Raw genomic sequence first — 72,089 nt, forward strand, 5'->3', positions numbered from 1 at the left:
AGATGATGCGTACGCACTACCGTGGTCAGCATTCAAGCACTTGATGAACGAGAAGTACCGTCCCAGAACCGAGGTCAATAAGCTCAAGACATAACTTAGAGGGTTACGAACCCAAGGATTTGATATTACCACGTACGAAAGGCGATTCACAGAATTATGCCTATTGTGTCCGGGAGCGTTCGAAGATGAGGAAGAGAAGATCGATGCGTTTGTGAAAGGATTACCAGAAAGAATCCAAGAAGATATAAGTTCACACGAGCCCGCCTCCATACAACAGGCATGTAGAATGGCTCACAAACTAGTGAACCAGATTGAGGAAAGAATTAAAGAACAGACGGCTGAAGAAGCCAATGTGAAGCAAGTCAAAAGAAAGTGGGAGGAAAACGGTTATAAGAATCACCAATCCAACAACAACAGTAATTACAACAATAATCGCAACAACTATCCCAACAATCGCAACATCAATCGCAACAACAACAAATGGCCCAACAACAACAACAACAACAACAACAACAACAACAGCAACTACAACAATCATCCCAACAATAATAATAACCGCAACAACAACAACAATCAGAAGCAGCTATGCCAAAGGTGTGAAAAGTATCACTCGAGGTTCTGCACCAAATTTTGCAGCAAGTGTAAAACAAATTGTCATAGCGCGGCGAAGTGTGAGGTCTATGGACCAGGGGTTAACAGAACGAAAGGAGCAAATGGTGTCGGAACAAGTAATGGCGGAGCAAGTAGTGTCGGAGCAAGTTATGCAAATGTAGTTTGTTATAAATGTGGAAAACCGGGCCACATTATTAGAAATTGCCCGAACCAGGAGAACACGAATGGACAAGGCCGCGGAAGAGTTTTCAATATTAATGCGGCAGAGGCACAGGAAAACCCGGAGCTTGCTACGGGTACGTTTCTTATTGACAATAAATCTGCTTACGTTTTATTTGATTCGGGTGCGGATAGAAGCTATATGAGTAGAGATTTTTGTGCTAAATTAAGTTGTCCATTGACGCCTTTGGATAGTAAATTTTTACTCGAATTAGCAAATGGTAAATTAATTTCAGCAGATAATATATGTCGGAATCGAGAAATTAAACTGGTTAGCGAAACATTTAAGATTGACTTGATACCAGTAGAGTTAGGGAGTTTTGATGTGATAATCGGTATGGACTGGTTGAAAGAAGTGAAAGCAGAGATCGTTTGTTACAAAAATGCAATTCGCATTATACGAGAAAAAGGAAAACCCTTAATGGTGTACGGAGAAAAGGGAAACACTGAGCTACATATTATTAGTAATTTGAAGGCACAAAAACTAATAAGAAAAGGTTACTATGCTATTCTAGCACACGTCGAGAATGTACAAACTGAAGAAAAGAGCATCAATGATGTTCCCGTCGCAAAAGAATTTCCCGATGTATTTCCGAAAGAATTATCGGGATTACCCCCACATCGATCCGTTGAATTTCAAATAGATCTTGTACCAGGAACTGCACCAATAGCTCGTGCTCCTTACAGACTCGCACCCAGCGAGATGAAAGAACTGCAAAGCCAATTACAAGAACTTTTAGAGTGTGGTTTCATTCGACCAAGCACATCACTGTGGGGAGCTCCTGTTTTGTTTGTCAAGAAGAAAGATGGTACATTCAGGTTGTGTATCGACTACCGAGAGTTGAACAAACTTACCATTAAGAACCGCTACCCACTACCGAGAATCGACGACTTATTTGATCAACTACAAGGCTCGTCTGTTTATTCAAAGATTGACTTACGTTCCGGGTATCATCAAATGCGGGTGAAAGAAGATGATATTCCAAAGACTGCTTTCAGAACATGTTACGGTCATTACGAGTTTATGGTCATGCCGTTTGGTTTAACTAATGCACCAGCTGTGTTCATGGACCTTATGAACCGAGTGTGTGGACCATACCTTGAAAAGTTTATCATTGTTTTCATTGATGACATACTTATTTACTCAAAGAATGACCAAGAACACGGTGAACATTTGAGAAAGGTATTAGAAGTATTGAGGAAGGAAGAATTGTACGCTAAGTTTTCAAAGTGTGCATTTTTGTTGGAAGAAGTTCAATTCCTCGGTCACATAGTGAACAAAGAAGGTATTAAGGTGGATCCGGCAAAGATAGAAACTGTTGAAAAGTGGGAAACCCTGAAAACTCCGAAACACATACGCCAGTTTTTAGGACTAGCTGGTTACTACAGAAGGTTCATCCAAGACTTTTCTAGAATAGCAAAACCCTTGACTGCATTAACGCATAAAGGGAATAAATTTGAATGGAAGGATGAACAAGAGAAAGCGTTTCAGTTATTAAAGAAAAAGCTAACTACGGCACCTATATTGTCATTGCCTGAAGGGAATGATGATTTTGTGATATATTGTGACGCCTCAAAGCAAGGTCTCGGTTGTGTATTAATGCAACGAACAAAGGTAATTGCTTATGCGTCTAGACAATTGAAGATTCACGAGCAAAATTATACGACGCATGATTTGGAATTAGGCACGGTTGTTTTTGCATTAAAGACTTGGAGGCACTACTTATATGGGGTCAAAAGTATTATATATACCGACCATAAAAGTCTTCAACACATATTTAATCAAAAACAACTGAATATGAGGCAGCGTAGGTGGATTGAATTGTTGAATGATTACGACTTTGAAATTCGTTACCACCCGGGGAAGGCAAATGTGGTAGTCGACGCCTTGAGCAGGAAGGACAGAGAACCCATTCGAGTAAAATCTATGAATATAATGATTCACAATAACCTTACTACTCAAATAAAGGAGGCGCAACAAGGAGTTTTAAAAGAGAGAAATAAAGGATGAAATACCCAAAGGATCGGAGAAGCATCTTAATATTCGGGAAGACGGAACCCGGTATAGGGCTGAAAGAATTTAGGTACCAAAATTTGGAGATATGAGAGAAATGGTACTTAGAGAAGCTCATAAAACCAGATACTCAATACATCCTGGATCGGGGAAGATGTACAAGGATCTTAAGAAACATTTTTGGTGGCCAGGTATGAAAGCCGATATTGCTAAATATGTAGGAGAATGTTTGACGTGTTCTAAGGTCAAAGCTGAACATCAGAAACCATCAGGTCTACTACAACAACCTGAAATCCCGGAATGGAAATGGGAAAATATTACCATGGATTTCATTACTAAATTGCCAAGGACTGCAAGTGGTTATGATACTATTTTGGTAATAGTTGATCGTCTCACCAAGTCAGCACACTTCCTGCCAATAAGAGAAGATGACAAGATGGAGAAGTTAGCACGACTGTATTTGAAGGAAGTCGTCTCCAGACATGGAATACCAATCTCTATTATCTCTGATAGGGATGGCAGATTTATTTCAAGATTCTGGCAGACATTACAGCAAGCATTGGGAACTCGTCTAGACATGAGTACTGCCTATCATCCACAAACTGATGGGCAGAGCGAAAGGACGATACAAACACTTGAAGACATGCTACGAGCTTGTGTTATTGATTTCGAAAACAGTTGGGATCGACATCTACCGTTAGCAGAATTTTCCTACAACAACAGCTACCATTCAAGCATTGAGATGGCGCCGTTTGAAGCACTTTATGGTAGAAAGTGCAGGTCTCCGATTTGTTGGAGTGAAGTGGGGGATAGACAGATTACGGGTCCGGAGATAATACAAGAAACTACCGAGAAAATCATCCAAATTCAACAAAGATTAAAAACCGCCCAGAGTCGACAAAAGAGCTACGCGGACAGTAAAAGAAAAGATATAGAGTTTGAAATTAGAGAAATGGTCATGCTTAAGGTTTCACCTTGGAAAGGCGTTGTTCGATTTGGTAAACGGGGGAAACTAAATCCAAGGTACATTGGACCATTCAAGATTATAGATCGTGTCGGACCAGTAGCTTACCAACTGGAGCTACCTCAACAACTCGCGGCTGTACATAACACTTTCCACGTCTCAAATTTGAAGAAATGTTTTGCTAAAGAAGATCTCACTATTCTGTTGGACGAAATCCAAATCAATGAAAAACTTCAATTCATTGAAGAACCCGTCGAAATAATGGATCGTGAGGTTAACAAGATACCGATTGTTAAGGTTCGATGGAATGCTCGTAGAGGACCTGAATTCACCTAGGAGCGTGAAGATCAGATGAAGAAGAAATACCCGCATTTATTTCCAGAAGATACGTCAACATCTCCAACTGCTTAAAATTTCGGGACGAAATTTATTTAACGGGTAGGTACTATAGTGACCCGAACTTTTCCATGTTTATATATATCTTAAATGAAATTGTTATTTACCTGATTAAGTGTTTCCAATATGTTAAGCAATCAAACTTGTTAAGATTTGATTAATTGAAATAGGTTTCATATAGACAATTGACCACCCAAGTTGACCGGTGATTCACGAACGTTAAAACTTGTAAAAACTATACGATGACATATATATGGTTATATATAGTTAACATGATTTTATTATAAGTATGTATCTCATTAGGTATTTTAACAACGAGTTATATACATAAAAATGAGACTATTAAATTAAGAAACTCGAAAACGATATATATAACGATTATCGTTATAACAACGTCTTACTAGGTACATATGAATCATATTAAGATATTGATACACTTGGTTAATTATGTTAAATGATAATTAAATATATTATTAATTGTATTAACAATGAAATACATATGTAAAAATAAGACTACTAACTTAATGATTTCCAAATGAGACATATATGTAACGATTATCGTTGTAACGACATTTAACTGTATATATATCATACTAAGATATATTATATATCATAATATCATGATAATATAACAATTTAACATCTCATTTGTTATAATAAACAATGGGTTAACAACATTTAACAAGATCGTTAACCTAAAGGTTTCAAAACAACATTTACATGTAACGACTAACGATGACTTAACGACTCAGTTAAAATGTATATACATGTAGTGTTTTAATATGTATTCATACACTTTTGAAAGACTTCAAGACACTTATCAAAATACTTCTACTTAACAAAAATGCTTACAATTACATCCTCGTTCAGTTTCATCATCAATTCTACTCGTATGCGCCTGTATTCGTACTCGTACAATACATAGCTTTTAGATGTATGTACTATTGGTATATACACTCCAATGATCAGCTCTTAGCAGCCCATGTGAATCACCTAACACATGTGGGAACCATCATTTGGCAACTAGCATGAAATATCTCATAAAATTACAAAAATATGAGTAATCATTCATGACTTATTTACATGAAAACAAAATTACATATCCTTTATATCTAATCCATACACCAACGACCAAAAACACCTACAAACACTTTCATTCTTCAATTTTCTTCATCTAATTGATCTCTCTCAAGTTCTATCTTCAAGTTCTAAGTGTTCTTCATAAATTCCAAAATTTCTAGTTTCATAAAATCAAGAATACTTCCAAGATTGCAAGTTTACTTCCAAGTTTTCTAAATTCATTCCAAGTAATCATCTAAGATCAAGAAACCTTTGTTACTTACAGTAGGTTATCTTTCTAATACAAGGTAATAATCATATTCAAACTTTAATTCAATTTCTATAACTATAACAATCTTATTTCGAGTGGAAATCTTACTTGAAATTGTTTTCGTGTCATGATTCTGCTTCAAGAACTTTCAAGCCATCCAAGGATCCTTTGAAGCTAGATCCATTTTTCTCATTTCTAGTAGGTTTATCCAAGGAACTTGAGGTAGTAATGATGTTCATAACTGAAATGTCCCGTTCTTATTGATTAAAAACGTTCCATATTAATTGATTTCGTTGCGAGGTTTTGACCTCTATATGAGACGTTTTTCAAAGGCTGCATTCATTTTTAAAACAAACCATAACCTTCATTTCATAAAATAAAGGTTTAAAAAGCTTTACGTAGATTATCAAATAATGATAATCTAAAATATCCTGTTTACACACGACCATTTCATAATGGTTTACAATACAAATATGTTACATCGAAATCAGTTTCTTGAATGCAGTTTTTACATAATATCATACAAACATGGACTCCAAATCTTGTCCTTATTTTACTATGCAACAGCGGAAGCTCTTAGTATTCACCTGAGAATAAACATGCTTTAAACGTCAACAAAAATGTTGGTGAGTTATAGGTTTAACCTATATATATCAAATCGTAACAATATACCACAAGATTTCATATTTCAATACACATCCCATACATAGAGATAAAAATCATTCATATGGTGAACACCTGGTAACCGACATTAACAAGATGCATATATAAGAATATCCCCATCATTCCGGGACACCCTTCGGATATGATATAAATTTCGAAGTACTAAAGCATCTGGTACTTTGGATGGGGTTTGTTAGGCCCAATAGATCTATCTTTAGGATTCGCGTCAATTAGGGTGTCTGTTCCCTAATTCTTAGATTACCAGACTTAATAAAAAGGGGCATATTCGATTTCGATAATTCAACCATAGAATGTAGTTTCACGTACTTGTGTCTATTTTGTAAATCATTTATAAAACCTGCATGTATTCTCATCCCAAAAAATATTAGATTTTAAAAGTGGGGCTATAACTCACTTTCACAGATTTTTACTTCGTCGGGAAGTAAGACTTGGCCACTGGTTGATTCACGAACCTATAACAATATATACATATATATCAAAGTATGTTCAAAATATATTTACAACACTTTTAATATATTTTGATGTTTTAAGTTTATTAAGTCAGCTGTCCTCGTTAGTAACCTACAACTAGTTGTCCACAGTTAGATGTACAGAAATAAATCGATAAATATTATCTTGAATCAATCCACGACCCAGTGTATACGTATCTCAGTATTGATCACAACTCAAACTATATATATTTTGGAATCAACCTCAACCCTGTATAGCTAACTCCAACATTCACATATAGAGTGTCTATGGTTGTTCCGAAATATATATAGATGTGTCGACATGATAGGTCGAAACATTGTATACGTGTCTATGGTATCTCAAGATTATATAATATACAATACAAGTTGATTAAGTTATGGTTGGAATAGATTTGTTACCAATTTTCACGTAGCTAAAGTGAGAAAAATTATCCAATCTTGTTTTACCCATAACTTCTTCATTGTAAATCCGTTTTGAGTGAATCAAATTGCTATGGTTTCATATTGAACTCTATTTTATGAATCTAAACAGAAAAAGTATAGGTTTATTGTCGGAAAAATAAGTTACAAGTCGTTTTTGTAAAGGTAGTCATTTCAGTCGAAAGAACGACGTCTAGATGACCATTTTAGAAAACACACTTCCACTTTGAGTTTAACCATAATTTTTGGATATAGTTTCATGTTCATAATAAAAATCATTTTCCCAGAATAACAACTTTTAAATCAAAGTTTATCATAGTTTTAAATTAACTAACCCAAAACAGCCCGCGGTGTTACTACGACGGCGTAAATCCGGTTTTATGGTGTTTTTCGTGTTTCCAGGTTTTAAATCATTAAGTTAGAATATCATATAGATATAGATCATGTGTTTAGTTGATTTTAAAAGTCAAGTTAGAAGGATTAACTTTTATTTGCGAACAAGTTTAGAATGAACTAAACTATGTTCTAGTGATTACAAGTTTAAACCTTCGAATAAGATAGCTTTATATGTATGAATCGAATGATGTTATGAACATCATTACTACCTTAAGTTCCTTGGATAAACCTACTGGAAAAGAGAAAAATGGATCTAGCTTCAACGGATCATTGGATGGCTCGAAGTTCTTGAAGCAGAATCATGACACGAAAACAAGTTCAAGTAAGATCATCACTTGAAATAAGATTGTTATAGTTATAGAAATTGAACCAAAGTTTGAATATGATTATTACCTTGTATTAGAATGATAACCTACTGTAAGAAACAAAGATTTCTTGAGGTTGGATGATCACCTTACAAGATTGGAAGTGAGGTAGCAAACTTGAAAGTATTCTTGATTTTATGTAACTAGAACTTGTAGAATTTATGAAGAACACTTAGAACTTTAAGATAGAACTTGAAAGAGATCAATTAAATGAATAAAATTGAAGAATGAAAGTGTTTGTAGGTATTTTTGGTCGTTGGTGTATGGATTAGATATAAAGGATATGTAATTTTGTTTTCATGTAAATAAGTCATGAATGATTACTCATATTTTTGTAATTTTATGAGATATTTCATGCTAGTTGCCAAATGATGGTTCCCACATGTGTTAGGTGACTCACATGGGCTGCTAAGAGCTAATCATTGGAGTGTATATACCAATAGTACATACATCTAAAAGCTGTGTATTGTACGAGTACGAATACGGGTACATACGAGTAGAATTGTTGATGAAACTGAACGAGGATGTAATTGTAAGCATTTTTGTTAAGTAGAAGTATTTTGATAAGTGTCTTGAAGTCTTTAAAAAGTGTATGAATACATATTAAAACACTACATGTATATACATTTTAACTGAGTCGTTAAGTCATCGTTAGTCGTTACATGTAAATGTTGTTTTGAAACCTTTAGGTTAACGATCTTGTTGAATGTTGTTAACCCATTATTTATTATAACAAATGAGATGTTAAATTTGTTATATTATCATGATATTATGATATATAATATATCTTAGTATGATATATATACAGTTAAATGTCGTTACAACGATAATCGTTACATATATGTCTCGTTTCGAAATCATTAAGTTAGTAGTCTTATTTTTACATATGTATTTCATGGTTAATACACTTAATAATATATTTACTTATCATTTAACATAATTAACCAAGTGTATCAATATCTTAATATGATTTATATGTACCTAGTAAGACGTTGTTATAACGATAATCGTTATATATATCGTTTTTGAGTTTCTTAAATTAATAGTCTCATTTTTATGTATATAACTCATTGTTAACTATATATATAACCATATATATGTCATCGTATAGTTTTTACAAGTTTTAACGTTCGTGAATCACCGGTCAACTTGGGTGGTCAATTGTCTATATGAAACCTATTTCAATTAATCAAGTCTTAACAAGTTTGATTGCTTAACATGTTGGAAACACTTAATCATGTACATAACAATTTCATTTAATATATATATAAACATGGAAAAGTTTGGGTCACTACATTACCTACCCGTTAAATAAATTTTGTCCCGAAATTTTAAGCAGTTGGAGGTGTTGACGTATCTTCTGGAAATAAGTGTGGGTATTTCTTCTTCATCTGGTCTTCTCGTTCCCAGGTGAACTCGGGTGCTCTACGAGCATTCCATCGAACCTTAACAATCGGTATCTTGTTTTGTTTAAGTCTCTTAACCTCACGATCCATTATTTCGACGGGTTCTTCAATGAATTGAAGTTTTTCATTGATTTGGATTTCGTCCAACGGAATAGTGAGATCTTCTTTAGCAAAACATTTCTTCAAATTTGAGACGTGGAAAATGTTATGTACAGCCGCGAGTTATTGAGGTAGCTCCAGTTGGTAAGCTACTGGTCCGACACGATCTATAATCTTGAATGGTCCAATGTACCTTGGATTTAGTTTCCCCCGTTTACCAAATCGAACAACGCCTTTCCAAGGTGAAACCTTAAGCATGACCATTTCTCCAATTTCCAACTCTATATCTTTTCTTTTACTGTCCGCGTAGCTCTTTTGTCGACTCTGAGCGGTTTTTAATCTTTGTTGAATTTGGATGATTTTCTCGGTAGTTTCTTGTATTATCTCCGGACCCGTAATCTGTCTATCCCCCACTTCACTCCAACAAATCGGAGACCTGCACTTTCTACCATAAAGTGCTTCAAACGGCGCCATCTCAATGCTTGAATGGTAGCTGTTGTTGTAGGAAAATTCTGCTAACGGTAGATGTTGATCCCAACTGTTTCCGAAATCAATAACACAAGCTCGTAGCATGTCTTCAAGCGTTTGTATCGTCCTTTCGCTCTGCCCATCAGTTTGTGGATGATAGGCAGTACTCATGTCTAGACGAGTTCCCAATGCTTGATATAATGTCTGCCAGAATCTTGAAATAAATCTGCCATCCCTATCAGAGATAATAGAGATTGGTATTCCATGTCTGGAGACGACTTCCTTAAAATACAGTCGTGCTAACTTCTCCATCTTGTCATCTTCTCTTATTGGCAGGAAGTGTGCTGATTTGGTGAGACGATCAACTATTACCCAAATAGTATCAAAACCACTTGCAGTCCTTGGCAATTTAGTGATGAAATCCATGGTAATGTTTTCCCATTTCCATTCTGGGATTTCGGGTTGTTGAAGTAGACCTGATGGTTTCTGATGCTCAGCTTTGACCTTAGAACAAGTCAAACATTCTCCTACGTATTTAGCAACATCGGCTTTCATACCCGGCCACCAAAAATGTTTCTTGAGATCCTTGTACATCTTCCCCGTTCCAGGATGTATTGAGTATCTGATTTTATGAGCTTCTCTAAGTACCATTTCTCTCATATCTCCAAATTTTGGTACTCAAATCCTTTCAGCCCTATACCGGGTTTCGTCTTCTCGAATATTAAGATGCTTCTCCGATCCTTTGGGTATTTCATCCTTTAAATTTCCCTCTTTTAAAACTCCTTGTTGCGCCTCCTTTATTTGAGTAGTAAGGTTAGTGTGAATCATTATATTCATAGATTTTACTCGAATGGGTTCTCTGTCCTTTCTGCTCAAGGCGTCGGCTACCATATTTGCCTTCCCCGGGTGGTAACGAATCTCAAAGTCGTAATCATTCAACAATTCAATCCGCCTACGCTGCCTCATATTCAGTTGTTTCTGATTAAATATGTGTTGAAGACTTTTATGGTCGGTATATATAATACTTTTGACCCCATATAAGTAGTGCCTCCAAGTCTTTAATGCAAAAACAACCGAGCCTAATTCCAAATTATGCGTCGTATAATTTTGTTCGCGAATCTTCAATTGTCTAGACGCATAAGCAATCACCTTCGTTCGTTGCATTAATACACAACCGAGACCTTGCTTTGATGCGTCACAATAAATCACAAAATCATCATTCCCTTCAGGCAATGACAATATAGGTGCCGTAGTTAGCTTTTTCTTCAATAATTGGAACGCTTTCTCTTGTTCATCCTTCCATTGAAATTTCTTCCCTTTATGCGTTAATGCAGTCAAGGGTTTTGCTATTCTGGAAAAGTCTTGGATGAACCTTCTGTAGTAACCAGCTAGTCCTAAAAACTGGCGTATGTGTTTCGCAGTTTTCGGGGTTGCCCACTTTTCAACAGTTTCTATCTTTGCCGGATCCACCTTAATACCTTCTTTGTTCACTATGTGACCGAGGAATTGAACTTCTTCCAACCAAAATGCACACTTTGAAAACTTAGCGTACAATTCTGTCTTCCTCAATACTTCTAACACCTTTCTCAAATGTTCACCGTGTTCTTGGTCATTCTTTGAGTAAATAAGTATGTCATCAATGAAAACAATGACAAACTTGTCAAGGTATGGTCCACACACTCGGTTCATAAGGTCCATGAACACAGCTGGTGCATTAGTTAAACCAAACGGAATGACCATAAACTCGTAATGACAGTAACGTGTTCTGAAAGCAGTCTTTGGAATATCATCTTCTTTCACCCGCATTTGATGATACTCGGAACGTAAGTCAATCTTTGAATAAACGGACGAGCCTTGTAGTTGATCAAATAAGTCGTCGATTCTCGGTAGTGGGTAGCGGTTCTTGATGGTAAGTTTGTTCAACTCTCGGTAGTCGATACACAACCTGAATGTACCATCTTTCTTCTTGACAAACAAAGCAGGAGCTCCCCACGGTGATGTGCTTGGTCGAATGATACCACGCTCTAAAAGTTCTTGTAATTAGCTTTGCTGTTCTTTCATCTCGCTGGGTGCGAGTCTATAAGGAGCACGAGCTATTGGTGCAGCTCCTGGTACAAGATCTATTTGAAATTCAACAGGTCAATGTGGAGGTAGTCCCGGTAATTCTTTCGGAAGTACATCGGGAAATTCTTTTGCGACGGGAACATCATTGATGCTCTTTTCTTCAGTTTGTACTTTCACGACGTGTGCTAGAACAGCATAGCAACCTTTTCTTATTAGTTTTTGTGCCTTCAAATTACTAATAAGATGTAGCTTCATGTTGCCCTTTTCTCCGTACACCATTAAGGGTTTTCCTTTTTCTCGTATAATGCGAATTGCATTTTTGTAACAAACGATCTCTGCTTTCACTTCTTTCAACCAGTCCATACCGATTATCACATCAAAACTCCCTAACTCTACTGGTATCAAGTCAATCTCAAATGTTTCACTAACCAGATTAATTTCTCGATTCCGACATATATTATCTGCTGAAATTAATTTACCGTTTGCTAATTCGAGTAAAAATTTACTATCCAACGGTATCAATGGAAAACTTAATTTAGCACAAAAATCTCTACTCATATAGCTTCTATCCGCACCCGAATCAAATAAAACGTAAGTAGATTTATTGTCAATAAGAAACGTACCCGTAACAAGCTCCGGGTCTTCCTGTGCCTCTGCCGCATTAATATTGAAAACTCTTCCGCGGCCTTGTCCATTCGTGTTCTCCTGGTTCGGGAAATTTCTAATAATGTGGCCCGATTTTCCACATTTATAACAAACTACATTGGCATAACTTGCTCCGACACTATTTGCTCCGCCATTACTCGTTCCGACACCATTTGTTCCTTTTATTCTATTAACCCCTGGTCCGTAGACCTCACACTTTGCCGAGCTATGACCATTTCTTTTACACTTGTTGCAAAATTTGGTGCAGAACCCCGAGTGACACTTTTCACACCTTTGGCATAGCTGCTTCTGATTGTTGTTGTTGTTGCGGTTATTATTGTTGTTGGGATGATTGTTATAGTTGTTGTTGTTGTTTTTGTTGTTGTTGTTATTGTTGGGCCGTTTGTTGTAGTTGCGATTGATGTTGCGATTGTTGGGATAATTGTTGCGATTATTGTTGTAATTGCTGTTGTTGTTGTATTGGTGATTCTTATCACCGTTTTCCTCCCATTTTCTTTTGACTTGCTTCACATTGGCCTCTTCAGCAGTCTGTTCTTTAATTCTTTCTTCAATCTGGTTCACTAGTTTGTGAGCCATTCTACATGCCTGTTGTATGGAGGCGGGCTCGTGTGAACTTATATCTTCTTGGATTCTTTCCGGTAATCCTTTCACAAACGCGTCGATCTTCTCTTCCTCATCTTCGAACGCTCCCGGACACAATAGGCAAAATTCTGTGAATCGTCTTTCGTACGTGGTAATATCAAATCCTTGGGTTCGTAACCCTCTAAGTTCTGTCTTGAGCTTATTGACCTCGGTTCTGGGACGGTACTTTTCGTTCATCAAGTGCTTGAATGCTGACCACGGTAGTGCGTACGCATCATCTTGTCCCACTTGCTCTAGATAGGTATTCCACTATGTTAACGCAGAACCTGTGAAGGTATGCGTAGTGTACTTCACTTTGTCCTCTTCAGTACACTTACTTATGGCAAACACCGATTCGACCTTCTCGGTCCACCGTTTCAATCCGATCGGTCCTTCGGTTCCATCAAATTCCAAAGGTTTGCAGGCAGTGAATTCTTTGTAGGTGCATCCTACACGATTTTCCTGTACTGCTAGATCCAAGGTTATTATTGGTATGTAGCGCAGCCTGTACTGCGGCTATGTTTGAAGCTAGAAAAGTACGGAATTCCTCTTCATTCATATTCACGGTGTGTCGAGTAGTCGGTGCCATTTCCTTCATATTAGCGTTTTATAAGTTTAAATTCGGGTAGTACCTACCCGTTAAGTTCATACTTAGTAGCTAATATACAATTCAACTACTACAATTCTATATGAAAAACTGATTATAATAATATTTCGCGTTCAAACTTTTATACAATATTTTACAAACTTACAATACCGCTTATTTTACATATAGCATGAAATATAGCACACAATAACTTTGATACAAGATAGTTGTGAAGATAATTCTAGCTAGTACACAAGTCGTTCAGTAAAGGCAATAAAGACACGTAATTCATACGTCCAGAAACAAGTCATGCATTCTGGTTTTACTAGGACTACTTCCCATCCTTGGTCTTGTGGAACATAACCGTTATGGCTGTTGATAAGACAGAGTGTTGTAATGTTGTCAAAGGGACGAGGGTTACGTAATGACCAACAGTCTCGTAATAACCTAAAAACCTCATTTCTTACCCCAATTACCGACTCCGTCACTTGTGGGAACGTTTTGTTTAATAGTTGTAGCCCGATGTTCTTTTTCTCACTTTGGTGAGAAGCAAACATTACTAACCCGTAAGCATAGCATGCTTCTTTATGTTGCATGTTAGCCGCTTTTTCTAAATCATGAAGTTCTATATTCGGATACATTGAGTCAAAATAATTTCTTAACCCGTTGCGTAAAATAGCATTTGGGTTCCCCGCAATATATGCGTCAAAGTAAACACATCATAACTTATGGGTTTCCCAATGTGATATCCCCCATCTTTCAAACGAAAGTCTCTTATAAACCAAGACATTCTTGGAACGTTCTTCGAATGTCTTACAAACTGATCTCGCCTTAAATAGTTGTGCCGAGGAATTCTGACCGACTCTAGACAAGATTTCATCAATCATGTCTCTGGGTAGGTCTCTTAAAATATTGGGTTGTCTATCCATTTTGTGTTTTTAAACTGTAAAATAGACAAGAGTTAGATTCATAAAAAAATACTTATTAATATAAGCAATTTTTACATATATCATAAAGCATAAGCACACTATATTACATATATTACACCACACAAATACAACTATCTTATTCTGACTCGCTCGTTTCTTCTTCTTCGGTTTTGATTCGTTTTGCCAAGTTTCTAGGGATATATGATGTTCCACTAATACTAGCTGTCGTTTTCCACAACGGTTTAGAAAAACCTGGTGGTTTAGAGGTTCCCGGGTCATTGTTACAACTTAAGGACTTCGGGGGTTGACGATACATATAAAGTTCATCGGGGTTGGAATTAGATTTCTCTATTTTTATGCCCTTTCCCTTATTATTTTCTTTTGCCTTTATAAATTCAGTTGGGGTAATTTCTATAACATCATCGGAATTCTCGTCAGAATCCGATTTATCGGAGAATTGGTAATCCTCCCAATATTTTGCTTCCTTGGCGGAAACACCATTGACCATAATTAACCTTGGTCGGTTGGTTGAGGATTTTCTTTTACTTAACCGTTTTATTATTTCCCCCACCGGTTCTATTTCCTCCTCCGGTTCCTCCTCTTCCGGTTCTAATTCTTCTTCCGGTTCTGATTCTTCTTCCGGTTCTTCTTCGGGAACTTGTGAATCAGTCCAATATATATTCGACTCTTCATTATTATTAGGTGAGTCAATGGGATTTGTGCTAGAGTTAGACATCTATCACACAATATCAAACATGTTAAGAGATTAATATATCACATAATATATACATGTTAATAATATATAGTTTCCAACAAAAATGTTAAGCAAACATTTTTAAAGAAAACATGGTCGAAGTCCAGACTCACTAATGCATCCTAACAAACTCGATAAGACACACTAATGCAAATTTTCTGGTTCTCTAAGACCAACGCTCGGATACCAACTGAAATGTCCGGTTCTTATTGATTAAAAACGTTCCATATTAATTGATTTCGTTGCGAGGTTTTGACCTCTATATGAGACGTTTTTCAAAGACTGCATTCATTTTTAAAACAAACCATAACCTTTATTTCATAAAATAAAGGTTTAAAAAGCTTTACGTAGATTATCAAATAATGATAATCTAAAATATCCTGTTTACACACGACCATTACATAATGGTTTACAATACAAATATGTTACATCGAAATCAGTTTCTTGAATGCAGTTTTTACACAATATCATACAAACATGGACTCCAAATCTTGTCCTTATTTTAGTATGCAACAGCGGAATCTCTTAGTATTCACCTGAGAATAAACATGCTTTAAACGTCAACAAAAATGTTGTTGACGTTTAAAGCATGTTTATTCTCTGGTGAATACTAAGAGCTTCCGCTGTTGCATACTAAAATGAGGACAAGATTTGGAGTCCATGCTTGTATGATATTGTATAAAAACTGCATTCAAGAAACGTATTTCGATGTAACATATTTGTATTGTAAACCATTATGTAAAGGTCGTGTGTAAACAGGAAATTTTAGATTATCATTATTTGATAATCTACGTAAAGCTTTTTAAACCTTTATTGACGAAATAAAGGTTATGGTTTGTTTTAAAAATGAATGCAGTCTTTGGAAAAACGTCTCATATAGAGGTCAAAACCTCGCAACGAAATCAATTAATATGGAACGTTTTTAATCAATAAGAACAGGACATTTCACTACAGAAGGTTCATCCAAGACTTTTCCAGAATAGCAAAACCCTTGACTGCATTAACGCATAAAGGGAAGAAATTTGAATGGAAGGATGAACAAGAGAAAGCGTTCCAGTTATTGAAGAAAAAGCTAACTACGGCACCTATATTGTCATTGCCTGAAGGGAATGATGATTTTGTGATTTATTGTGACGCATCAAAGCAAGGTCTCGGTTGTGTATTAATGCAACGAACGAAGGTGATTGCTTATGCGTCTAGACAATTGAAGATTCGTGAACAAAATTATACGACGCATGATTTGGAATTAGGCGCGGTTGTTTTTGCATTAAAGACTTGGAGGCATTACTTATATGGGGTGATGTTATGCGAGGTGTATATAAAATAGCTTAAATTTTAGCAGGAAATACTATTAAATACGATACAATTTTACACAAGATATTTATTTATTTATAGAATGGATATACTTAAACCTTGCTACAACACTTATAGGCAGTGTACCTAATCGTACAGTAGTGTAGTTTTTAGTAAGTCCGGTTCGTTCCACAGGGAAAATCTTTTAATCAAAGCTTAACGCTATATTAGTTTAATTTATAAAAATACGACTATATATATAAGTAATATTATTATTTTAAAGGGGGGTTTTTACCGTTTAATGACTGGTTTGTCGATTTTAAAACTTTAGTCGCAGTTAAAACCAAATGTAAAATATTAAATAAATAAAAGACTTAATTTAAAGCGTAAAGTAAATAACGATAATGAAATTGCGATAAATAAAAGTGCGATAAAATAAACTTGCGATAATTAAAAAGTACGATAATTAAAAGTGCAATTAAATACAATAACAATAAATAAAAATGCGATAATTAGAAGTGCAATTAAATATAAAATAAAGGAAATTAAATATGAAATAAAAGAATTATGCTTATTTAAACTTCCGTAATCATGATGTTTGACGGGTTGATTTTAGTTTTATGCACATGGGTTAATTGTCCTTTGTCCTGGATTATTTAATATGTCCGTCTGGTTTTTGTCCATAACAGTCCATCAGTCATAAATATAAAGTGCGAGTGTCCTCGTCAAATTATCCTTATACCCGAAGTCAAATATTCCAACTAATTGGGGACTTAAACTGTAACAAGGTTTTATTACTTTGTTTAATAATTACACCAGGATGTCGACTGAGTGTAACCCAAGGTTTTAATACTTTGTTAACAATTATGCCAAGTGTCCTTGTACATAATTTCACCCCTATTTTAATAATTCTAGTGGCTATTAAACCATTCCCGTGTCCGGTTAAATGAACGATTGTTCGTACATATAAATATCCCGCCCATCGTGTCCGATTGAGTGTATATGGTTATTTATAGGGACGTCTGAAATGTCCCGTTCTTATTGATTAAAAACGTTCCATATTAATTGATTTCGTTGCGAGGTTTTGACCTCTATATGAGACGTTTTTCAAAGACTGCATTCATTTTAAAACAAACCATAACCTTTATTTCATCAATAAAGGTTTAAAAAGCTTTACGTAGATTATCAAATAATGATAATCTATAATATCCTGTTTACACACGACCATTACATAATGGTTTACAATACAAATATGTTACAACGAAAAAAAAAGTTTCTTGAATGCAGTTTTTACACAATATCATACAAGCATGGACTTCAAATCTCGTCCTTATTTAAGTATGCAACAGCGGAAGCTCTTAATAATCACCTGAGAATAAACATGCTTAAAATGTAAACAAAAAATGTTGGTGTGTTATAGGTTTAACCTATATATTATCAAATCATAATAATAGACCACAAGATTTCATATTTCAATACACATCCCATACATAGAGATAAAAATCATTCATATGGTGAACACCTGGTAACCGACATTAACAAGATGCATATTTAAGAATATCCCCATCATTCCGGGACACCCTTCGGATATGATATAAATTTCGAAGTACTAAAGCATCCGGTACTTTGGATGGGGTTTGTTAGGCCCAATAGATCTATCTTTAGGATTCGCGTCAATTAGGGTGTCTGTTCCCTAATTCTTAGATTACCAGACTTAATAAAAAGGGGCATATTCGATTTCGATAATTCAACCATAGAATGTAGTTTCACGTACTTGTGTCTATTTTGTAAATCATTTATAAAACCTGCATGTATTCTCATCCCAAAAATATTAGATTTTAAAAGTGGGACTATAACTCACTTTCACATATTTTTACTTCGTCAGGAAGTAAGACTTGGCCACTGGTTGATTCACGAACCTATAACAATATATACATATATATCAAAGTATGTTCAAAATATATTTACAACACTTTTAATATATTTTGATGTTTTAAGTTTATTAAGTCAGCTGTCCTCGTTAGTAACCTACAACTAGTAGTCCACAGTTAGATGTACAGAAATAAATCGATAAATATTATCTTGAATCAATCCACGACCCAGTGTATACGTATCTTAGTATTGATCACAACTCAAACTATATATATTTTGGAATCAACCTCAACCCTGTATAGCTAACTCCAACATTCACATATAGAGTGTCTATGGTTGTTCCGAAATATATATAGATGTGTCGACATGATAGGTCGAAACATTGTATACGTGTCTATGGTATCTCAAGATTACATAATATACAATACAAGTTGATTAAGTTATGGTTGGAATAGATTTGTTACCAATTTTCACGTAGCTAAAATGAGAAAAATTATCCAATCTTGTTTTACCCATAACTTCTTCATTTTAAATCCGTTTTGAGTGAATCAAATTGCTATGGTTTCATATTGAACTCTATTTTATGAATCTAAACAGAAAAAGTATAGGTTTATAGTCGGAAAAATAAGTTACAAGTCGTTTTTGTAAAGGTAGTCATTTCAGTCGAAAGAACGACGTCTAGATGACCATTTTAGAAAACATACTTCCACTTTGAGTTTAACCATATTTTTTGGATATAGTTTCATGTTCATAATAAAAATCATTTTCTCAGAATAACAACTTTTAAATCAAAGTTTATCATAGTTTTTAATTAACTAACCCAAAACAGCCCGCGGTGTTACTACGACGGCGTAAATCCGGTTTTACGGTGTTTTTCGTGTTTCCAGGTTTTAAATCATTAAGTTAGCATATCATATAGATATAGAACATGTGTTTAGTTGATTTTAAAAGTCAAGTTACAAGGATTAACTTTTGTTTGTGAACAAGTTTAGAATTAACTAAACTATGTTCTAGTGATTACAAGTTTAAACCTTCGAATAAGAGAGCTTTATATGTATCAATCGAATGATGTTATGAACATCATTACTACCTTAAGTTCCTTGGATAAACCTACTGGAAAAGTGAAAAATTGATCTAGCTTTAACGGATCCTTGGATGGCTCGAAGTTCTTGAATCAGAATCATGACACGAAAACAAGTTCAAGTAAGATCATCACTTGAAATAAGATTGTTATAGTTATAGAAATTGAACCAAAGTTTGAATATGATTATTACCTTGTATTAGGATGATAACCTACTTAAGAAACAAAGATTTCTTGAGGTTGGATGATCACCTTACAAGATTGGAAGTGAGCTAGCAAACTTGAAAGTATTCTTGATTTTATGTAACTAGAACTTGTAGAATATATGAAGAACACTTAGAACTTGAAGATAGAACTTGAGAGAGATCAATTAGATGAAGAAAATTGAAGAATGAAAGTGTTTGTAGGTGTTTTTGGTCGTTGGTGTATGGATTAGATATAAAGGATATGTAATTTTGTTTTCATGTAAATAAGTCATGAATGATTACTCATATTTTTGTAATTTTATGAGATATTTCATGCTAGTTGCCAAATGATGGTTCCCACATGTGTTAGGTGACTCACATGGGCTGCTAAGAGCTGATCATTGGAGTGTATATACCAATAGTACATACATCTAAAAGCTGTGTATTGTACGAGTACGAATACGGGTGCATACGAGTAGAATTGTTGATGAAACTGAACGAGGATGTAATTGTAAGCATTTTTGTTAAGTAGAAGTATTTTGATAAGTGTATTGAAGTCTTTCAAAAGTGTATAAATACATATTAAAACACTACATGTATATACATTTTAACTGAGTCGTTAAGTCATCGTTAGTCGTTACATGTAAGTGTTGTTTTGAAACCTTTAGGTTAACGATCTTGTTAAATGTTGTTAACCCAATGTTTATAATATCAAATGAGATTTTAAATTATTATATTATCATGATATTATCATGTATGAATATCTCTTAATATGATATATATACATTAAATGTCTTTACAACGATAATCGTTACATATATGTCTCGTTTAAAAATCATTAAGTTAGTAGTCTTGTTTTTACATATGTAGTTCATTGTTAATATACTTAATGATATGTTTACTTATCATAGTATCATGTTAACTATATATATATCCATATATATGTCATCATATAGTTTTTACAAGTTTTAACGTTCGTGAATCACCGGTCAACTTGGGTGGTCAATTGTCTATATGAAACATATTTCAATTAATCAAGTCTTAACAAGTTTGATTGATTAACATGTTGGAAACATTTAATCATGTAAATATCAATCTCAATTAATATATATAAACATGGAAAAGTTCGGGTCACTACAGTACCTACCCGTTAAATAAATTTCGTCCCGAAATTTTAAGCTGTTGAAGGTGTTGACGAATCTTCTGGAAATAGATGCGGGTATTTCTTCTTCATCTGATCTTCACGCTCCCAGGTGAACTCGGGTCCTCTACGAGCATTCCATCGAACCTTAACAATTGGTATCTTGTTTTGCTTAAGTCTTTTAACCTCACGATCCATTATTTCGACGGGTTCTTCGATGAATTGAAGTTTTTCATTGATTTGGATTTCATCTAACGGAATAGTGAGATCTTCTTTAGCAAAACATTTCTTCAAATTCGAGACGTGGAAAGTGTTATGTACAGCCGCGAGTTGTTGAGGTAACTCAAGTCGGTAAGCTACTGGTCCGACACGATCAATAATCTTGAATGGTCCAATATACCTTGGATTTAATTTCCCTCTTTTACCAAATCGAACAACGCCTTTCCAAGGTGCAACTTAAAGCATGACCATCTCTCCAATTTCAAATTCTATATCTTTTCTTTTAATGTCAGCGTAGCTCTTTTGTCGACTTTGGGCGGTTTTCAACTGATGTCAAAGCTAAGGTATACGAAATAGTTTATATTTTACTAGGAAAAACTATTAAATACGATACAATTTTACACAAGATATTTATTTATTTATAGAATGGATATACTTAAACCTTGCTACAACACTTATAAGCAGTGTACCTAATCGTACAGTAGTGTAGTTTTTAGTAAGTCCGGTTCGTTCCACAGGGAAATCTTTAAACAAAGCTTAACGCTATATTAGTTTACTTTTATAAAAATACAAATATATATATAAGTAATATTATTATTATAAAGGGGGGTTTTTACCGTTTAATGACCGGTTTGTCGATTTTAAGACTTTAGTCGCAGTTAAAACCTAATGTAAAATATAAAATAAATACAAGACTTAAATTAAAGCGTAAAGTAAATAACGATAATGAAATTGCGAATAATAAAAGTGCGATAAAATAAACTTGCGATAATTAAAAAGGACGATAATTAAAAGTGCAATTAAATAACAATAAATAAAATTAAATATGAAATAAAAGAATTATGCTTATTTAAACTTCCGTAATCATGATGGTTGACGTGTTGATTTTAGTTTTATGCCCATGGGTTAATTGTCCTTTGTCCTGGATTATTTAATATGTCCGTCTGGTTTTTGTCCATAACAGTCCATCAGTCATAAATATAAAGTACGAGTGTCCTCATCAAATTATTCTTATACCCGAAGTTAAATATTCCAACTAATTGGGGATTCGAATTGTAACAAGGTTTTAATACTTTGTTTAATGAATACACCAGGTTATCGACTGCGTGTAAACCAAGGTTTTACTACTTTGTTAACAATTACACCAATTACCCTTGAATGTAATTTCACCCCTGTTTTAATTATTCTAGTGGCTATTAATCCATTCCCGTGTCCGGTTAAATGAACGATTATTCGTACATATAAATACCCCGCCCATCGTGTCCGATCGAGTGTATATGGTAATTTATAGGGACGCCCAATTGTAAATCTTTATATTAACATTAACAAACTTTCATTTAGTTAAACAAATATAAAGCCCATTAATAGCCCATAGTCTAATTTCCACAAGTGTCGTTCTTTTGTCCAAACCCCAATTATGGTACAAAGCCCAATTACCCAATTTTAGTAATTAGCCCAACATCATGATTACTTCGGATTAAATAAGCATAATAATAACTTAGCTACGAGACATTAATGTAAAAAGGTTGAACATAACTTACAATGATTAAAAATAGCGTAGCGTTACACGGACAGAATTTCGACTTACACCCTTACAACATTCGCTAACATACCCTTATTATTAGAATTATAATTAAAATTAAAATATAAATTATAAATATATATATATATCGTATGATAAGAAGAAGAAAAAGATTATTATTTTGATCAGAATTCGGTTGGCTTTATAGGCAGTTTTAAATTTTAGGGCTCCGCGACTCGCGGTGAAATCCTCTTCAAACTCCGCGAGTCGCGGAGAATGAATTTACAGCTCAGTCCCTTGGAGTCTTTCTCTGCTGACGGTTTTTATTTATAAATATAATATATATATATATATATAATTAATATAATTAATTATATATTATATTACATTTATATACATAGTTAACTTGTAATTTTTAGTCCGTTGCGTCGAGCGTTAAGAGTTGACTCTGGTCCCGGTTCCGGATTTTCGAACGTCCTTGCTTACAATTTAATATCTTGTACTTTGCGTTTTGAATCTTGTACTCTTGTAATTTCGAGACGTTTCTTATCAATAATTAGAACCACTTTGATTGTCTTTTGTTCTTTTGAGCTTTTTGGTCGTTTGCGTCTTCAATTCGTCGAATCTTTCTTTTGTCTTCACCTTTTATTATTTAAACGAATATCACTTGTAAATAGAACAATTGCAACTAAAAGCTTGTCTTTCTTGAGGAATAATGCTATGAAATATATGTTCGTTTTTAGCATTATCAAATATTCCCACACTTGAGCGTTACTTGTCCTCAAGCAATATCGTCTTGAAATACTAGAATCACTTCTTTATTCTTCACACTTTGTACATCAGTGATTTCTATACGGCGGTATAAACAATGGTAGTAATGATATGGTTTACAGTCCCACATGACTATAAAAATTTAGATCCATTATGGAAATTGGATCTTTATGAAAACATTTGATCTTTTGAAAATTAAATCTAGTTTTTACCCTAGATAAGTTTTCCGGAATAACCCTTTACCGGTGTTGCAAAATATTTTTGTGGGTTTGGTGGGTTTCAGATTTGAAAATTTTAGCTCAAAACTTATGGTTTTGTGTCACCCACTTGCTAACCTTGCATTTGGAAAGCAACACGTCCAGTTTACTTGTCCCGTATATTACCTTTCGGTAAACTACCGTCCGGTTGAAAGGAAAGCGTTGAACAAGCAACTGTTAAGGCAATGTCCCCTGACATGCTTTTAATTATGGTCTATAACGTGTCAGACGCAATTACTATCCTTGGTAGGAGCAATAGTAAAGCTCACCCTTATAATTTTTCGGTATGGCACAAGGTCCTGTCTTTGACCATGCTATGCAACCACCGTTCTTACGGTTGACACCCGATTTAGTTCAGGTGACCTAATGAATTCCAGGTGAATTCCTAGGATTTTACGTTCAATGGTAATGAACGCATTGAAAATAGGGTTTTCAGATGACAAATCGGTTTGTAATTTTGATCAAAATATTTTCTCGTTCAAGCTCGAGTTTAGATATCATTGAATTCCATGAGTTTGTAATTCTCAATCTTTAAGGTCAATCTCTAGGATTGAGTAATATCAGTCTTAAAAGCTGATTTTTAATCTTTAAGGAGATTATCCTTTCTGGGGATCTGATTCATTAGTCTTGTCCAGCTAATTTGCATGGTGCCCCCCCCATTGTACGAGATAAATCCTTTTCATGGTTAGGATAAATCTGACCACTTGGCGACCCTGTTTGATGCTGAGGTCCGTGGATTTCCAGCCAATTTTAGAGATGACTTTTCTAGATTTTTCGTCAACCTACAGCTGGTCTGGACGACAACTTCTTGACCTAAATCAAGAAGCGCGTTTCTTTTTCGGAAGACTTTACTTCCTTTTAATGATGGAATTGATTCATCGTGTAGATCCATCTCTTCTTTTCTTTCATCGGGTAAAACAGTTTAGTTTAGTCCAAAGCAAAAGTATTTTCAGTTATTTGTTACAGATATATGTGACATATGTTTAAGATAACTTGGTAAATTTTCCCACACTTGGCTTTTATTTTCCTTTTTATCGTCCTCTATTCCATTTTAAATGAATTTTAACATTTTGGTTTGTTTCTCAATTTATGTCCTTTTTGAGGTAACAATAATTTCGGTGTTAAAACCTAATTTTATCGTTCATAAATATGTATAAACATGATTTTTAGTTCATTTAATTGAAAATTTTGAAAAATTTTACTAGAATTGGGTAGTCAGTATATAAGACCAGGGCTGTTCTTTATTATCAGAGAGCACTAGATTCTAATACAACTACTACTTTACTAGTATTTTTAATGGTAACCAAGTGTATAAAGTAAAAATTTTTAAAATCCGAAAGAATTTAACCCCTTCCCACACTTAAGATCTTGCAATGCCCTCATTTGCAAGAAATCAGTAACAATTTAAATTATTGAGGGTGATTTGTGTGAAAATGATTAAATTTTACTAAAGTTTCCAAATATATTGGCGTTTGTTTGCTGAATGATAAATGGTGCACATCATTTGTTCATTCCGTCTTGTTGTTATTTCACATATATTTTGCATCTTGTCGTCAAAATTAGTTGCTTTTGCTGAACTTAATGCCAGTCTTTGAAAATGCGTTGTTTTACCCTGTTGTGTACATAAGATAAACTGCAAATATATATACATATTTTTGAAGTTTGGTATATTACCCCACATTCAAAAATTATTAAAATCTAAGAATAAAAGTTAGATAATTATAAAAATGATTACAATATTAACAAAAGTATTAAACGTATCAATAATTACAAATTTCAAAATAAAAAAAAAATAATAAGTAAACTAAGGATGATATTGGTACCAATAGGGGTTCCAGGCATAACCATAGGTGCTATAGAATGCTTCGGCAGGGTCATACGTAGGATATGGTGGCTGCATCTCTATAGACCAAGGAGGGAAGATGGGTTTCGGTGTAGGAATATAGTTTCTACCTATATGTTGGCAATGAGCTATGATTTGGTTCTGATGAACTTGCCAATCTTCAAATGCTCTCTGTCTAGCATTTTCGTATTCCTGAGAAGCTATAAACCTTTGCATTTCTTGCATCTCATTCCCCTCTCCTACATTACCTTGTTGTTGGTTTCTCTCCACCTGTGGATGTCTACCATGGTATCGTACTGCGGCGTTATTTCGCCTCTTCAAAACTTTCGCACCATGGTATACATTTAAACCTATAGTATCGCGGGGTTCCGGTTCTTCTACTAATAATCCCCTCCGACTTATATCCACACCGAGATATTCACCAATCAAAGTAATAAAAATACCACCTCCTATTATGCTATGCGGTCGCATCCCCCGAACCATAGCTGATAAATAATAACCCACACAATATGGTATACTTACAGCGCTTTGTGGGTCTCGAATACACATATGGTAAAACAAATCCTGTTCATTTACTTTTTCCTTGTTCTTACCCCTTTGTGTAATCGAATTAGCTAAAAACCTATGTATCACTCTTAATTCGGCTCTATCTATATCCAAATAAGAGTAATTTCCCCCTTTAAAATGGTGATGGCTTGTCATATGACTCCACACACCGTGTGTATCAAAATTTTCATCTATCTTTCTACCGTTTAGTATCAACCCTCTACAATCAGCGGATGCTAACTCCTCAGGCGTATATATACGTAAAGCCTGAGCCATGTCCAGTAAAGACATGTGGCGCATCGAACCGCCTAACAAAAATCTAATAAAAGAACGATCGGTTAAATTAGCTACCCGATCATTCAACTCTATACTACATAACAATTCTTCACACCATACTTTATATACAGGTCTACGCATGGTGAATAAACGTACCCAGTCATTAAAAGAAGAATTACCATACCTCTGTAAAAGTAATTCCCTAATTGGCCCGGCCAATTCTACAGCTTCTAAGGGTCCCCATTCTATGACCCTCGGTACCTCAACAACCTTAGAATGAAGAGTATGCAAACCCCTTTGATATTTTGGATAATCTATCCAAAGTCTGTCAAATCTCAGGTTCGGGTGCAACTCTTCCAAGTGCATATCGGAAAAGGTCATGACTGGATGAGGTATATCCTGCTTGTAGTAGTTATCCACCTCCTGTTGTTCCAAATTCTCAGCAGGAGCATTGCGGGCTTGGGATGAAGATTCACCCCTTTCATTCTGCAAAACACATCAAACACAATTTTTGTGCATCCAAATATGCATTAGTGTCAGCAAAATCATCAATCAAAATAATTACAATGACATTATCAATTTATATCAAACTTAAGCTCATTTTCACATTTTTATCAAATCTACACTTTTTCAAATAAGCATATATGAAAATGTTCGCCAAGTTCATAAGCATTCAACTTAAATAACATGTCAAAATAATCATTACTAGCAATTAAACAAGTCTCAAATGGCATTATCTTTCAAAAATCAAGTTCATGAATTTTAGACTTGAAAAAGTCCACTTTAATTCTCAAAATCATGTTTAGGCTCAAAGTTTGGATCATTTAACTACCTAGACATGTTACACTACTCAATTTAGCAACAATTCATGACAAAAATCGGCCATAACCTGTTTATATCAAAAAGCCCCAAATTGCTCAAGAACACAAACCCTAGATTACTCAAAATTTGAAGTTTAAGGCTTCTAATCATGTTAAACAGCATCAATCTAGGTTATACAAGCATAATACATAAACAATTTAAGCATAATTACACTAAAAAGCATCAAAATCAAATTGGGGAAAAAATTGCTCAAGAACACCAAATTTCGGATTAAATGGTGTTTCGGTGTAGAAATTTACCGTTTTTCTTGAGTAATTCTTAGATAGCATCCTTCTCAACATGATTTTAGCAAAAGATTTGATGATTAACGGTTAAAAATTGTGATTTTTGGGGTGTTTTTGGGTGGTTTTTCGGAGTATTTCGCAGCTGTGTTTTTGAGTTGTGGAGTTGGGACTGATCTGTTCCAGCTCTTTATTTTTTTTTGTATCCGATATCTCCGCGAGTCGCGGAGATTTAAGCTCCAAACTCCGCGAGTCGCGGAGTTTGGTATTTTTTATTTTTTTTTATAATCATTAACTTATTAAAACAATTAAGTAATTAATTTTAAAATTTTGTTTCCCTTGTTATTTAGGACGAGGTCGTTTTGGATCGATGTCCTAGTCCGTCCCTCGACAAAATTTTAAAATTTGTCTTTTTGTAGCGATTGTTTTAAAAGCTAAGAGTTTTTTGGGGTTTTTTTTTATGTTTTTGGCATACTTTAATTCAATGAGATTAAAAATAATGATAATAAAAGTTCTCGTCCCTCTCTCGGGTAAAGAAATTTCGGTTCAAAGACCTAGTCTTCAACTTACGACGAATTTTAAAAATCATATTCTTAACTTAATGAGATAAAGTAAATTTTTGTTTTTAAATTCACACAACTTAAATATAAAATTCAAAATTATTATTAAAAATTCACACCAAACTTAAAATTTAAAATGCATAAAATTAAAATTTTATATTTTAAAAATTAAAAATTCACACCAAACTTAATTTAAAAATTCATATTATAAATTCATACCAAACTTATATTAATTTTTCAAATATTTACAATTTTAAAAATATTGTTTTTACAAAGTTTACAATATTAATTTAAGATTTAAATATTAATTTTAAAAACATGGTAAAAATAAAATTAAAAATCTTTTTGTCTTTTTATCCCACTTTAATCAATCAAATATTATCAAAAATATGCGCCCCTCTTTTCGGTAAAGTAATTTCGGTTCCAAGACCTAATTTAACTCATGACGAATTTTTGAAATATTTTGGGTTGATTGATTAAAGATATTTATACCTTAAGAATAAACGTTAAATTTCGCAGTGATGTAATAAATTTTTGAATGATATCAATAATTTCGGTCGCCAAACCTAATTTTATTCAATACCAATTTAATACTTTTTAGCGAACAAATTAGCGTTTATTATCAAAAGGTTAAAAATAAAAATAAAAATAAAAACTGTACAGACATACCTGTGAAATAGATTTCTTAGTTATATGATCTATCCCAATAATAAGATAGTCGGTTTAATTGGTTTTCCATGGCTACATAGGCGTATCCTCGCGCATTCAGTGTCTTTTCTTCTAAACATATGAACGGTCCGTCTCTGCATAAAGTAACAAATTTGGTATTTGAATAGGTTTGATTATTTGAACATTTACCTCCATGTGACCATTTTCCGCATTTGTGACATCTTTCTAGGTGTCGTGCTCTTCTTTTCGCTGCGGATTTTGATTTTCCTTTACCAAATTGTAACTTATTATCTTCGCATCTGGATTCTTTTCTAACTCCGTCCATTCTTTCTCTGATTACTGATACTATTTTACTCGGTAGTATGTCATTATTTCTTTTAGTGATCAAAGCGTGTAGCATTAGACCATGGTTTAGTTCACAGGCAGTCTTCATTTTGTAAAAACCTAAAAAAAAATAAAAATTCAGAATGGGGGGAGAAGACTAGTTCTTTAGGGTCTGCTAGGGAAAGACCATTCGGGTTCCATTTTCGAGAACTACACGAAAACAGACAATCTAACTCTAACAGAAATACATATTATCCTTTAAAGACTTGATTCTCCCCACACTTAGTTAGATGTGGTGTCGAAATTGTGATTAACTTCGTTGTCGACTTCCATCGGACCATGTATGTAATGTTTAACTCTGTGACCATTAACTTTAAATTCAATCTCATTTGAATTTATTAATTCTATTGTTCCGTATGGGAAAATTCTTTTGACTATGAATGGTCCAGACCATCTTGATTTCAATTTTCCAGGAAATAGCTTGAATCGTGAATTGAAAAGAAGAACTCTGTCTCCTTCTTTAAATTCTTTTGAACTTCTGATTCTTTTATCATGCCATTTCTTCGTTCTTTCTTTATAGATTAACGAATTTTCGTATGCTTCATGTCTTAATTCTTCTAATTCGTTTAGTTGACTTAATCGTAGACGTCCAGCTTCATGTAAATCAAGATTACATGTTTTCAAAGCCCAAAATGCTTTGTGTTCAATTTCTACTGGAAGATGACATGCTTTTCCATAAACAAGTCTAAAAGGTGTGGTTCCAATTAGAGTTTTGTAGGCTGTTCTAAAAGCCCAGAGTGCATCCTCCAATTTAATGGACCATTTCTTCGGATTTGATCCTACGATTTTCTCTAGAATACGTTTTAAAGCTCGGTTGGTATTTTCAACTTGTCCACTTGTTTGTGGATGATATGCGGTGGAGATTTTATGAGTTACTCCATATCTTTTAAGAACTTTCTCAAGTTGATTATTACAAAAATGAGTACCCCGATCACTTATTAAAGCTTTCGGTGTTCCAAACCTTGCAAAAAGACGTTTTAAAAAGTTGACTACAACTCGTGCATCGTTAGTTGGGAGAGCTTGTGCTTCCGCCCATTTAGATACATAATCAATGGCTACGAGTATATATAGATTATTATGAGATTTTGGAAATGGACCCATAAAGTCAATACCCCAAATGTCAAATACTTCACATACTTGGATGGCATTTTGTGGCATTTCATCACGTTGACTTATTTTTCCGGCCCTTTGACATGCATCACAGGATTTGCAAAGAAGGTGTGCGTCTTTGTAAATTGTAGGCCAATAGAATCCAGCTTCATAAACTTTTCTTGCTGTTAGTTGAGGCCCATAATGCCCTCCTGTTGGTCCTGTGTGACAATGGTTTAAAATTTTACTAGCTTCATCTCCAAATACACATCGGCGTATTATTCCATCGGGACAACTTTTAAACAGGTGTGGATCTTCCCAGAAATAGTGTTTTATATCACTGAAGAATTTCTTTCGTCTTTGGTACGATAATCCTTTTTCAAGGAATCCACAAACTAAGTAGTTTGCATAGTCTGCAAACCATGGGATTTCATTATAATCTATCTTCAATAGATATTCATCAGGAAAGTTGTCTTGTATGGCCGATTCATTTAGAACTTCTAATTCGGGATTTTCAAGACGAGAAAGATGATCAGCGGCGAGATTTTCTGCTCCTCTTTTATCTCGGATTTCAATATCAAACTCTTGTAAGAGTAAGATCCAACGGATTAATCTTGGTTTAGCATCTTGTTTTGAAAATAGGTATCTAAGAGCAGAATGGTCGGTATAGACCACCGTTTTTGCTAGAACGAGATATGATCGAAATTTGTCAAAAGCAAAGACAATAGCAAGGAGTTATTTTTCAGTAGTTGTATAGTTCGTTTGTGCTCCTTGTAATGTCTTACTAGCATAATATATAGGTTGAAATCGTTTTTCAATCCTTTGTCCTAAAACGGCTCCCATTGCAAAATTACTTGCATCGCACATTAGTTCAAATGGTAGATTCTAATTTGGTGTTATCATGATCGGCGCATTAGTGAGTTTTTATTTAAGAATATTAAAAGATTTGATACACTCATCTGAAAAGATGAATGGCGCATCCTTTTCTAGGAGTTTATTCATAGGAGTAGCAATTTTAGAAAAATCTTTTATGAAACGTCGGTAAAAACCGGCATGCCCTAGAAAACTCCTAACTCCTCTAACATTGGTGGGATGTGAAAGTTTAGCAATTACATCTACTTTAGCTCTATCCACTTCAATTCCTTCTTTTGAAATTTTATGTCAAAGAACGATGCCTTCTTTAACCATGAAATGGCATTTCTCCCAATTAAGTACTAGATTTGATTTTTCGCATCTAATTAGCATTCGTTCCAGATTAACTAGACATGATTTAAATGTATCACCGAAGACTGAAAAGTCATCCATGAATACTTCCATGCGTACCCGTAACAAGCTCCGGGTCTTCCTGTGCCTCTGCCGCATTAATATTGAAAACTCTTCCGCGGCCTTGTCCATTCGTGTTCTCCTGGTTCGGGCAATTTCTAATAATGTGGCCTGGTTTTCCACATTTATAAAAAACTACATTGGCATAACTTGCTCCGACACTACTTGCTCCACCATTACTCGTTCCAACACCATTTGTTCCTTTCGTTCTATTAACCCCTGGTCCGTAGACCTCACACTTCGCCGCGCTATGACCATTTCTTTTACACTTGTTGCAAAATTTGGTGCAGAACCCCGAGTGATACTTTTCACACCTTTGGCATAGCTGCTTCTGATTGTTGTTGTTGTTGCGGTTATTATTGTTGTTGGGATGATTGTTGTAGTTGCTGTTGTTGTTGTTGTTGTTGTTGTTGTTGGCCCGTTTGTTGTAGTTGCGATTGATGTTGCGATTGTTGGGATAATTGTTGCGATTATTGTTGTAATTGCTGTTGTTGTTGTATTGGTGATTCTTATCACCGTTTTCCTCCCACTTTCTTTTGACTTGCTTCACATTGGCCTCTTCACCAGTCTGTTCTTTAATTCTTTCTTCAATCTGGTTCACTAGTTTGTGTGCCATTCTACATGCCTGTTGTATGGAGGCGGGCTCGTGTGAACTTATATCTTCTTGGATTCTTTCTGGTAATCCTTTCACAAACACGTCGATCTTCTCTTCCTCATCTTCGAATGCTCCCGGACACAATAGGCACAATTCTGTGAATCGTCTTTCGTACGTGGTAATATCAAATCCTTGGGTTCGTAACCCTCTAAGTTCTGTCTTGAGCTTATTGACCTCGGTTCTGGGACGGTACTTCTCGTTCATCAAGTGTTTGAATGTTGACCACGGTAGTGCGTACGCATCATCTTGTCCCACTTGCTCTAGATAGGTATTTCACCATGTTAACGCAGAACCTGTGAAGGTATGCGTAGCATACTTCACTTTATCTTCTTCAGTACACTTACTTATGGCAAACACCGATTCGACCTTCTCGGTCCACCGTTTCAATCCGATTGGTCCTTCGGTTCCATCAAATTCCAGAGGTTTGCAGACAGTGAATTCTTTGTAGGTGCATCCTACACGATTTTCCTGTACTGCGAGATCCAAGGTTATTGTTGGTATGTAGCGCAGCCTGTACTGCGGCTATGTTTGAATCTAGAAAATTACGGAATTCCTCTTCATTCATATTCACGGTGTGTCGAGTAGTCGGTGCCATTTCCTTCAAAATAGTCAAATCGTAACAAGTTAATCATACAGAATATTAAGAGTAGTTAATAGTATTTCGTAGCATAATATGAACTCATTTATAAAAGCTTTTTTCTTCATATTAGCGTTTTATAAGTTTAAATTCGGGTAGTACCTACCCGTTGAGTTCATACTTAGTAGCTAATATACAATTCAACTACTATAATTCTATATGAAAAACTGATTATAATAATATTTCGCGTTCAAACTTTTACACAATATTTTACAAACTTACAGTACCGCTTATTTTACATATAGCATGAAATATAGCACACAATAAATTTGATACAAGATGGTTGTGAAGATAATTCTAGCTAGTACACAAGTCGTTCATCAAAGGCAATAAAGACACGTAATTCATACGTCCAGAAACAAGTCATGCATTCTGGTTTTACTAGGATTACTTCCCATCCTTGGTCTTGTGGAACATAACCGTTATGGCCATTGATAAGACAGCGTGTTGTAACGTCGTCAAAGGGATGAGGGTTACGTAATGTCCAACAGTCCCGTAACAATCTAAAAACCTCATTTCTTACCCCAATTACCGACTCCGTCACTTGTGGGAACGTTTTCTTTAATAGTTGTAGCCCGATGTTCTTGTTCTCACTTTTGTGAGAAGCGAACATTACTAATCCGTAAGCATAACATGCTTCTTTATGTTGCATGTTAGCCGCTTTTTCTAAATCACGAAGTCCAATATTCGGATACATTGAGTCAAAATAATTTCTTAACCCGTTGCGTAAAATAGCATTTGGGTTCCCCGCAATATATGCGTCAAAGTAAACATATCGTAACTTATGGGTTTCCCAATGTGATATCCTCCATCTTTCAAACGGAAGTCTCTTATAAACCAAGACATTCTTGGAACGTTCTTCGAATGTCTTACAAACTGATCTCGCCTTAAATAGTTGTGCCGAGGAATTCTGACCGACTCTAGACAGGATTTTATCAATCATGTCTCCGGGTAGGTCTCTTAAAATATTGGGTTGTCTATCCATTTTGTGTTTTTAAACTGTAAAATAGATAAGAGTTAGATTCATAAAAAAATACTTATTAATACAAGCAATTTTTACATATATCATAAAGCATAAGCACACTATATTACATATATTACACCACACGAATACAACTATCTTATTCCGACTCACTCGTTTCTTCTTCTTCGGTTTTGGTTCGTTTTTCCAAGTTTCTAGGGATATATGATGTTCCCCTAATACTAGCTGTCATTTTCCACAACGGTTTAGAAAAACCTGGTGGTTTAGAGGTTCCCGGGTCATTGTTACAACTTAAGGACTTCGGGGGGTTGACGATACATATAAAGTTCATCGGGGTTGGAATTAGATTTCTCTATTTTTATGCCCTTTCCCTTATTATTTTATTTCGCCTTTTTAAATTCAGTTGGGGTAATTTCTATAACATCATCGGAATTCTCGTCGGAATCCGATTCATCGGAGAATTGGTAATCCTCCCAATATTTTGCTTCCTTGGCGGAAACACCATTGACCATAATTAACCTTGGTCGGTTGGTTGAGGATTTTCTTTTACTTAATCGTTTTATTATTTCCCCCACCGGTTCTATTTCTTCATCCGGTTCCGATTCTTCTTCCGGTTCCGATTCTTCTTCCGGTTCCGACTCTTCTTCCGATTCCTCTTCGGGAACTTGTGAATCAGTCCACGAATCATTCCAATTTACATTTGACTCTTCATTATTATTAGGTGAGTCAATGAGACTTGTTCTAGAGGTATACATCTATCACATAATATCAAACGCGTTAAGAGATTAATATATCACATAATATTCACATGTTAAAAATATATAGTTTCCAACAAAATTTGTTAAGCAATCATTTTTCAAGTAAACACGGTCTAAGTCCAGACTCACTAATGCATCCTAACAAACTCGATAAGACACACTAATGCAAAATTCTGGTTCTCTAAGACCAACGCTCGGATACCAACTGAAATGTCCCGTTCTTATTGATTAAAAAAGTTCCATATTAATTGATTTCGTTGCGAGGTTTTGACCTCTATATGAGACGTTTTTCAAAGACTGCATTCATTTTAAAACAAACCATAACCTTTATTTCATCAATAAAGGTTTAAAAAGCTTTACGTAGATTATCAAATAATGATAATCTATAATATCCTGCTTACACACGACCATTACATAATGGTTTATAATACAAATATGTTACAACGAAAAAAAAAGTTTCTTGAATGCAGTTTTTACACAATATCATACAAGCATGGACTTCAAATCTCGTCCTTATTTAAGTATGCGACAGCGGAAGCTCTTAATAATCACCTGAGAATAAACATGCTTAAAATGTCAACAAAAAATGTTGGTGAGTTATAGGTTTAACCTATATATTATCAAATCATAATAATAGACCACAAGATTTCATATTTCAATACACATCCCATACATAGAGATAAAAATCATTCATATGGTGAACTCCTGGTAACCGACATTAACAAGATGCATATTTAAGAATATCCCCATCATTCCGGGACACCCTTCGGATATGATATAAATTTCGAAGTACTAAAGCATCCGGTACTTTGGATGGGGTTTGTTAGGCCCAATAGATCTATCTTTAGGATTCGCGTCAATTAGGGTGTCTGTTCCCTAATTCTTAGATTACCAGACTTAATAAAAAGGGGCATATTCGATTTCGATAATTCAACCATAGAATGTAGTTTCACATACTTGTGTCTATTTTGTAAATCATTTATAAAACATGCATGTATTCTCATCCCAAAAATATTAGATTTTAAAAGTGGGACTATAACTCAATTTCACAGATTTTTACTTCGTCGGGAAGTAAGACTTGGCCACTGGTTGATTCACGAACCTATAACAATATATACATATATATCAAAGTATGTTCAAAATATATTTACAACACTTTTAATATATTTTGATGTTTTAAGTTTATTAAGTCAGCTGTCCTCGTTAGTAACCTACAACTAGTTGTCCACAGTTAGATGTACAGAAATAAATCGATAAATATTATCTTGAATCAATCCACGACCCAGTGTATACGTATCTCAGTATTGATCACAACTCAAACTATATATATTTTGGAATCAACCTCAACCCTGTATAGCTAACTCCAACATTCACATATAGAGTGTCTATGGTTGTTCCGAAATATATATAGATGTGTCGACATGATAGGTCGAAACATTGTATACGTGTCTATGGTATCTCAAGATTACATAATATATAATACAAGTTGATTAAGTTATGGTTGGAATAGATTTGTTACCAATTTTCACGTAGCTAAAATGAGAAAAATTATCCAATCTTGTTTTACCCATAACTTCTTCATTTTAAATCCGTTTTGAGTGAATCAAATTGCTATGGTTTCATATTGAACTCTATTTTATGAATCTAAACAGAAAAAGTATAGGTTTATTGTCGGAAAAATAAGTTACAAGTCGTTTTTGTAAAGGTAGTCATTTCAGTCGAAAGAACGACGTCTAGATGACCATTTTAGAAAACATACTTCCACTTTGAGTTTAACCATATTTTTTGGATATAGTTTCATGTTCATAATAAAAATAATTTTCTCAGAATAACAACTTTTAAATCAAAGTTTATCATAGTTTTTAATTAACTAACCCAAAACAGCCCGCGGTGTTACTACGACGGCGTAAATCCGGTTTTACGGTGTTTTTCGTGTTTCCAGGTTTTAAATCATTAAGTTAGCATATCATATAGATATAGAACATGTGTTTAGTTGATTTTAAAAGTCAAGTTAGAAGGATTAACTTTTGTTTGCGAACAAGTTTAGAATTAACTAAACTATGTTCTAGTGATTACAAGTTTAAACCTTCGAATAAGAGAGCTTTATATGTATGAATCGAATGATGTTATGAACATCATTACTACCTTAAGTTCCTTGGATAAACCTACTGGAAAATAGAAAAATTGATCTAGCTTCAACGGATCCTTGGATGGCTCGAAGTTCTTGAAGCAGAATCATGACACGAAAACAAGTTCAAGTAAGATCATCACTTGAAATAAGATTGTTATAGTTATAGAAATTGAACCAAATTTTGAATATGATTATTACCTTGTATTAGGATGATAACCTAATGTAAGAAACAAAGATTTATTGAGGTTGGATGATCACCTTACAAGATTGGAAGTGAGCTAGCAAACTTGAAAGTATTCTTGATTTTATGTAACTAGAACTTGTAGAATATATGAAGAACACTTAGAACTTGAAGATAGAACTTGAGAGAGATCAATTAGATGAAGAAAATTGAAGAATGAAAGTGTTTGTAGGTGTTTTTGGTCGTTGGTGTATGGATTAGATATAAAGGATATGTAATTTTGTTTTCATGTAAATAAGTCATGAATGATTACTCATATTTTTGTAATTTTATGAGATATTTTATGCTAGTTGCCAAATGATGGTTCCCACATGTGTTAGGTGACTCACATGGGCTGCTAAGAGCTGATCATTGGAGTGTATATACCAATAGTACATACATCTAAAAGCTGTGTATTGTACGAGTACGAATACGGGTGCATACGAGTAGAATTGTTGATGAAACTGAACGAGCATGTAATTGTAAGCATTTTTGTTAAGTAGAAGTATTTTGATAAGTGTATTGAAGTCTTTCAAAAGTGTATAAATACATATTAAAACACTACATGTATATACATTTTAACTGAGTCGTTAAGTCATCGTTAGTCGTTACATGTAAGTGTTTTTTTGAAACCTTTAGGTTAACGATCTTGTTAAATGTTGTTAACCCAATGTTTATAATATCAAATGAGATTTTAAATTATTATATTATCATGATATTATCATGTGTGAATATCTCTTAATATGATATATATACATTAAATGTCTTTACAACGATAATCGTTACATATATGTCTCGTTTAAAAATCATTAAGTTAGTAGTCTTATTTTTACATATGTAGTTCATTGTTAATATACTTAATGATATGTTTACTTATCATAGTATCATGTTAACTATATATATATCCATATATATGTCATCATATAGTTTTTACAAGTTTTAACGTTCGTGAATCACCGGTCAACTTGGGTGGTCAATTGTCTATATGAAACATATTTCAATTAATCAAGTCTTAACAAGTTTGATTGATTAACATGTTGGAAACATTTAATCATGTAAATATCAATCTCAATTAATATATATAAACATGGAAAAGTTCGGGTCACTACAACGTCCAATTGTAAATCTTTATATTAACATTAACAAACTATCATTTAGTTAAACAAATATAAAGCCCATTAATAGCCCATAGTCTAATTTCCACAAGTGTCGTTCTTTTGTCCAAACCCCAATTATGGTACAAAGCCCAATTACCCAATTTTAATATTTTTAGCCCAACATCATGATTACTTCGGATTAAATAAGCATAATAATAACTTAGCTACGAGACATTAAATTAAAAAGGTTGAACATAACTTACAATGATTAAAAATAGCGTAGCGTTACACGGACAGAATTTCGACTTACACCCTTACAACATTCGCTAACACACCCTTATTATTAGGATTTAAAATTAAAATTAAAATATAAATTATATATACATATACTACGTTGAGTGAAGAAGAAAAAGATGTGTTTTTGTGGTGCACCAAAGCTCGATTTTTATAGGCATGTGGGCTGGAACTGGGGCTCATGCGATCGCATGGATTTATGCCTTCCAGGCCATACGATCGCATGGCCAGCTGGGGAGGCTCACATTTGGTTGTTTTCTTCTGCCAACGGTTTTATAATATAATATATAATATATATATATATATATATATATATATATATATATATATATATATATATATATATATATATATATATATATATATATATATATATATATATATATATATATATATATATTAATTTTAAGAATTAATTATATATTATATTATATTTATGTGCATAGTTGACTTGTAATTTTTAGTCCGTTGCGTCGAGCGTTGAGAGTTGACTCTGGTCCCGGTTCCGGATTTTCGAACGTCCTTGCGTACAATTTAATATCTTGTACTTTTCGTTTTGAATCTTGTACTCTTGTAATTTTGAGACGTTTCTTATCAATAATTGGAACCTCTTTGATTGTATTTTGTACTTTTGAGCTTTTTGGTCATTTGCGTCTTCAATTCGTCGAATCTGTCTTTTGTCTTCACCTTTTATTATTTAAGCGAATATCACTTGTAAATAGGACAATTGCAAATAAAAGCTTGTCTTTATTGAGGAATAATGCTATGAAATATATGTTCATTTTTAGCATTATCAAATATTCCCACACTTGAGTGTTGCTTGTCCTCAAGCAATATAGTTTTGAAATACTAGAATCACTTCTTTATTCTTCACACTTTGTACATCAGTGATTTCTTTACGGCGGTATAAAAATGGTAGTAACGATGTGGTTTACAGTCCCACATGACTATAAAATTTAGATCCATTAAGGAAATTGGATCTTTATGAAAACATTTGATCTTTTGAAAATTAAATCTAGTTTTTACCCTAGATAAGTTTTCCGGAATAACCCTTCACCGGTATTTGCAAAATACTTTTGTGGGTTTGGTGGGTTTCAGATTTGAAAATTTTAGCTCAAAACTTGTGGTTTTGTGTCACCCACTTGCTAACCTTGTATTAGGAAAGCAACACATCCAGTATACTTGCTCCGTATATTACCTTTCAGTAAACTACCGTCCGGTTATAAAGGAAAGCGTTGAACAAGCAACTGTTAAGGCAATGTCCCCTGACATGCTTTTAATTATGGTCTATAACGTGTCGGACGCAATTACTATCCTTTGTAGGAGCAATAGTAAAGCTCACCCTTATGATTTTTTGGTCTGGCACAAGGTCCTGTCTTCGACCATGCTATGCAACCACCGTTCTTACGGTTGACACCCGATTTGGTTCAGATGACCTAATGAATTCCAGGTGAATTCCTAGGATTTTACGTTCAATGGTAATGAACGCATTGAAAATGGGTTTTGAGAAAACAAATCGGTTTATAATTTGATCAAAATATTTTCTCGTTCAAGCTCGAGTTTAGATATCATTGAATTCCATGAGTTTGTAATTCTCAATCTTTAAGGTCAATCTCTAGGATTGAGTAATATCAGTCTTAAAAGCTGATTTTTAATCTTTAAGGAGATTATCCTTTCTGGGGATCTGATTCATTAGTCTTATCCAGCTAATTTGCACGGTGCCCCCCCATTTTACGAGATAAATCCTTCTCATGGTTAGGATAAATCTGACCACTTGGCCACCCTGTTTAATGCTGAGGTCCGTGGATTTCCTGCTGATTTTACTGATGATTTTTCTAGGTTTTTCGTCAACCTACAGCTGGTCTGGACGACAACTTCATGACCTAAATCAAGAAGCGCGTTTCTTTTTCGGAAGACTTTACTTCCTTTTAACGATGGAATTGATTCATCGTGTAGATCCATCTCTTCTTTTCTTTCATCGGGTAAAACAGTTAATTATCGTCCAAAACAAAAGTATTTTCAATTATTTTTACAAAAATATGTGATATGTATTTTGAATAACTCGGTGAAAATTTCCCACACTTGGCTTTTATTTTCCTTTTTATTGTCCTCTATTCCATTTTAAATGAATTTTAACATTTTAGTTTGTTTCTCAATTTATGTCCTTTCCGAGGTAACAATAATTTCGGTGTTAACACCTAGTTTTATCTTTCATAAATATGTATAAACATGATTTTGAGTTCATTTAATTAAAAATTTTGAAAAATTTTACTAGAATTGGGTAGTCAGTATATAAGACTAGGGCTGTTCTTTATTATCAGAGAGCACTAGATTCTAATACAACTACTACTTTACTAGTATTTCTAATGGTAACCAAGTGTTTAAAGTAAAAAATTTAAAAAAAATCCGAAAGAATTTAACCCCTTCCCACACTTAAGATCTTGCAATGCCCTCATTTGCAAGAAATCAGTAACAATTTAAATTATTGAGGGTGATTAGCGTAGAAATGATTAAATTTTACCAAAGTTTCCAAACATATTGGCATTTATTTGCTGAATGATAAATGGTACATATCATTTGTCCATTCCGTCTGTTGTTACATCACATTTATCTTGTCGTCAAAATTAGTAGCTTTTGCTGGACTTAATGCCAGTCTTTGAAAATGCACTGTTTTACCCTGTTTTGTACAATTTACCATATACATACATACAAATATAAACATGCATGGCAATTTGAAATTGGACTTAATATCTCACTTTCAAATCCTAAATGTGAAATATTAGTACACAATAATAATAAAAATGATAAAGATTACATAAGTATATTCAATAACATAAGTTTAAACATGAATAAGTAAAAAGATAAAAACATAAAAATCATATAAATAACCAAATGGAACTAAATCAGTCTGGATATGGGTTCCAGTTCATCTCGTCAGGTGGGTTCCATTGTTGGTTATAGGTGTTTTGATAGGCTTGGTTATAGTCATACCAGTTAAAGGGTGGTCGGATATCGGGGCTGTGTGGCGGAAAATGAGCAGGTCGAGTAGGTACATAGTTATTTGGTACCTGATATGATAGCTGGCTCATGATTTGGTGCTGATGAACTAACCAGCTATCGTGTTGGCGTTGCCTATAATCCTCGTATACTCGCTCGGAGTTCCACTGCTCATACATACTATGTCTGGTCGCGTTCGTCATTGCTTCCTCATCTATACGAACGTGGACGTCAAGAATAGCATCTCGAAAGACATCCCTAATGTCTTCCGCCTCCTCCATTTCCTCGTCTGAGCCTCTCTCTACCTGAGGATGAGATCCCTCATAGGGTACCTCCTGGTTACGTCTACTTTTCAATACCTTAGCACCCACATAAACTTTCAATCCTAAGGGCTCAACCTGTTCTCTACAAAGCTGTAATGGACCCCCTTGGTTCCTATCAACACCTAAATACTCTCCAATGAGAGTAACAAAAATACCTCCTCCTATTATACTCCCGTCCTGCATTCCCTCTACCATTTTAGATAAATAAAAAGCAACACAGTAAGGGATATTGACAAAGCTTCTAGGATCCCGAATACACTTTAGGTAGAATAAATCATGTAAGGTAATTTTTTCTTTATTATGACCTCTATGTGTAATCGAGTTAGCCAAAAATCTATGAATAATACGAAGCTCGGCTCTGTCAATATGTGTATAGGAGTGTCCTCCTGCTCGTGTAAAAACATCAAAATGTGACATACGCCTCCAAATGGCGTCAGCATCAAAGTTACTATCTACCCTTTCACCATAATGAATCAAATTTGTACAATCAGGTAATAGCAACTCACCAGGAGTATATATCTGTAAGGCCCTGGCCATGTCCAGCATGGACATTCTGTACATCCTACCGCCAAGGATAAACCTAAGAAATCTTCTATCCACTATTCTAACTATATTTGTATCAAGTGATACAGTACTCATCAACTCAACACACCATTCCTTATATACAGGTCTACGAATGGTGAAAAGACGTTCCCAATCTGTAAAAGAAGAACTGCCATACCTTTGAACTAAAAGCTGTCTAACACGGTCAGCTAGATGGACCGTTTCCAAAGGGGCCCAATCGATTACCCTTGGCACCTCTACAAAACACATTGGGAATAATTTGTTCCTTTGAATTTGAATTTGTTCCTTTGATATGTCTCGTAATCTCTCCATCTCCTATCAAATCTCAGATTAGGATGCAGAGTGTGCTCAGGAATCGTTGAGAATTCTACAGGCGGACTCATTGGGAATACTATGAATTCATCAACAAACTGTACCGGATCATAATAAGGTATGTGCTGATCAGGCTGTTGTTGTGGTTCTTGTTGTGGTTCTTGTTCGTGTTGCATTTCTGGTTCTGGTTCTGGTGCTGGTGCTGGTCGTCTAGATGATGATGCTCCTGAACCTCCAGTATCGGCTTTCTGCAAAACACATTAAACACAAAATTTGTGCATCCAAATATGCATTAGTGTTAGCAAAATAACAACTTAAAACAATCACTATAACATGTTAAATCAAAATTAAACTTATACACATTTTCACAATTTTTCACAATTCTACACTTTTCAAATAAGCACATATGAAAATGTATACAAAGTTCATAAGCATTTAACTCAAATAACATGTCAAAATAGTCATTACTAATAATTAAACAAGTCTCAAATGGCAATTACATCAAATTAATCAAGTTCATGAATTTTGGACTTAAAAAGTCCACTTTAATCTCCAAAATCATGTTTAGGATCAATGTTTGGATCATTTAACTATCTAAACATGTTACACTACTCAATTTAGCAATAAATAATGACAAAAATCGGCCATAACCTATTTATATCAAAAAGCCCTAAATTGCTCAAGAACACAAACCCTAGATTTCTAAAAATTTTGAAGTTTTTGGCTTCAAATCATGTTAAATAGCATCAATCTAGGTTATACATGCATAAAATACTAACAATTTAACACTAATTACACTCGAAATTAACATGATTGCATTAGGAAAAAAATTGATAATTATCACAAAAACTAGGAATTTATAGAGTTTAGGGGTGTAATTTTTACCATTTTGCTGAAGAATGAGAATCTAGGCATGATTAGAGAAAGAAAAATGACGAATTACGGTGGATTTTGGTGAATTTTGATGAAGATTTGAGAGTATTTTCGTATGTGTTGTGTGTGTGTTGGTGTGAGGCAGAACAGAACAGGCTGTATGTATCAGGCCTGTTTTCCAGCTCCATGCGATCGCATGGAGTTGGAGTGCAATATCCATGCGATCGCATGGGTATCCGGGAACAGTGTTTTCAGCTTTTTTTTTTTTTTTATAAAACCTTATACTTTATAAAACTTATAATTAATTAAATTTTAAAAATTTGTTTTCCTTTAGGAGCGAGGGTGTTTCGGATCGATGTCCTAGTCCGTCCTTCGACAAAAATTTAAAATTTGTCAAATCAAAGCGCGGTTATAAAAGTAAAGATTTTTGGATTTTTTAATGTTTTTGGCATACTTTAATTTAATAAAAAAAAATAATGATAATAAAAGATCTCGTCCCTCCCTCGGGTAAAGCAATTTCGGTTCAAAGACCTAGTCTTCAACTCACGACGAATTTTAAAAATCATATTTTTTAACTTAGCGAAATAAAGTAAATTTTTATTTTTAAATTCACACAACTTAAATTTAAAATATGCATAAAATTAAAAATTCACATTTTTTTTTAAAAAAAATTAAAAATTCACACCAAACTTATATTATATTTTTCTTTTTATACATACAAACTTAAAAATATCAATTGTTCAAATATTTACAATTTTAAATATATTAATTTAAAAAGTTTACAATATTAATTTAAGATTTATATATTAATTTTAAAAACATGGTAAAAAAAATAATAAAATTAAAAATCTTTTTGGCTTTTATCCCACTTTAATCAATCAAATATTATCAAAAATATGCGCCCCTCTTTTCGGTAAAGTAATTTCGGTTCCATGACCTAATTTAACTCATGACAAATTTTTGAAATATTTTGGGTTGATTGATTAAAGATATTTATACCTTAAGAATAAACGTTAAATTTCGCAGTGATGTAATAAATTTTTGTATGATATCAATAATTTCGGTCGCCAAACCTAATTTTATTCAATACCAATTTAATACTTTATAGCGAACAAATTAGCGTTTATTATCAAAAGGTTAAAAATAAAAAATAAAAAAAAACTGTACAGACTTACCTGTGAGATAGTATTCTTTGGTTATATGATCTATCCCATTCATAAGATAGTCGGTTTAATTGGTTTTCCATGGCTACATAGGCGTATCCTCGAGCATTCAGTGTTTTTTCTTCTAAACATATGAACGGTCCATCTCTGCATAAAGTAACAAATTCGGTATTTAAATAGGTTTGATTATTTGAACATTTACCTCCATGTGACCATTTCCCGCATTTGTGACATCTTTCTAGGTGTCGTGCTCTTCTTTTCGCTGCGGATTTTGATTTTCCTTTACCAAATTGTAACTTATTATCTTCGCATCTGGATTGTTTTCTTACTCCGTCCAATCTTTCTCTGATTGCTGATACTATTTCACTCGGAAGTGTGTCATTATTACGTTTAGTGATCAAAGCGTGTAGCATAAGACCATGGTTTAGTTCACAGGCAGTCTTCATTTCCTAAAAAAAATAAAAATTCAGAATGGGGGGAGAAGACTAGTTCTTTAGGGTCTGCTAGGGAAAGATCATTCGAGTTCCATTTTCGAGAACTACACGAAAACAGAAAATCTAACTCTAACAGAAATACATATTATCCTTTAAAGACTTGATTCTCCCCACACTTAGTTAGCTGTGGTATCGAAATTGTGATTAGCTTCGTTGTCGATTTCCATTGGACTATCTATGTAATGTTTAACTCTGTGACCATTAACTTTAAATTCAATTCCATTTGAATTTATTAATTCTACTGTTCCGTATGGGAAAACTCTTTTGACTATGAATGGTCCAGACCATCTTGATTTCAATTTTCTAGGAAATAGCTTGAATCGTGAATTGAAAAGAAGAACTCTGTCTCCTTCTTTAAATTCTTTTGAACTTCTGATTCTTTTATCATGCCATTTCTTCGTTCTTTCTTTATAGATTAACGAATTTTCGTATGCTTCATGTCTTAATTCTTCTAATTCGTTTAGTTGACTTAATCGTAGACGTCCAGCTTCATGTAAATCAAGATTACATGTCTTCAAAGCCCAAAATGCTTTGTGTTCAATTTCTACTGGAAGATGACATGCTTTTCCGTAAACGAGTTTAAAAGGTGTGGTTCCAATTGGAGTTTTGTAGGCTGTTCTAAAAGCCCAGAGTGCATCCTCCAATTTAATGGACCATTCCTTCGGATTTGATCCTACGGTTTTCTCTAGAATACGTTTTAAAGCTCGGTTGGTATTTTCAACTTGTCCACTTGTTTGTGGATGATATGCGGTGGAGATTTTATGAGTTACTCCATATCTTTTGAGAACTTTCTCAAGTTTATTATTACAGAAATGAGTACCCCGATCACTTATTAAAGCTTTCGGTGTTCCAAACCTTGCAAAAAGACGTTTTAAAAAGTTGACTACAACTCGTGCATCGTTAGTTGGGAGAGCTTGTGCTTCCGCCCATTTAGATACATAATCAATGGCTACGAGAATATAGAGATTATTATGAGATTTTGGAAATGGACCCATAAAGTCAATACCCCAAATGTCAAATACTTCGCATACTTGAATGACATTTTGTGGCATTTCATCACGTTGACTTATTTTTCCGGCCCTTTGACAAGCATCACAGGATTTGAAAAGAAGGTGTGCGTCTTTGTAAATTGTAGGCCAATAGAATCCAGCATCATAAACTTTTCTTGCTGTTAGTTGAGGCCCATAATGCCCTCCTGTTGGTCCTGTGTGACATTGGTTTAAAATTTTACTAGCTTCATCTCCGAATACACATCGGCGTATTATTCCATCGGGACAACTTTTAAACAGATGTGGATCTTCCCAGAAATAGTGTTTTATATTACTGAAGAATTTCTTTCGCTTTTGGTACGATAATCCTTTTTCAAGAAATCCACATACTAAATAGTTTGCATAGTCTGCAAACCATGGAATTTCATTATAATCTATCTTCAATAGATATTCATCAGGAAAGTTGTCTTATATGGCCGATTCATTTAGAACTTCTAATTCAGGATTTTCAAGACGAGAAAGATGATCAGCGGCGAGATTTTCTGCTCCTCTTTTATCTCGGATTTCAATATCGAATTCTTGTAAGAGTAAGATCCAACGGATTAATCTTGGTTTGGCATCTTGTTTTGAAAATAGGTATCTAAGAGCAGAATGGTTGGTATAGACCACCATTTTTGCTAGAACGAGATATGAACGAAATTTGTCAAAAGCAAAGACAATAGCAAGGAGTTATTTTTTAGTAGTTGTGTAATTTGTTTGTGCTCCTTGTAATATCTTACTAGCATAATATATAGGTTGAAATCGTTTTTCAATCCTTTGTCCTAAAACGGCTCCCATTGCAAAATCACTTGCATCGCACATTAATTCAAACGGTAGATTCCAATTTGGTGTTATCATGATCGGCGCATTAGTAAGTTTCTCTTTAAGAATATTAAAAGATTTGATACATTCATCTGAAAAGATGAATGGAGCATCCTTTTCTAGGAGTTTATTCATAGGAGTGGCAATTTTAGAAAAATCTTTTATGAAACGTCGGTAAAAACCGGCATGCCCTAGAAAACTCCTAACTCCTCTAACATTGGTGGGATGTGCAAGTTTAGCAATTACATCTACTTTAGCTCTATCCACTTCAATTCCTTCCTTTGAGATTTTATGTCCAAGAACGATGCCTTCTTTAACCATGAAATGGCATTTCTCCCAATTAAGTACTAGATTTGATTGTTGGCATCTAATCAGCATTCGTTCAAGATTAACTAGACATGATTCAAAGGTATCACCGAAGACTGAAAAGTCATCCATGAAAACTTCCATGCATTCTTCTATCATGTCGTGAAAAATCGCCATCATACACCTTTGAAAGGTTGCAGGGGTGTTGCAAAGTCCAAATGGCATGCGTTTGTAAGCAATAGTACCATAAGGGCACGTGAATGTGGTTTTCTCTTGATCTTCGGGTGCTATTGGAATTTGAAAATATCCGGAAAATCCATCAAGAAAACAATAGTAACTATTTCCGGCTAGCCTTTCCAACATTTGATCAATGAAAGCTAAGGGAAAGTGATCTTTTCTGGTGGCGTCATTTAATTTTCTATAATCAATACACACACGCCATCCTGTTACAGTCCTAGTAGGAATAAGCTCATTTTTTTCATTTGTAATGACAGTCATGCCACCCTTCTTAGGCACGCATTGAACTGGGCTTACCCATGGACTATCAGAAATTGGATAAATTAGACCTGCGTCTAGCAGTTTAATAATTTCTTTTTTAACTACATCTTGCATATTCGGATTTAGTCTTCGTTGGCGTTGCACATACGTTTTATGACCTTCTTCCATAAGGATTCTATGTGTGCAATACGAAGGACTTATTCCTTTAATATCATGAATCTTCCATGCAATGGCTGGTTTATGAGCTTTCAACACAGAAATGAGTTGTGATTTCTCATTTTCAGTAAGAGAAGACGATATTATTACAGGTAATTCAGATTCACCATGTAAATAAGCGTATTCCAAATGGTTTCGAAGTGGCTTTAACTCTAATTTCGGTGGTTCTTCTATCGATGATTTATATCGATATCTGTCTTCTTCTTTTAGCATTTGAATTTCTTCTGTTGTTGGTTCATATCCATTAGCTATAAGTGTAGCTAACATTTCAACTTCATCAATTGGTTCAGTTCCTTCTCCTAAAGAACATTCTTCTGTTCCTTGTAATTCTGGAAATTCTTCTAACAATTCTGCATGTGAATCTATAGTTTGAATATAATAACATGTATCATCTGCACATTGCGGTTGTTGCATTGCTCTATCAACTGAAAAGGTAACACTCTCGTCCTCTATACTTAGGGTCAGTTTCTTACCAAACACGTCTATCATTGCTTTAGCCGTGTTTAAGAATGGTCTTCCTAATATGAGAGGAACTTGAGAATCTTCTTCCATGTCCAGAATAACAAAATCTACCGGAAATACTAAAGTACCAACTTTAACTAGCATATTCTCCATTATCCCTATAGGATATTTTATTGATCGATCGGCTAGTTGTATACTTATTCTAGTTGGTTTCAATTCTCCAAGGTCTAGTTTAGTGTATAGTGAATACGGCATTAAATTTATACTAGCACCTAAGTCTGTCAATGCTTCTATTGAACTAAGACTACCCAGAAAACATGGAATTGTGAAACTTCCTGGATCAGATAGTTTTTCTGGTATCTTATTCAACAGCACTGCTGAACAATTAGCATTCATAGTAACAGCCGAGAGTTCTTCCATTTTCTTTCTATTTGAGATTAGATCTTTCAAGAATTTAGCATATCTAGGCATTCCTGAAATCACATCAATGAAAGGAAGATTTACATTTATCTGTTTAAACATATCCAAGAATTTGGATTGCTCGGCTTTAAGTTTCTCTTTCTTCATTTTACTCGGGTAAGGAAGTGGTGGTTGGTATGGTTTAACATAAGGTTTAGCCTTAACAGTGTTATCTTCATTAACCTTTTCAACTACCTGTTCTTTTTCCTTATCTTGATCAGGTTGTGGTTCTTGTGGAGTAAGAATAGCTTCATCAGAAGTTACAGGTATTTCAGGTGGTTTAAGTGTTGTACCACTTCTTGTGGTAATGGCTTTAGCTGTTTCATTCTGAGGGTTTGCATTTGTATCACTAGGTAAACTTCCCGGTTTTCTTTCACCTATTAACCTTGCTAGGTTACTTACTTCTTGTTCCAAGTTTTGAATAGAAGCTTGTTGATTTCTAAATGCTTGAGCATTTTGTTCATTAGTTTGTTTTTGAGATGTGAAAAACTGCGTTTTAGTTTCAACTAGCTTCGTCATCATATCTTCTAAATTCGGCTTTTTATCATCGGGTTGTGGTGGTTTGTTTTGAAAATTAGGTCTTTACTGGTTGTAAGTATTGTTAGATACTTGTTGATTGCTAGGACCTTGTTGGTTGTTGTATAGAATATTTCGATTATAATTCTGGTTTTGATTGTAGATCGGTCTTGGCGGTTGATAATTATTCTGATAATTATTTCCAGGCCTTTGGTTTATGTATGAAGTATTCTCTCTTTGTTCCATTGTTTATTCAATACTGAGACAATCTTTTGTCAAATGTGGTCCTCCACACTGCTCACAACTAATTCGTATTGAGTGAATATCCTTAGTCATCTTTTCCATTCGTCTCTCGACAGCATCTATCTTTGCGGAAATGGAATCTAAGTCGTGGCTAGAATCGGCTCTAGCTGCTTTAGATGATCTAACGATATATTTTTCTTGGTGGCACTCATGTGAGTGGGAAGCAGTGTTATCAATAATTTTATAAGCATCAGTTTCGGTTTTCTTCATAATGGAACCACCAGCTGCTATATCGATGTCTTTTCTTGTAGTGATGTCGCATCCTTGGTAGAATATTTGTACTATTTGACAGGTGTCTAAACCATGTTGCGGACATCCTCTTAATAACTTTCCAAATCTTGTCCACACCTCATATAGAGTTTCATTCGGTTTCTGTGTGAACGTAACAATTTCTCCTTGAAGTCTTACGGCTTTAGATGCCGGAAAGAATTGTTTAAGAAATTTTTCAACTAAAACGTCCCATGTATCAATCGCCTCTTCAGGTAACGATTCCAACCAATCTTTGGCTTCTCCCTTTAAAGTCCAGGGAAATAACATGAGATATATCTGTTCATCCTCCACTTCTCGGATTTTAAATAGTGTGCAGATCCTATTAAAGGTACGAAGATGTTCATTTGGATCTTCCTTCGGCGCACCACTAAATTGGCATTGATTAGTCACCATGTGTAGAATTTTTCCTTTGATTTCATAATCTGGCGCATTTATGTCTGGATGAGTAATTGTGTGACCTTGGCCAGTGCGTTTAGCTCTCATTCGGTCTTCCATACTTAGAGGTTCCAGATTCTCCATAATTGAATTTGTTGAATCCGAATCACTAGAGGATTCTGATTTAATGGTTCGTTCCTCAACAATCTCTGTTTGAATGATTGGTGGTTCCGGAGGAAAGTTTAGTGGTTCAGGATCTATGAATCGTCCCCGAATATTCTCCGGATTCTCAATTGTGAGGTCGAGTTCAAAAAATGGATTATCGGAAATTTGAATTGGAGTACTTGGTCGACTGGATGAAGATTCTAAAGAAAAATCAACGGCGGTAATATTTGCTAAATGTCTTGATCTAGTTACAGGTGGTGAACGTACAAAAGGTGGTGAACGTCTTGCTCGGTGCATTCACTGAATATCCTATTAGTTTTTAAAAAGGAAAGAAAAATTATATAAGTTATCCAATTAATAGACTTTTCTGATTTTGCCCACATTTCGAATAGCCAAAAGATGCAGCAGAGGGGCAGGATTCGTTTGGTCTCAATATAATTGAGGACTGTTTGGCTCCAATAACCCGGTCCACGTACAAATCCAACTATTACTACGAACCAGAAAATTTTGATGTCTATCAATTTAACCACTTAAAATAAATTTTCGTAATTTTAAGAAATTTAGATAAGAAGTAGAATAAAAATCTATGTCCTAAACTAGAATAGCGAGAAATAAGAAAGAAAAAGAGCGTGTCGAAAAAGAAAAAAAGGGTTGAAAAATAAAAGGCGTCGGAAAATAAAAAATAAAAAGAAATGACTTATAGGACTTAAAAACACTCGACTAACCCAATCTTATTACTATCACTAACTTAAAATTATAATCGCAAATTGAGATTACTAATTGGAGTGATAATTGTTACATAGGTAAAAGGCGTCGAAAAATAAAAATAAGAAAGTAGCGCGTTGAAACTTAAAAAGGCACTAAAAACTAAAAATTAAAAGTTGCTTCTAAAAATATTAAAGCTTACAAGTAAAACTATATCCCAAATGGCAATAACTTAAAAAGAAACTAAAACTTAAAAAGGCGTCGCAAAATTCTAAAGCACCTAAATCTTAGTCTAAAGAAAAAGCACTTAAGGGATTTTACGGCAAGGCCTAAAAATCTAGAAATAAAAATAACTATGGCAAAAACTATGAATTAAAACTAAATACGAGCGAAAAATACAAAAGTTACGCTAAAACTATTAAAAAGGGACAAAATATAAAAATATATAAAAAGTTGTAAAAATTACAATTTTTATAAAAATATTATTTTTATATTATTTATTTTATAAAACTATTAATTTTATAAATTATTAAAACTAATTTAGACTTAAAATACAAATTATAAATAAACTAAACTAAATAATAAAATAATTATAACCTAATTAGGGTTATTAAGTAATAATAATTATTATTATAAACCCTAATTTCGTACAGCTTATGTTTCAGACGAGTCAAATCACTCCATGCGATCGCATGGAGTGTATGCTATATATTCATGAGATCGCATGAAGTAGAAAATTGGGCCAGATGGGTTGGGCTGCTACAGTGTAGCCCGTAAACTTTTATATATTTTTTTTTCTGTTTTGCTGTTTTGATGTGTTATAAAAAAACACAATATTTAAATAAAATTTATATTTTTAAATACTAAAAATAAAAATAAAGAAACTTTATAAAACTTATATATTTAACAAACTCTTAAGAATATATAAATTTTTGAATTTTTAAAACGTATTTTTACAAAAACGTATTTTTATAAAAGTAAACTAAAAATAAAAATCTTTTTTTTTATATAGCGTTGCGCTTCCGGCTTTTAAGCTAAATTTTTAAGTTCCCCGGCAGCGGCGCCAAAGATACTTGATGTTATGCGAGGTGTATATAAAATAGCTTAAATTTTAGCAGGAAATACTATTAAATACGATACAATTTTACACAAGATATTTATTTATTTATAGAATGGATATACTTAAACCTTGCTACAACACTTATAGGCAGTGTACCTAATCGTACAGTAGTGTAGTTTTTAGTAAGTCCGGTTCATTCCAAAGGGAAAATCTTTTAATCAAAGCTTAACGCTATATTAGTTTAATTTATAAAAATACGAATATATATATATATATAAGTAATATTATTATTTTAAAGGGGGGTTTTTACCGTTTAATGACCGGTTTGTCGATTTTAAAACTTTAGTCGCAGTTAAAACCAAATGTAAAATATTAAATAAATAAAAGACTTAATTTAAAGCGTAAAGTAAATAACGATAATGAAATTGCGATAAATAAAAGTGCGATAAAATAAACTTGCGATAATTAAAAAGTACGATAATTAAAAGTGCAATTAAATACAATAATAATAAATAAAAATGCGATAATTAGAAGTGCAATTAAATATAAAATAAAGGAAATTAAATATGAAATAAAAGAATTATGCTTATTTAAACTTCCGTAATCATGATATTTGACGTGTTGATTTTAGTTTTATGCACATAGGTTAATTGTCCTTTGTCCTGGATTATTTAATATGTCCGTTTGGTTTTTGTCCATAACAGTCCATCAGTCATAAATATAAAGTGCGAGTGTCCTCGTCAAATTATCCTTATACCCGAAGTCAAATATTCCAACTAATTGGGGACTTAAACTGTAACAAGGTTTTATTACTTTGTTTAATAATTACACCAGGATGTCGACTGAGTGTAACCCAAGGTTTTAATACTTTGTTAACAATTATGCCAAGTGTCCATGTACATAATTTCACCCCTGTTTTAATAATTCTAGTGGCTATTAATCCATTCCCGTGTCCGGTTAAATGAACGATTATTCGTACATATAAATATCCCGCCCATCGTGTCCGATTGAGTGTATATGGTTATTTATAGGGACGTCCAATTGTAAATCTTTATATTAACATTAACAAACTATCATTTAGTTAAACAAATATAAAGCCCATTAATAGCCCATATTCTAATTTCCACAAGTGTCGTTCTTTTATCCAAACCCCAATTATGGTACAAAGCCCAATTACCCAATTTTAATATTTTTAGCCCAACATCATAATTACTTCGGATTAAATAAGCATAATAATAACTTAGCTACGAGACATTAAATTAAAAAGGTTGAACATAACTTACAATGATTAAAAATAGCGTAGCGTTGAAAGGACCCGTCCTAATCCATCCGGACGAAGTCCATATCGATTATAAATGATTCACAACAGTTGATTACATCGCGAGGTACTTGACCTCTATATGATACATTTTACAAACATTGCATTCATTTTTAAAAGACAAACTTTCATTTACATCGACAGTTGACAGACATGCATACCATTTCATAATATATCCAAATATAATTGACTTAATAATAATCTTAATGAACTCAACGACTCGAATGCAACGTCTTTTGTAATATGTCATGAATGACTCCAAGTAATATCTTTTAAATGATCAAATGCACAGCGGAAGATTTCTTTTGTACCTGAGAATAAACATGCTTTAAAGTGTCAACCAAAAGGTTGGTGAGTTCATTAGTTTAACATAAATAATCATTTCATAATTTTAATAGACCACAAGATTTCATATTTCCATTTCTCATAAACATACGTCCTATGCATAGAGACAAAAATATCATTCATATGGATTGAACACCTAGTAACCGACATTCACAATATGCATATAAGAATATCCCCATCATTCCAGGATCCTCCTTCGGACATGATATAATTTTCGAAGTACTAAAGCATCCGGTACTTTGGATGGGGCTTGTTGGACCCGATAGATCTATCTTTAGAGTTCGCGTCAATTAGGGTGTCTGTTCCCTAATTCTTAGATTACCAGACTAAATAAAAAGGGGCATATTTGATTTCGATAATTCAACCATATAATGTAGTTTCGATTTCTTGTGTCTATTTCTTAAAGCATTTATAAAAGCAGCGCATGTATTCTCAGTCCCAAAAATATATATTGCAAAAGCATTTAAAAAGAGTTTAATGAAACTCACGCATATAAATATTGTACAACAGTTATTAAAACAGTGCATGTATTCTCAGCCCAAAAATGTAATGAGTAAAAGGGATCAAATGAAACTCACATAATGTATTTTGTAGTAAAAATACATAGAACGACATTGAACAAGTATAGGGTTGGCCTTGGATTCACGAACCTATATCATTTGTATATATATTAATGCGTATTCTTGTAATTGAACACATAAATATATAATTTTATTAGTTATATTCTCGTTATATTAATAATATATATTTTCACATATAAAAATATTAATTTTGTTACTTTATATATATATATATATATATATATATATATATATATATATATATATATATATATATATATATATATATATATATATATATATATATATATATATATATATATATATATATATATATATATATATATATATATATATATATCATTGGTTTGTTAAAACTTTACTTTTAGTATTATTAATGATAATATCTGAGATAATGCCAATGATAATACTAATATCAATGAAATACTAATATTATCTATGATTTTGTTAATGATGTTATTAATGATAGTTTTTAATAATAAAACACATGATAATATCAGTAGTTTTTAATAATTTAATAATAACAACTATGAATATAATATAGTTTAATATTAATACTTAATAATAATAATTGTAACAATCTTATTACTAAAGGTAAACTTAATAATGATTCTTTTATTAATAATAATGATAAAATTTCTAAAATGATACTAATACGAACATTAATAAAAATAATAGTAACTTTTATTGTTTTCAACATAATACTAATAATAGTAATAATACTAAATATTAATACTTGATAATAGTAATAATAATTATAACATTCATAATATTTAACAATAATCATACTAACAATCAATAATAATATTAATACATGCTAATAACATTAATAATTATAATAATAATAATAAAACATGAAACTACCTCATAATAAAAGGCCTTAAAAAGAAACTGCCGCGAACCAGGTTTGAACCCACGACATATCGAATATCTGAACACACTCCAAACCACTCGGCCATTTAAGTTTTTCTGAGATTAAACGGTTTTAAATATATATAACATATTTCTCTCAGTTCATATTTTCATCTCCTTCTTCACATAACGAATCGATCAAGGGACACTCAACCATTTACAAAACTAGATTAAAGTTTAAATTTGGATATGGAAATAAAACGTAAATGATCAGATTGAGTCTAAGTTGTATAAAAAAATAATATATATATATATATATATATATATATATATATATATATATATATATATATATATATATATATATATATATATATATATATATATAAATATATATACCTGCACAGCCATCTGATGAACACGACTCAGCTCAATATCTAATTCGAAAATTTTGAAGGTTTTAGACAAAACATATAACATCAAAAAGATTTCAAATCACATTTATAACCTTTCTCCATCGACAATTTAACTGGAGGTGCCCAAACAATTTCGAATTTAAATGAAGAACAATGGTTGACTTTTTATTTTACAAACTTTGACTCATGAATTCGTACTCAATTTGTGAAATTAAAGGCTGTATTGTTACAGAAAGTTTGAATAGAAGATTCATAACACAACTGCATTTTTAATTTTTGAAAACAAATTCGAAATTGAGCTAATGCTATAAGAGGACGCGTACAGGGGAAACTCACTGGTTTTTACTCTTTTCTGTTTTGAAATTCTCAAATAAAAGCAGTGTAAATTTCTATTTGATATTGGTAATGAGACAACTCAATGTGCTAACTAGTATTACTGATAATTAAATTGATTTTGTAATCTCATGAACGACAGATACACTCAGACAAAATAAAGGACAGGAAGAAAAAATAAAATAATAAAAGGAGTATCAAAAGCAGATTAGATTGCTAACAGAATTCGTTTTCTTATTGAATTGATTCGACAAAGATCAGGAAAGGTACAAAATCATGAGCAGGGATGAAGAAAAAAAATAAAGGAACGGATTGGGATAGGTAACAGATTCAAGTATTAGTTGATTATATATATATATATATATATATATATATATATATAAATATATATATATAAATATATATATATATATATATATATATATATATATATATATATATATATATATATATATATATATATATATATATATATATATATATATATATATATATAATAATAGTAATTTTAAATACATTAATACAAAATATGCGGTAATATTATAAATTAGTAGTACTGTCAATGTTTATCATTTTAATAATAATAATATTAATATCAAAATAATATAGAGTAATAGAAAATACTGATATAATTATATTAATAGTAGAATTAATGGAATTCTCAGTAAAAAGGTAAGTTTAACAATAATAGATATAATAATTTTGATAATAATAATAATAATAATAAGAATAATGATAAAAATAATATAAATAATGGAAATCATAATATCTAAATAAAAATAATAATCATAATAGAATCAATAATACTAATAATAATAATAGATGATATCTAAAAAAATATTTGTGATAGCATACAATAATAATGATATTAATAATACAAATATTAATATTAATATTAATATTAATCAATAGTAAAAGTAATGGTAATAATTTTAATATAACAAACGTATCAAATCTTGAAATTTAATTTTTATATAATACTATTTATTATTTATGTAATATTATATTATGTGTTAATATTTACTGAATAGTTAATATATATATATATATATATATATATATATATATATATATATATATATATATATATATATATATATATATATATATATATATATATATATTTAATGGAACTCATAATAACATATACTTATTTATTAACAGTACTTAATTATTCAAATTGTTATTTTTCAGTTATTTAAAGTTTACTTTATCCAAATAATATATATTCTTATATTTATATTAATATAATATATATATATTTATTTGCAAATAATTGTTCGTGAATCGTCAGGAATGGTCAAAAAGGCAAATGCATCCATGTAACTATTCCAAAGTTTTCGAGACTCAACATTACAGACTTTGCTTATCGTGTCGGAAACATTAAAGATTAAGTTTAAATTTAGTCGGAAATTCCCGGGTCATCACAGTACCTACCCGTTAAAGAAATTTCGTCCCGAAATTTGAGTGAGGTTGTCATGGCTAACAATAAAAATGTTTTCATGGCAAATATGAGTTGATAAATAGAATTTTATCACAGGGTGTAACCTGGATAAAATAATTCGATTATTCGAAGCGTACGAGTGAAGCTATCACGAAAGAATGAAATGTAGAAATAGAGATTCGTCTTAGCTTTTGACGTTGTCTTGGTTGAATTCCGGAATTCAAGGGATTTCAAAGAAAATCTTTGAAATCTATAAGATCTGATTCTTCGGGATTTATGAAAATTAAGATCTCTATAATTAAATGCGATGATCTGTCTCAATTACTACGTCCGATATTTCCATTACAAATTAAACTCTTCCGTTCCATTATTCTCACCATTCCTATACTTTCCTTCTTGTTTCATACATCCAAAAGATTCTGAAAATGCTTAATCCAGTTCTGATCCTTGTCCTCATCCTTATTATCGCAACAATCATTCTCCTTTTCCAACTTCCACCAGAGGAATCTGCTTTCGTCTACTTCGCCCTCGGGATTATAATGTTTTTAATTCTCTCGTGTCTTTATGTTGCGATAAACATTGATATACACGGTTTGTAATTTATGTGTTGTTATCGGGCTTTATATTCTCCCTTACATTTCAAAGCTCTATGCTTTTGTTTTCTCTTCCCGACTTCAAGTCAAGCGATTAATGGTCCAGAATTTGTAGATATAGAGTCTCGAATGATTATAATGTTCTAAGCAGGAAGGAACGTGATAGTACGATTTGATTTTCAAATTTATCAACATCACGGAAGATAGAACCATCAAGAATACATTTTCTTGATTTGTTCATGATTTAAGTAGAATGAAAGAGTTATGTGACATGGCACATGATGACGTTATGATCTGTGAATCATCACGTCCCATTAGAAACTCAGCATGACTTACTGTAATATAATCACGTTGATCAAGTGTCATTATATTATACTAACTCATGCATCAGTTCCCAACATTACTTCAATAACAATCATATTTTAAGCTCTAAAGTTTACAGAATATAGAAACTAACAGTTTCTATATGATGTAAAACTGATAGCACGAAGAGATTAATGATTTCAGATAAGAATAGTTATAAAAATATCTCTAGAAATATAGAGGATATTTATAATGAAAGATACGATAATATCTCGGAATATCTAAGATCAGAGGATGATAGAAACTATTATCTGCAAGGGTTTAGAGTAAGGAGCAAGATATTCACTAAAGACTTTAGCAGACATTGAATCATTTGGATTCTTTGAAGTCAAACTTATTCTTTGTGATTTGTCCACGGCTTTCTTCCTAGTTTCGCATAATCTGCTTTTCGGTACTAAATTTTCTATTGAATGTTTCCAATATAATGATACACAGGAAGCATAAGGAGGTATATAATTTCGGACGAGAATATTTATGAAAATATCCTCAGAAATATCGAAGATATTGATGATAATATTTTGGAATTTCTAAGTTCGATGGTTGATGGAGAAAGATTTTCCGCAAGATTTTAACATGACTTCGGAGCAAGATATTCTCTAAAGATTTCAACGGATCCAGAATTACCTGAATTCTTTGAATATAGGGTTTGGTCCTTGTATTTGTCCTTGGTCTCCTTCATGGGTAGCTCAATCTGTTTTTCAATACCCAATTTTCTATCGAGCGTTCCTAACAATCCTTTTTTTATCATCAAACGTTTGGTCGTTTAGACCATCTACCATTTTTCTGTTTCCTCTGAATTTAATGCTATGATATCTGAATCATCGGTTATTAATTCGAGGTGGTTTCAAGAAAATTGTGATTTTAGATGATTAAACGCTGATGGTAATATGGTGGAATATGAAAGGTTCCCTGGTAACAATAAAAGAGCACGCGTATATATCAACGTTATAATAAGGTTGTTTCGTACGAAAAGTCAAAGTTGTCTTGCTGGAGCTGTGACAAAACTGGCTATCTCGAACAGCAGATGCAAAGTTATTTTCGGTAACAATAACGCTAAAGGAATTAGCACAGCTACGTGTTAAACGTTTACTCAGGTTCCGAGTGTTTTCAGGTGCATAACTATATGCATCAATCTTTTCTCCCGTAAATGAAGTGCGGTTGGTTCATCCTATAGATTGAAGTGTTTTTCAAGAATTATGAAAGGTTTGAACGCAGAATGTAATCGTGAAGATACAAATGATGTTTAAGACGAAATCAAGTGGCAACTTGAAGAATTGTTTAGTTTCATATGTTATAATCAATATTTTAATTCATTTTAATTGTCCAATGTTATTAGTCCACAGTCGATAGTCCACAGTTGACAGTCCAATAATTCATATATAGTTTAATATTTAATATTCGAATTAATTAATACATGTCGTCACCCGTATACTTCTCAGACTCGATCACAACTCAAACTATATATATTATTGTAGAATCAACCTCAACCCTGTATAGAGAACTCGATCATTACTGCATATAGAGTGTCTATGGTGATTCCAAATACTATATATAGATGTGTCGATATGATATGTCAAAACCTTGTATACATGTCCCGATATTTAAAGTGCGTAAAATAAATAACAGAAATTAAATGACGATAAATTAAATTACGAGAATATAAATTGCGATAAATAAATTGCGATAATTAAATTGCGATAAATAAATTGTAATACGGAATTAACAGTTAGCTAGGATCAGTTAGCTAGGATTTTGTTAGCGTGGATTCTTAACAAAATTTCTCATAGTTAATTTGTTTGTTTCTAACAAATTTTATTTTGTCCAATGTTTTCTTCATTATGCCACTTGTTGGATTCTGATAGGTCAAAATCCAAATATGAAATTGATTGAAAATGGTTATTCTGTGATGAACGGATTCGTATATCTGGAGATGTAAGTAGGATAGTAAATGACCGTTGAATCAGATTCGAAGAATATACAGTGTAACTTATTAATGTGAAGTCTAAATATTTCTAGGGTATTACCTACCCGTTAAAATATTTTCACCATTAACAGTTTGTACAAAAGAATTTTTAATTACAATCTTTATGAAAACATATATATTTTCTTCAGATGTAATCATGGATTTAATGAGTTAATATGATATTAAACTCATTTGGTTTACCGTTAGAACAAGAATATATAATCTCTAAAACATTAGAGATTACATGATCGCCACGTCGAATGAAAATAAATGATGTAGAACGATACGTAGAACGAAGATCATACTCAAAGTACAGATGAAGATATTGAAGCATGGATTGTTGATGGTACTGTTGGTGCCGGTGATGTTGCTGGTGCTGGTACATTTTGCACCATATACTCCGAATTGATTATTCGAGCGCGAAGTTCGTTGACTTATTACTCCAGGATGATTGTCGGTCGGAACGAGTGGATGAATAAGGTTCAAAATTGTGGATAGCATATAATCTTGTCGATTTACCCTGGAAATGAGACTGGAAATGGTGTCTCGAACAGGTTCGTCAGTAAACGCTTCAGGTTCATTGTCAAGAGGTGAATTCGGTTGGTGGAAGGGATTGCCTTCTGCGCGTTTCCATTAATTTAGTCGACTACGAACCCATCAGATGAAATGATAATGGCTGATTGGTTGATTCATGTCGATGACGCTATTTTCGGAGCTTAGGTGTACATCTATGTCGGAATAGCTGTCGGAATAACTATCGGAATAGCTATCGGAATCTGATGGACTCGAACTGGTTGCAGGATTCATCTCGTACGACCAGATAAAGGATTTTTGATAAGAAATAGATTATAGGATGTAGATTAGTACCCTACAATACATAATTTACATATGCATATATAATACTAAAATCCCATAAGTTACGGAGGAATCTACGGAAGTTGTCAGGCAAAGTTACATTAACAGATACGCTAAGATATGAAGTAGCAGATACGCTAAGATATGAATTTTGTCTATACACTATTCATGCAGTCAATGCAGTAAAACGTGTCTAGACTAAGAATAATAAACAAGTGATTCTCTAAGAATGATAAGCAGGTAATTTTTGACACCAAATGATAAGCAAAACTTTTGACATGCAGACACGGTCGAAGTCCAGACTCACTAATGCATCCTAACGACTTATCAGTTAGACACACTAATGCAGACATGGTTCGCTAAGACCACCGCTCTGATACCAACTGAAAGGACCCGTCCTAATCCATCCTGACGAAGTCCGTATTGATTATAAACGATTCACAACAGTTGATTACATCGCGAGGTACTTGACCTCTATATGATACATTTTACAAACATTGCATTCGTTTTTAAAAGACAAACTTTCATTTACATCGACAGTTGACAGACATGCATACCATTTCATAATATATCCAAATATAATTGACTTAATAATAATCTTGATGAACTCAATGACTCGAATGCAACGTCTTTTGTAATATGTCATGAATGACTCCAAGTAATATCTTTTAAATGATCAAATGCACAGCGGAAGATTTCTTTCGTACCTGAGAATAAACATGCTTTAAAGTGTCAACCAAAAGGTTGGTGAGTTCATTAGTTTAACATAAATAATCATTTCATAATTTTAATAGACCACAAGATTTCATATTTCCATTTCTCATAAACATACGTCCCATGCATAGAGACAAAAATATCATTCATATGGATTGAACACCTGGTAACCGACATTCACAATATGCATATAAGAATATCCCCATCATTCCAGGATCCTCCTTCGGACATGATATAATTTTCGAAGTACTAAAACATCCGGTACTTTGGATGGGGCTTGTTGGACCCGATAGATCTATCTTTAGAGTTCGCGTCAATTAGGGTGTCTGTTCCCTAATTCTTAGATTACCAGACTAAATAAAAAGGGGCATATTCGATTTCGATAATTCAACCATATAATGTAGTTTCGATTTCTTGTGTCTATTTCTTAAAGCATTTATAAAAGCAGCGCATGTATTCTCAGTCCCAAAAATATATATTGCAAAAGCATTTAAAAAGGGATTAATGAAACTCACGCATATAAATATTGTACAACAGTTATTAAAACAGTGCATGTATTCTCAGCCCAAAAATGTAATGAGTAAAAGGGATCAAATGAAACTCACCTAATGTATTTTGTAGTAAAAATACATAGAACGACATTGAACAAGTATAGGGTTAGCCTTGGATTCACGAACCTATATCATTTGTGTATATATTAATGCGTATTCTTGTAATTGAACACATAAATATATAATTTTATTAGTTATATTCTCGTTATATTAATAATATATATTTTCACATATAAAAATATTAATTTTGTTACTTTATTATATATATATATATATATATATATATATATATATATATATATATATATATATATATATATATATATATATATCTATCATTGGTTTGTTAAAACTTTACTTTTAGTATTATTAATGATAATATCTGAGATAATGCCAATGATAATACTAATATCAATGAAATACTAATATTATCTATGATTTTGTTAATGATGTTATTAATGATAGTTTTTAATAATAAAACACATGATAATATCAGTAGTTTTTAATAATTTAATAATAACAACTATGAATATAATACAGTTTAATATTAATACTTAATAATAATAATTGTAACAATCTTATTACTAAAGTTAAACTTAATAATGATTCTTTTATTAATAATAATGATAAAATTTCTAAAATGATACTAATACGAACATTAATAAAAATAATAGTAACTTTTATTGTTTTCAACATAATACTAATAATAGTAATAATACTTAATATTAATACTTGATAATAGTAATAATAATTATAACATTCATAATATTTAACAATAATCATACTAACAATCAATAATAATATTAATACATGCTAATAACATTAATAATAATAATAATAATAATAATAATAATAATAATAATAATAATAATAATAATAATAATAATAATAATAAAACATGAAACTACCTCATAATAAAAGGCCTTAAAAAGAAACTGCCGCGAACCAGGTTTGAACCCACGACCGATCGAATATCCGAACACACTCCAACCACTCGGCCATTCAAGTTTTTCTGAGATTAAACGGTTTTAAATATATATAACATATTTCTCTCAGTTCATATTTTCATCTCCTTCTTCACATAACGAATCGATCAAGGGACACTCAACCATTTACAAAACTAGATTAAAGTTTAAATTTGGATATGGAAATAAAACGTAAATGATCAGATTAAGTCTGAGTTGTATAAAAAAAAAAATATATATATATATATATATATATATATATATATATATATATATATATATATATATATATATATATATATATATATATATAAATATATATACCTGCACAGCCATCTGATGAACAGGACTCAGCTCAATATCTAATTCGAAAATTTTGAAGGTTTTAGACAAAACATATAACATCAAAAAGATTTCAAATCACATTTATAACCTTTCTCCATCGACAATTTAACTGGAGGTGCCCAAACAATTTCGAATTTAAATGAAGAACAATGGTTGACTTTTTATTTTACAAACTTTGACTCATGAATTCGTACTCAATTTGTGAAATTAAAGGCTGTATTGTTAGAGAAAGTTTGAATAGAAGATTCATAACACAACTGCATTTTTAATTTTTGAAAACAAATTCGAAATTGAGCTAATGCTATAAGAGGACGCGTACAGGGGAAACTCACTGGTTTTTACTCTTTTCTGTTTTCAAATTCTCAAATAAAAGCAGTGTAAATTTCTATTTGATATTGGTAATGAGACAACTTAATGTGGTAACTAGTATTACTGATAATTAAATTGATTTTGTAATCTCATGAAAGACAGATACACTCAGACAAAATAAAGGACAGGAAGAAAAAATAAAATAATAAAAGGAGTATCAAAAGCAGATTAGATTGCTAATAGAATTCATTTTCTTATTGAATTGATTCGACAAAGATCAGGAAAGGTACAAAATCATGAGCAGGGATGAAGAAAAAAAATAAAGGAACGGATTGGGATTGGTAACAGATTCAAGTATTAGTTGATTATATATATATATATATATATATATATATATATATATATATATATATATATATATATATATATATATATATATATATATATATATATATATATATATATATATAATAGTAATTTTAAATACATTAATACAAAATATGCTGTAATATTATAAATTAGTAGTACTGTCAATGTTTATCATTTTAATAATAATAATATTAATATCAAAATAATATAGAGTAATAGAAAATACTGATATAATTATATTAATAGTAGAATTAATGGAATTCTCAGTAAAAAGGTAAGTTTAACAATAATAGATATAATAATTTTGATAATAATAATAATAATAAGAAGAATAATGATAAAAATAATATAAATAATGGAAATCATAATATCTAAATAAAAATAATAATCATAATAGAATCAATAATACTAATAATAATAATAATAGATGATATATAAAAAAATATTTGTGATAGCATACAATAATAATGATATTAATAATACAAATATTAATATTAATATTAATATTAATCAATAGTAAAAGTAATGGTAATAATTTTAATATAACAAAGGTATCAAATCTTGAAATTTAATTTTTATATAATACTATTTATTATTTATGTAATATTATATTATGTGTTAATATTTACTGAATACTTAATATATATATATATATTATATATATATATATATATATATATATATATATATATATATATATATATATATTTATTTAATGGAACTCATAATAACATATACCTATTTATTAACAGTACTTAATTATTTAAATTGTTATTTTTCAGTTATTTAAAGTTTAGTTTATCCAAATAATATATATTCTTATATTTATATTAATATAATATATATATATATTTATTTACAAATAATTGTTCGTGAATCGTCGGGAATGGTCAAAAAGGCAAATGTATCCATGTAACTATTCCAAAGTTTTCGAGACTCAACATTACAGACTTTGCTTATCGTGTCGGAAACATTAAAGATTAAGTTTAAATTTAGTCAGAAATTCCCGGGTCATCACAAGCGTTACACGAACAGAATTTCGACTTACACCCTTACAACATTCGCTAACACACCCTTATTATTAGGATTTAAAATTAAAATTAAAATTAAAATTAAAATTAAAATATAAATTATATATACATATACTACGTTGAGTGAAGAAGAAAAAGATGTGTTTTTGTGGTGCACCAAAGCTCGATTTTTATAGGCATGTGGGCTGGAACTGGGGCTCATGCGATCGCATGGATTTACGCCTTCCAGGCCATGCGATCGCATGGCCAGCTGGGGAGGCTCACATTTGGTTGGTTTCTTCTGCCGACGGTTTTATAATATAATATAATATATATATATATTAATTTTAAGAATTAATTATATATTATATTATATTTATGTGCATAGTTGACTTGTAATTTTTAGTCCGTTGCGTTGAGCGTTGAGAGTTGACTCTGGTCCTGGTTCCGGATTTTCGAACGTCCTTGCGTACAATTTAATATCTTGTACTTTTCGTTTTGAATCTTGTACTCTTGTAATTTTGAGACGTTTCTTATCAATAATTGGAACCTCTTTGATTGTATTTTGTACTTTTGAGCTTTTTGGTCGTTTGCGTCTTCAATTCGTCGAATCTGTCTTTTGTCTTCACCTTTTATTATTTAAGCGAATATCACTTGTAAATAGGACAATTGCAACTAAAAGCTTGTCTTTCTTGAGGAATAATGCTATGAAATATATGTTCGTTTTTAGCATTATCAAATATTCTCACACTTGAGCGTTGCTTGTCCTCGAGCAATATAGTTTTGAAATACTAGAATCACTTCTTTATTCTTCACACTTTGTACATCAGTGATTTCTTTAAGGCGGTATAAACAATGGTAGTAACGATGTGGTTTACAGTCCCACATGACTATAAAATTTAGATCCATTAAGGAAATTGGATCTTTATGAAAACATTTGGTCTTTTGAAAATTAAATCTAGTTTTTACCCTAGATAAGTTTTTCGGAATAACCCTTCACCGGTGTTTGCAAAATATTTTTGTGGGTTTGGTGGGTTTCAGATTTGAAAATTTTAGCTCAAAACTTGTGATTTTGTGTCACCCACTTGCTGACCTTGTATTAGGAAAGCAACACATCCAGTATACTTGCTCCGTATATTACCTTTCGGTAAACTACCGTCCGGTTATAAAGGAAAGCGTTGAACAAGCAATTGTTAAGGCAATGTCCCCTGACATGCTTTTAATTATGGTCTATAACGTGTCGGACGCAATTACTATCCTTTGTAGGAGCAATAGTAAAGCTCACCCTTATGATTTTTCGATCTGGCACAAGGTCCTGTCTTCGACCATGCTATGCAACCATCGTTCTTACGGTTGACACCCGATTTGGTTCAGATGACCTAATGAATTCCAGGTGAATTCCTAGGATTTTACGTTCAATGGTAATGAACGCATTGAAAATGGGTTTTCAGAAAACAAATCGGTTTATAATTTGATCAAAATATTTTCTCGTTCAAGCTCGAGTTTAGATATCATTGAATTCCATGAGTTTGTAATTCTCAATCTTTAAGGTCAATCTCTAGGATTGAGTAATATCAGTCTTAAAAGCTGATTTTTAATCTTTAAGGAGATTATCCTTTCTGGGGATCTGATTCATTAGTCTTATCCAGCTAATTTGCACGGTGCCCCCCCATTTTACGAGATAAATCCTTCTCATGGTTAGGATAAATCTGACCACTTGGCGACCCTGTTTAATGCTGAGGTCCGTGGATTTCCTGCTGATTTTAGTGATGACTTTTCTAGGTTTTTCGTCAACCTACAGCTGGTCTGGACGACAACTTCATGACCTAAATCAAGAAGCGCGTTTCTTTTTCGGAAAACTTTACTTCCTTTTAACGATGGAATTGATTCATCGTGTAGATCCATCTCTTCTTTTCTTTCATCGGGTAAAACAGTTAATTATCATCCAAAACAAAAGTATTTTCAATTATTTGTACAAAAATATGTGATATGTATTTTGAATAACTCGGTGAAAATTTCCCACACTTGGCTTTTATTTTCCTTTTTATTGTCCTCTATTCCATTTTAAATGAATTTTAACATTTTGGTTTGTTTCTCAATTTATGTCCTTTCCGAGGTAACAATAATTTCGGTGTTAACACCTAGTTTTATCGTTCATAAATATGTATAAACATGATTTTGAGTTCATTTAATTGAAAATTTTGAAAAATTTTACTAGAATTGGGTAGTCAGTATATAAGACTAGGGCTGTTCTTTATTATCAGAGAGCACTAGATTATAATACAACTACTACTTTACTAGTATTTCTAATGGTAACCAAGTGTTTAAAGTAAAAAATTTAAAAAAAATCCGAAAGAATTTAACCCCTTCCCACACTTAAGATCTTGCAATGCCCTCATTTGCAAGAAATCAGTAACAATTTAAATTATTGAGGGTGATTAGCGTAGAAATGATTAAATTTTACCAAAGTTTCCAAACATATTGGCGTTTGTTTGCTGAATGATAAATGGTACATATCATTTGTCCATTCCGTCTGTTTTTACATCACATTTATCTTGTCGTCAAAATTAGTAGCTTTTGCTGAACTTAATGCCAGTCTTTGAAAATACGCTGTTTTACCCTGTTTTGTACAATTTACCATATACATACATACAAATATAAACATGCATGGCAATTTGAAATGGGACTTAATATCCCACTTTCAAATCCTAAATGTGAAATATTAGTACACAATAATAATAAAAATGATAAAGATTACATAAGTATATTCAATAACATAAGTTTAAACATGAATAAGTAAAAAGATAAAAACATAAAAATCATATAAATAACCAAATGGAACTAAATCAGTCTGGATATGGGTTCCAGTTCATCTCGTCAGGTGGGTTCCATTGTTGGTTATAGGTGTTTTGATAGGCTTGGTTATAGTCATACCGGTTAAAGGGTAGTCGGATATCGGGGCTGTGTGGCAGAAAATGAGCAGGTCGAGTAGGTACATAGTTATTTGGTACGTGATATGATAGCTGGCTCATGATTTGGTGCTGATGAACTAACCAGCTATCGTGTTGGCGTTGCCTATAATCCTCGTATACTCGCTCGGAGTTCCACTGCTCATACATACTATGTCTGGCCACGTTCGTCATTGCTTCCTCATCTATACGAACGTGGACGTCAAGAATAGCATCTCGAAAGACATCGCTAATGTCTTCCGCCTCCTCCATTTCCTCGTCTGAGCCTCTCTCTACCTGAGGATGAGATCCCTAATAGGGTACTGCCTGGTTACGTCTACTTTTTAATACCTTAGCACCCACATAAACTTTCAATCCTAAGGGCTCAACCTGTTCTCTACAAAGCTGTAATGGACCCCCTTGGTTCCTATCAGCACCTAAATACTCTCTTATGAGAGTAACAAAAATACCTCCTCCTATTATACTCCCGTCCTGCATTCCCTTTACTATTTTAGATAAATAAAAAGCAACACAGTAAGGGATATTGACAAAGCTTCTAGGATCCCGAATACACTTTAGGTAGAATAAATCATGTAAGGTAATTTTTTCTTTATTATGACCTCTCTGTGTAATCGAGTTAGCCAGAAATCTATGAATAATACGAAGCTCGGCTCTGTCAATATGTGTATAGGAGTGTCCTCCTGCTCGTGTAAAAACATCAAAATGTGACATACGCCTCCAAATGGCGTCAGCGTCAAAGTTACTATCTACCCTTTCACCATAATGAATCAAATTTGTACAATCGGGTAATAGCAACTCACCAGGAGTATATATCTGTAAGGCCCTGGCCATGTCCAGCATGGACATTCTGTACATCCTACCGCCAAGGATAAACCTAAGAAATCTTCTATCATCTATTCTAACTATATTTGTATCAAGTGATACAGTACTCATCAACTCAACACACCATTCCTTATATACAGGTCTACGAATGGTGAAAAGACGTTCCCAATCTGTAAAAGAAGAACTGCCATACCTTTGAACTAAAAGCTGTCTAACACGGTCAGCTAGATGGATCGTTTCCAAAGGGGCCCAATCGATTACCCTTGGTACCTCTACAAAACACATTGGGAATAATTTGTTCCTTTGAATTTGAATTTGTTCCTTTGATATGTCTTGTAATCTCTCCATCTCCTATCAAATCTCAGATTAGGATGCAGAGTGTGCTCAGGAATCGTTGGGAATTCTACTGGCGGCCTCATTGGGAATACTATGAATTCATCAACAAACTGTACCGGATCATAATAAGGTATGTGCTGATCAGGCTGTTGTTGTGGTTCTTGTTGTGGTTCTTGTTCGTGTTGCATTTCTGGTTCTGGTTCTGGTGCTGGTGCTGGTCGTCTAGATGATGATGCTCCTGAACCTCCAGTATCGGCTTTCTGCAAAACACATTAAACACAAAATTTGTGCATTCAAATATGCATTAGTGTTAGCAAAATAACAACTTAAAACAATCACTATAACATGTTAAATCAAAATTAAACTTATACACATTTTCACAATTTTTCACAATTCTACACTTTTCAAATAAGCACATATGAAAATGTATACAAAGTTCATAAGCATTTAACTCAAATAACATGTCAAAATAGTCATTACTAATAATTAAACAAGTCTCAAATGGCAATTACATCAAATTAATCAAGTTCATGAATTTTGGACTTAAAAAGTCCACTTTAATCTCCAAAAATCATGTTTAGGATCAATGTTTGGATCATTTAACTATCTAAACATGTTACACTACTCAATTTAGCAATAATTCATGACAAAAATCAGCCATAACCTGTTTATATCAAAAAGCCCCAAATTGCTCAAGAACACAAACCCTAGATTTCTAAAATTTTTGAAGTTTTTGGCTTCAAATCATGTTAAATAGCATCAATCTAGGTTATACATGCATAAAATACTAACAATTTAACACTAATTACACTATAAATTAACAAAATTGCATTAGGAAAAAAATTGATAATTATCACAAAAACTAGGAATTTATAGAGTTTAGGGGTGTAATTTTTACCATTTTGCTGAAGAATGAGAATCTAGGCATGATTAGGGCAAGAAAAATGACGAATTACGGTGGATTTTGGTGAATTTTGATGAAGATTTGAGAGTATTTTCGTATATGTTGTGTGTGTGTTGGTGTGAGGCAGAACAGAACAGGCTGTATGTATCAGGCCTGTTTTCCAGCTCCATGCGATCGCATGGAGTTGGAGTGTAATACCCATGCGATCGCATGGGTATCCGGGAACAGTGTTTTCAGCTTTTTTTTTTATAAAACATTATACTTTATAAAACTTATAATTAATTAAATTTTAAAAATTTGTTTTCCTTTAGGAGCGAGGGTGTTTCAGATCGATGTCCTAGTCCGTCCTTCGACAAAAATTTAAAATTTGTCAAATCAAAGCGCGGTTTAAAAGTAAAGATTTTTGGATTTTTTAATGTTTTTGGGATACTTTAATTTAATAAAAAAAATAATGATAATAAAAGTTCTCGTCTCTCCCTCGGGTAAAGCAATTTCGATTCAAAGACCTAGTCTTCAACTCACGACGAATTTTAAAAATCATATTTTTTAACTTAGCGAAATAAAGTAAATTTTTGTTTTTAAATTCACACAACTTAAATTTAAAATATGCATAAAATTAAAAATTCACATTTTTTTTTTTTTAAAAATTAAAAATTCACACCAAACTTATATTATATTTTTGTTTTTATACATACAAACTTAAAAATATCAATTGTTCAAATATTTAAAATTTTAAATATATTAATTTAAAAAGTTTACAATATTAATTTAAGATTTATATATTAATTTTAAAAAATGGTAAAAAAAAATTAAAAATCTTTTTGTCTTTTATCACACTTTAATCAATCAAATATTATCAAAAATATGCGCCCCTCTTTTCGGTAAAGTAATTTCGGTTCCATGACCTAATTTAACTCATGACGAATTTTTGAAATATTTTAGGTTGATTGATTAAAGATATTTATACCTTAAGAATAAACGTTAAATTTCGCAGTGATGTAATAAATTTTTTTATGATATCAATAATTTCGGTCGCCAAACCTAATTTTATTCAATACCAATTTAATATTTTATAGCGAACAAATTAGCGTTTATTATCAAAAGGTTAAAAATAAAAAAAATAAAAAAAAAAACTGTACAGACTTACCTGTGAGATAGTATTCTTTAGTTATATGATCTATCCCATTCATAAGATAGTCGGTTTAATTGGTTTTCCATGGCTACATAGGCGTAACCTCGAGCATTCAGTGTTTTTTCTTTTAAACATATGAACGGTCCGTCTCTGCATAAAGTAACAAATTCGGTATTTGAATAGGTTTGATTATTTGAACATTTACCTCCATGTGACCATTTTCTGCATTTGTAACATCTTTCTAGGTGTCGTGCTCTTCTTTTTGCTGCGGATTTTGATTTTCCTTTACCAAATTGTAACTTATTATCTTCGCATTTG

Source organism: Rutidosis leptorrhynchoides, chromosome 7 (assembly GCF_046630445.1).
Source record: "Rutidosis leptorrhynchoides isolate AG116_Rl617_1_P2 chromosome 7, CSIRO_AGI_Rlap_v1, whole genome shotgun sequence".
Taxonomy (NCBI): domain Eukaryota; kingdom Viridiplantae; phylum Streptophyta; class Magnoliopsida; order Asterales; family Asteraceae; genus Rutidosis; species Rutidosis leptorrhynchoides.